The sequence below is a fragment of the Ctenocephalides felis genome, unplaced genomic scaffold, assembly GCF_003426905.1.
Source record: "Ctenocephalides felis isolate EL2017-DRISC unplaced genomic scaffold, ASM342690v1 CF-g0.4_SCAFFOLD_03573, whole genome shotgun sequence".
Classification (NCBI taxonomy): Eukaryota; Metazoa; Arthropoda; class Insecta; order Siphonaptera; family Pulicidae; genus Ctenocephalides; species Ctenocephalides felis.
The window spans coordinates 16,722,273-16,792,623 of record NW_020539727.1 but is presented as its reverse complement, the minus strand read 5'-3'; the positions used below and the strand labels follow the sequence as shown (position 1 = coordinate 16,792,623).

Here is a 70,351-nt window from a genome sequence, read left to right as displayed (position 1 = left end):
ATTTTTCTGAATGAATGTATATAATACATACATATATATATATATATATATATATATATACGTATGTATGTATATATTTAAAAGAATGCGAAAACCTCAACTTAAGGTTAATCAAAACATATTATTTACAACTTTCAAAAGTTTTAAGCAATCATTTTAGTTTGGGATATTTTTCTGTTCTTTCCCTTTTTTGAGTATATTGAGTTGTCATAAGGTATTATAAGGGTAGATGATATGAAAGATCATTTAATTTTGCACAAATTTTCCAAATTACCATTTATATCAAAATCAAATCAAAAGCTCAAAAGTTTCAATACTTTTGTGTATTATAAAATAAACTGATTTTCAGCTCTCACGTCATCATATTTATTACTATAATTTAATTCATTTAATAAATCATGTTTACTAATCCTTTAACATATGTTTTCCTATCATAATCCTAAAGTGTGTACTGATAACTCTGAAAAATTTCCTTATCAGAAACAAATGCTTTTAACTACTTTCCATTGATAAAAATAATATTTCGAGTGCTTTCCATTCAGTAGCATTTTGCAATTGACGTAATAAATAATTAATCAGAATAACAAAAAAAATAGGTGTAGGTGGTAGGAATTTTGCCTTAGGGCAAGTTTCATGCAAGTACTCACTTTAAACGTTCCGAGAGCCCATCTCATTATTATAATTGAACTATTTTTGTCTAGACAAAATTTTTAACTAAAATTATGAATTTTTACATATAATTTATTTTTCCACTCTAAACAAATCTTCTACAATTTTCTCCTCCATTTTTTTTTTTTTGAGAAAAACCAATTATCTATATTACTCCACCGCGTTCTTTTACTTTGATATTTATATTGAATTAACTTCTTTTAATGTATCCTTTCGACCCAAATTAGGGTCCATTAGGAACCCCTAATTGAATTTTCCTATCGAAAAATATTATTAGCACGGGAGAAAGATATTTAGAAAATTAAGGCAATAAGATGAAATTTTTGGGCTATAAAAATAGAAAGATAAAATGTCTGAAGAATGAAAATAAATATTTTTTTTATTAAATATCTTATTTATTTATGTATTCTTGACTTATTGAATGTGAGAAGTTTCATTTATTTTATTTTAAAGTTTCATACAAAGTTTTTCAATTTTATTTTGTTCTCAATAAAAGGGAATAAAATAGTGTATGTTGTATTAATAAATGAGCCAATGACAGTTTTTATTATAAAATAGTATTCATATGTATATATATATATATATATATATAGTTTAATGTTAATAACAATCATTTACTCATTAGGGTACTTTAAAAATAAAATAAACAAATTAATTTGCATTGACAAACAGTAAACCCCTCTGGAAGTGCTTTTAAATTTTAATTTAATTACAGTTTTTTTTCAATTTTGTATACATAGATATAAAATGGGTAAACATCCATTTTTCATAATTACAAGTAGAAAGTATAATGAATTCTCAAGGTTTTATGGCTTTTAATAAAATTGCATACAAACCTAAATGTTCACCTTCCTACCACAGATCTCTATTTTTCAACAGTAATTTTAATGACTTAATGATTTTTTAATTCTTTCAAAAACCAATATATTTATCGTTTTTGTAAAAATATTCAAGTACAAAAAAATCTAATAAATATTTCTTAATTTATAATAGCATCTTAGCCAAAATGTTGCAAAATTTCTGTGTTTCTCAACTGCAAAAGCAGAAAAACAGAGATTTGTTCTCTCTTTATTATTGCATATCAAAAACGTTTATAAGATTGTATGAAAATGAAATGAAAACACAATTTATAATATGCAATCTTGAAACAAATTATATATGTATATATACATATATATATATATATATATATTAGTTTTTACTAATGTAAACAAATTATAATGATGGAATAAAAATTAAAAGTTGTTTGAAGAAATGTAAAAAAAATGTACCAAATTCATATGTAGCAAATTATCAAATTACTGAAGTCTGCATTTCAACTACGAATTATTCAAAATTTCAATATCCAAGTGTATAAAACGGTTTTACTTGCTTTTAGTAAATTTTATCTAATTTTTACTAAAGTAAATAAATCATTATGTTCCGGAAAAGAATTAAAAGTAATTTGAAGAAAAGTAAAGTAAAGTACCAAATTATCAAAATACAGAAGTCTGCCTGTCAACAACGAATAATTAAAAAAATAATAATAATAAATTTTTTTTAAAAAGAATATGAAATCAGAAAAAAGCTATTTACTCTATATTTTCCAGTAGTAGTATTAATTATATAGCTTTTTAGGCAAATTTTTACAAAATTTGTAAGTTTCTTAAGCATTTTCTTCTGTCTTATATTATTGCATGTGAAAAACGTTTACAAGATCGTATGAAAATGAAATGAAAACATTTTCTCATATGCAATCATAACACAAATTATATATGTATATATATAATAAATATATATATATATATATAAATATATATATATATATATATATATATATATATATATATATACATATAAATTTATTTCGTCTTCAGAAATATCGTATGCACGTTCACAAGCACGTGCTCATATTATTATTACTGGAGAAATCCTAAAATAATATCAGAAATCTAATTAATTCTTACATTTGATCTCGAATATGTGCAATTTGCAAACAAAACATTAATAATTATTATTCTCTACAAGATTTAACTTTAATAAAATAAAATAAACGTGGGAGTTAAATATGAATTACGTAATTTCTTTACATAAATCTACAACGTCTTATATTTTGTATAAGAGAATTTTACTTGCAATATACGAGAATTCTTTTTATATTTAAAAAAATAGTAGAGGCTGTTATCGTGCCTTAATTGCTGGAACTTCCCGTACCGAAATTCAAACAAAATGTTTTCAAATGGGTCATTAAAAATACTGTAACTTTCTTTATTTTTAGTATTTTGTGTGGATCGAATGTTTTTTGAATCATTCAAATCGGTTGAACGGTGTTCCCGAAATCGTCGCTAAAAATTGTATCCGCACACACATACATACATTTTTTCTAAGGTATACTAAAATGTTCAGAAACCTTTGAACGTGGATACATAAAAAAATTGCGATTACCCTGAGGAAAGTCAATCAAGAATATTATTTATTATAAAAATAACGCAAAACTGACTTTATAGAATTTTTTAAACTATATCATATTAGTTTTTTTTACTTATGAATTAAATAAAAAAAAAACAAACAAAAACTTCAGTTCTTTTTAAACATTTCCTACTTTCATATAATTTTATGAATTTTTTTTTTTCGAATTAATAATATGAAAATAATAAAGATCTCTTGTTTGTGCATTTCATATGTACATGTGCATTTCATATATATTTTTAGAAACTTATTAGTTTTTTTTTAATAAAATGCAGAAATTTATTTCATGGTCATATATGCAATTTTAAACAAACGTCGGAGAAATTTTAATTTAAAAAACAGAATGCGTTTGGCCTTAATTTAAAAAATATTTTACTTATATATATATATATATATATATATATATATATATATATATATAAAATCATTTAATCCTAGAATTAACTTAATTAGTGCTCAAAATATGATAAAATCCTTCAATTACAAGTCAAAGATAACATTTACGTTTTTACTGGTACCAATTTATTATTTTTGATAGATTTATTAGAGGCTGTAAATATTCAGAAAGTTTGATAAAATAATTAGTGACGTCAAATTCGATTAATAATAAAAATTTCGTTAACAAATTTAATCGATTTTAAGCCCTAGAGACGATGGAAAATTATTTGGCAATTATAGCAAGATATAAGACATAGTGCTTATAAAAATATTTTTTAATTAAATTTTTATATTGTAGAGTAGCTTTTAATTATGAGTTAAATTAACACAATTATGCAATTTATTTTAAAATATCTAGATTATCTAAGTATTAAAATTTCACGAAGAAAACAACGAATTCTTCCACAATTTTCCTACAATTTTCACCATTATTTTTTCTCCTAAATGAATTGGCAATTATCCAGTATAACTACAGACCCAATATCGTTATTGTAATCGTTTTTATAAACGATTTGATTAGATTTAGTCTTTAGTACTGAAACTAAAACGTCTTAAACGATGACATCGTCTTAAAATAGACAACAGGTGTTTTTTGTCGAAGAAAATGCGTCAATTTGCTGAGTGCTTTTTCCTACGACAACAAAAACAAATTGAAATGAATTTTATTGCAATTTTTAACACTGAAATCAAATAATTATATGAGGAATAAGTTAAATAAAAATAATTATCAAAAAATTAAAATGTAAAAGAAAATTTTTAAGAGTTGTCATATTGTACTTGATATTTTTGTTTTTCCTAATTCTCCTATCTAAAAATATATTTTTATGGTGAGAAAAAATAAATTCAAATTGTCCAATATTTATATCAAAATCTAGATTTATTTCTGTAAAGATGAATATGATATTTAATAAAACATACATATTCTTGCATTCAAAACTAAAATCGAATTAAATTTAATCTCCCAACGCTCTATTTCTATTTTCCTAAAAAAATACACGATTTATCGTCACTAAAGCTCCTTTTAATACTATTATTGTATGTTTTTACACAATAAATAATAAATAATAAAAACATACAATAATCAGAAATATTTGCTGCGGTTTTATCGATTTTATCGAATTAAATGGAATTAAATCATTGGTGCGAAAATTTTATTTAAAAGATATTTATTCGAGGAAAAACTTGTTAAATGTGAATTATTCTAGAATAGAATTTATTAGAGATTGCAATAAGCTTGTTATAAGATTAAATACTTTGCAACCGGATTTATATGAATATAAAAATTTAAAAAATGCAACTAAGACTATGCAATCGACATTTTTTGTTCTAAATAAAAAGAATATGCCAAATGAATTTTTGAGGAACCAAACTATTTTAAAAGCTTAAAAGCTCATTATTCTGTTGGTTCACATCAAGTCTGAATAAACAATATATTTCATTTTTGAAAAAATATATCTTTATATTTTGTCTTTAGAACCAACTTGTATTCAAATCTGCAATCTTATAACTAGGAAAACTAAAATAATCAATTTTGGGTCATATGGACATTTTAAAAATTTCTTCGGAATTTTATTTATAGCCATTATTTTTACATATCAATTTAAATTTTTTTGAATAATTCATACTGTATTAAATTTTGAATTAGCGGATTAATCAGGATAACATACAATTTTCATTGAAATTTGCAACTTTAACATAATAAATTTTACTTACTTACTGTCTTATCTAATTTAATAATTCCCTTCTAGTTCTCCAAATCAATTTGCAAATGAGAATTGTTAATTCAAGTGTATATATATATATATATGGAATTCTGTTATTATTAAATTTGCGGTGAGACAGTCTGGATCTGCAAAACAGATTTAATCGAATCAAAATTGCATTGATTTATTTCTTAGTCTGATGCACCGACCTTTAGAAATTGCAATTAGAACAATTACTTAGAAACACATGTAAATTAATTAATTCGATCGCTAAATAAATGTACATAATATACAAAAATCAAATTATAATTTGCCACATATGAATTTGGTAAAAGCTAGATAAAATTTACTAAAAACTACTGAAATCCGTTTTATACACTTGGATATTGAAATTTTGAATAATTTGTAGTTGAAGTACAGACTTCAGTATTTTTATAATTTGCTACATATGAATTTGGTACATTTTTTTTACATTTCTTCAAATAACTTTTATTTTTTTTCCGGAACATAATGATTTATTTTGCTTTAGTAAAAACTAGATAAAATTTACTAAAATCTACTAAAAACCGGTTTATATAATAGGTTGTCAAATATCTCCCTACCGCTTTTTTGCTCTTGGTTTATAATATAAAAAGGCGGAAGGGAGATATTTGACAACCTAATACTTGGATATTGAAATTTTGAATAATTCGTAGTTGAAATGCAGACTTCAGTATTTTTATAATTTGCCACATATGAATTTGGTACATATTTTTACATTTCTTCAAATAACTTTTAATTTTCTTTCGGATTAAATTTACTAACATCTGGTATAAACTATTTATTGCACCTAGATATCGAAATTTAAAACAAAATCAAATCTTGAATAAATACAAAAAACTGACTTATAAATAGACAAGTTAGTATATATCCATCATCAATATTTCTTACTTTTTTCAAGTTGATCCCGTCACGTAGCAATTTATAAGCAAAACCAACATTAATTCCGGCAAATGGAAAAATAATGCAGAAAATAATTGAAAAAATAAATAAATACATCTTTTCGTTCCATATGTATTTAATTTTGTGAAACGTTATTATTTATTCTTGAATAAATTTTATTTGACTCTTATATTTTGTTTGGAGGCGTCTTCATTGTTTGTTGCAATTATTTTGTATGTAAACACAATGGAAAAATGAATTATAAAATTGAGAAAAAATGCTGCAAAATTAATAATACATCTGTAATATATCTTTGAAAAATTTAAATATTGTTTCTCAGATATTTCATTCATGTGTAATTATTTTGTGCCTGCTGAGTGATGACACGCATAATGGTCTCGAAACGTACATACAAAATATGTTTTATCATTTAGTGTATTTTATTTTTCAAGAATAATGTATACAATGCTTTTTCTTTTTATTTCTCTATATTATTCCGAAGGGTTATTAATAGTAATAGTTGTGTATCGAATAGAGAGTTGTGGATAATGGAATAGGTTGACCGTGGGTAATTGATTAACCATGTTTTCTGTTCAAGATGTCATTACTAAGATCGCTGACCTATTCTTAAGGGAGGACGTTTGAACAAAATCCGATTCCTTGGGAAAACGATAATAATATTTATAAACCCACATAAAAAGACATACATACATACATACTTACATTAGGGTGGTCCTTAATATGGTCATTTTCGAATTTCTTTACTCCCAAGGGCTGAATTGGTTCCAAATTGATGAAAAACAATTCTCTGAAAGTTTTAACTCTCAATCTTGTCTTTTAGATAGAATGCAATAAAATATTTCCAAAAATTTTGCAGAGCGTCAAATTTTCAATAAAAAATGACATGAATTTTCACTTTTAATTCATTTGTCGCTAAGTTATACCTAAAAAATTTTTTTTTATTTTTCAAATTTTTTTCTATGCTATTTCCATACGAAGTTTGATTGAATTGCGCACTATCTAAAAGTTAATATTAAGAGCTAAAACTTTCAGAGAATTCATCAATTTGGAACCATTTGAGACCTTGGGAGCAAGGAAATTCGAAAATGTCCATATTAAGGACCACCCTAATATATATATATATATATATATATATATGTGTGTGTGTGTGTGTGTGTGTGTGTGTCTTAATCGTCTCGCAACATCGAAAATTTCCACTAGTGGGGAGAATAAATTATGGAAATATATTGTTAAGTAAATATAAATAAAACAACGAAATTCTTTGAAGTTTTCTTAAAACGCTTCAATGTCATTTGTTGAACCATGAAAAGTTAGTCGATTTTGAAAAATTATAAAAGTAGCTTTGATGTTTGTTCTATATAATTATAAATTTTATATGAAGAAATAAAGTAGTTGCTATTACATATGAAAATAACATTTGAGTTTAGATTAAAATAATTATCTTTCTCAATGTTTTCACAAAAATGTACTTCAGAAATAATAATTCAATAATAACAATTCAGAAATTTATGATAATAAAAAAAATCAATACAAATAAGAGAGAAATATTAAAATCACAGCATTATTGCATATCTTTTGGTAATATAAACACAAATTAACACAACCACTGCAGTTTTGTATGATTTTTCTATTTGATTTGACTAATATTATGATATTCAGATATACGAACAATCAGTCACTAATAAGATTATTAACCACTAACTCTTAAGAATCTAGTTTACAAAATTAATTGCTCAGATTGTGATTTAGTTTATATTGGAAAAGTAACCATAATTTTGGTAAAACACTTTCTAAATCCGAAATAATTTGAAAACTAAGCATTCTGAACACATTCAAATACAATACACATTTTTTAATTTGCTTATTGAAAAACAGTTATTCAAAAGACGTTTCGCCGAAGGTTGTTTTATTCAACTATCTACGCAACAGAAATACAAAACCCCCAAATTTTTTTTTTAAATACTTCGATTTTTATTAACTTTTAATAATTATAATTATAACTTGAAAAATACTATTGTCTAACATTTTGTTAAAAATTTTGCATTATTTTAATTATAATGCGAATATTTTATACCGAGAAAGTTGCACTTTTAGGAGAACTTTCACTGAGAGATGTCTTATTTTTATAATTTTTTTCATAATGATTAGTTTACATTTTTCTACATTAATCATTTTTAAATTCTCAATAATTTAACATTTGCCAAATACATAAAAACTTTTTTTTTGTTAGTTTCTTCTGTATTTTTTACACTATTTGATTTAAATTACTTCTAAATTAAATTTATGAGCTTTCTATAATTAAAATACTGAAGCCTGACTAGATCTTGAGATGATATTAACCATTATTTAAATATTAAAATAAAATAAAACTCCGTAAAATTAAGAGACTTTTGCAGAAAGCTTCCTAATTTTCATGAACTTTAAGAGGTAATATAAGATTATATCCATCCTAATCTTTCATAGGATTTATATTTGATATTTTAGCAATCACAAACATTTTTACACATCATCAAAGATTGATAAATTTAAAACAAACCAAGATATAAAATTTAAAGCTAGTCGATAATAATAACGTAAACTGAAATTTTATGATTATAATTTTATGATAGTGCAATTTTACATTGCCTGACCAAAATGACGCAACTGCACACTTTTGTTTACTGCGTCAGCCTGCGAGACAGCGACTATGGCAATATTATAGGTAGGGTCAAAAAAATATTTTCACTTTTAATTTATTTATCGCTAAGTTATACCTAATTTTTTTTTAATTTTCAAAATTTTTTTCATGCTATTTCCATACAAACAAAACAAATATAGTTTACCAAATGAATTGCTCTGATTGTAATTTAGTTTATATGGGTAAAGTAACGAAAGTTTTGATAAAATGCCTCCAGCAACAAAAAACAATTCCAAAATTACGATACAATTTGAAACTAAATTTTCTGAACACTTTAACACATATAAATTCAATATACATTTTTTAATTAGACTATTCTACGTTTTAAAAAGCAGTTATTTAAAAGACGACAATAAATAATTACAATGACATCTCATAATCTTGTTTAAAAATTTGTATTGTATTAAACATTTATAAATCCAAAATGGTTAAACAAACTCCAAAAAAAATTTTTTAATTCAGTATATTAACTTTTTTATTAAAAATTCCCATTAATTTAGTCATAATATATTATTTATCACACAAAGAAGACTTTTTGCTGAAAGTTGTCTCATTTCTATTAAATCATCTGAAGGCGTTAAAAATTCGCCGAATGGTAACTGTTAACATCATTTATTTTTTAAGTAATACTCATCAGAAATGCAACGGAAATGCGTTACGACACAAATACTGATTCGTCATTGGCTATCGATGTGGTCATTTGAAACGAGTTGATTTGATTGGTCCAGCAATTCCTTAAAAGAATAAGTTATTGGTACAGAAGGGTTATTATAACAACTAATGTTGACGTAAATGATGATTTAGTTTATAGAAATAATAGTGAATAGCATCAAAAATATATTTAAGAGAAAATGCAGATACTAAAATTCCAAAACATTCCTTTTTCGGAATTAAAATATATACATACAACCCTAATGTTTTCTGCTTGATGACATGATCAATTGCTGTCTTGTTTGCAAATGTTTCTTGATTTATTCATATTATTTTTCACGACAAAAAGCATATTCCTTTAACACATTAATCGCCACGATAATATAAGAAAAAATTCACACGAGACATAATTGCATTATTAGAAAATAAAATTAAACAAATATAAATGCTTTTTCAAAATTACTTCTTTATTATACAAAGTTCAGAATAATTACAAAAAAACAAATCTGTTCAAAAAATAGGAATAGGCAAAAAATTGTATAAGACGTTGTTTTTTTTTTCATTTTTATATTTTCTAAAAGATCTTCTATTCAGTGTCGACTCTTATTACTCTAATCCTGTTATTATTGACAAAAAGACAAGCTGCCTCATTGTCGCCTCCACAATAATGGGATGATGTAAAAACTGTTATCAGGTGACCAGAATATTGTATCTGGAATAGAAAATAAATATAAATAAATAAATAGATATATTACCATAACTATTACTACTACTACTAAATAAAAACAATGGATAAACTAAACGGAAAGTGATGACAATGCCATATCCTCAAAAAAACTTTGTTAAGGGGGTTGTTCGGTTTTTATTTTATTGTTTTCGATTTAGAGATTTTATGATATATATTGATATTATGAAAGCTAAAAACCTTAGAATTATTTAAAAAAAAATCATCTCAATATCTATTTTTTTGACGAAGTTATAGATATATATATCTCTATATGTATGATCCTCTGAAAGCGTTTTTTCATCACTCCGGAGCTATTGTACGCCAGCTGCTCTCTTTTTCATTATAATACCTCATGCACATGACCTTTTTAATGTGTCAGCATCTTTGAACACCATGGTTTATTTCGGATCGACTTGCATTTTTTTTTAATTTGTTCACCACTGCAACACCTAGTCCCCCTACCTCAAACAACTTGATAACATTACGCAAAAAAAATTTGCGATGCTTCTCGCCCCCAAAAAAGGCCTTTTGCAACGCTTTTTTTTTAAATAGCTGCCATTTTTTTCCTTCTTGCTTTTTTCCTTTCATTTTGGTAGGGGGACTGGATTCAAACTTCTTCTTCAACGTAATTTCTTTTTTTTTTGTTTCGGGCGATGCGCAACGGATTTATCTGTGGCACCGCAAAAGAGATCGATTTTGCAAGGCCGACTTTGGCGCCCCCTGGTTAAAAAATGACAGCGAAAAAAAAGAAAAAGAAAATTTTGTAATATTCTATGATTTTGTAATTTTTGTTTAAAAAAAACCGCATGTCTCTATGATAAATACATTTTGGGGAAAACAAAAGCTTATACCTTGCATTTTTTGTAAAAAAAAACAACCCCCTTAAACATTTCGGTGACTCTAAATTAACTTCCGAACTGTAGTTTCTTCGACAAAGTTTCGGTGAATATCAAATGATACATAGACATCAAAAGCCAGGAAAATAGATACCTAAATATTATTTTTAATATTTTCATTGATATAAGTAATTAAACTGGTCGTAAACGGCTGATCGAATTTCTATGAAACTTTTTGTATATATATATATATATATACATATATATATATATATATATATATATATATACATATATATATATACTAGAAAACCCGACGAACTCCGTTTCGCCACCAGATGGTTCCGTGAGAAAGATGAAGAAATTTTTTGTTTGTTTTATATTTAAAAAGGAAAAATCTGATTTTATTATACAACAGTAATGAATTTATTTCGATTACAAAAATGAAGTGTTTTTTAGTTGAACTTCTCTAAGTAAATGAAAGTGAATCCGCAAATTATCCGTTTTATTGAAGTGCTCTTTGGTAAACCATATTTTTTGTTTTTTGGTATGACGTTAACACAAACAAAGCGGATGGTTTTCCAACTCGTGAAAAGGCAACGTATAACTGCCCATGTGAAAAACAATGATTTTTTAAATAATCTATTTGAAATTTATCCCGCAAACACTAAGCGATTGGCCTTGAGACTTGTTATTGCGAACGCAAGGCGAACTGGAAATTGCAATCGTTTGAAGTCAAACGGAAGACCAGTCGGAATCATTGGTATGTCACCAAATCGCCAGCAATTTTTGATTGAATGGTGAAATTCAGGGCGTGTACATCATTATTCTTTGCGGCAAGAATTGCTCGTTGACTTAACCAAGCATAATTCTGATAATTCTCACTAATGTCATTACTCGAATTTTTAATTACGGTGCGTGAAGTTCCAGCAACTCGCATTAAGGCACGATGCCATGCACAACTAATTTTCTTAGCTATAAACCTTGCGGAGCCCGAGACCTTTCCAACGAATGCAAAATTTGTCGAAATCGGTTTGGGCGTTCTGGAGTTATATCGTCAGGAAGGAAAACCCGATTTTTATATATATATATAGAAGAAAGATATATATATATATATATATATATATATGTATATATATATATATTATATATTATATATATTACTATTTTTCCTTACATAAAATCCTGTCTTTTGCATCTCGTGGGCTCGGACGACATGAGACAAACTGTTGACAGATAAAAATCTGTCCAGAGCTGCCTGGTTAAAGACATGGGCGGTGCCTCTTCTGGTGTTATTGGCAAAGCCATCACTGTTAGTCGTATCGGCAAAAGCGTCTGCTCCTCTGGTCCTGAAAAAATATTATAAACGACAAATTGTAATCATAAATTTAGAAAAAAATAAATAAAATGTGAAAAATCGAATATTTTTGTCAAGTTAGAAAGGTAATGGTAATGGTGATGTGTCTGTTGTTTAAAAAATGTGTATCCTTTATCATCCTTACTTGATAGGGTCGTTCCACATAAGTTCCCAGGCCAATTGACTTTGTTCATCAGGGTTGGTCAAGGGGATTGGTATATCATTGATGGTCGCAATTACAGGGCACAACCAAGGGGGCGGAATTCCTCCGTGGACACAGAAAATCTAATAAAAAAATAGTAATAAAATTTAGAAAATTCAATGAGAGATTGGATAAAATTTAACAGATAAATCTATATTCGAATTTATTAAAAATTGAGAATTTTTAAACGTAAACGTAAACGACTCGAGAAACTAATAACAAATAGTATATTGTTTTTTCATCAAGCTAATTTTATTTAGGTTTGAGAAAGTATTTTTATTTATTGATCTTTTAATTTTTATTCATAATATTTAGTTAATAAATCGTCTTAATAATCTAAATTTTTATCTTTACCTTACTGTCTATAACAGCTGCTATAGGCATTGCATCAAAAACGTTATTTATAGCATTCCATAAATCTTTTCCCAATGTGTCGCCAAACTTTTGTACACATTCTCTGAAAAAAATATAAATATTTCAATAATTCCAGTATAAAAATTATAAATTTTTTGAATCCCTAGTTTATTGATATTTTTAGTAAGTGATTTAAGAGCAAAAAATCACTATTTGTGATTTAAAGAGGTTTAGTATAGATTTTTTTACATCAAAACGAAAACTACAAAAATGTAATTGTTATCTGTGCCAACTCATGTATAAAATTCTTGAAATTTAAAAATGCAATATTTTGAGAACCGTTTGAGATATTTTAGTAATTCAAAAAGTCGTTCATATAACATTTTTTATTTGCCGTCGATCTATTATATTCTCGATTTGCGGTTTTAACTCGTTCACTAAGAATGTAATTGATTCACAAGTATCTTGTTTTCGTTACGCGCAGAACCTTAAAAATCTATAAAATTCGAGAAAATGAAAAATGCAATATGTTGAGAACCGTTTGAGATATTTTAGTAATTCAAAAAGTAGTTTATATAACATTTTTCATTTGCCATCGAGCTATTATATTCTCGATTTGCGGTTTTAACTCGTTCACTAAGAATGTAACTGAATTACAAGTATGTTTTTTTCGTCATGCGCAGAACTTTAAAAATCTATAAAATTCGAGAAAATGAAAAATGCGATATTTTGAGAACCATTTGAGATATTTCAGTAAATCAAAAAGTCGGTCTTATAACATTTTTTATTTGTCGTCGATCTATTATACTCTAGATTTGCGGTTTTAACTCGTTCACTAAGAATGTAACCAATTCACAAAAAAGTTTTATTTTAGACGCACTTTGTAAAATCTATTAAATTCTAAAAAGCTTTTGAAGAAATATTTGGAGGATACTAACATGAAAATACATAATTCAAGGAGTTATTCTAATAAAAAAATAATTTTAAGTTGACTATAATTGACTAAAAAAAGTTATATTGTAAATAGAATCTAACCAGAATAAAAAAGTCAAAAGTAATAACTTCAGTTTTTTCTTAAAAATTTGTTTTATGAATAATAAATTTAGATTTGTTAAATTTTTTCCATATTACATTTAAAATTAGATTAATAAAATAACGTACTTAAGTTGGTGGTAAGAATATGTAGTTAAAATAAGGCTTCATATGGTCTTGTTTAATTGTGAATCAATTTTAAAAATCTTATGTAGTCTGATGCCAAATTAATATTTTTAGAATTATTGTAAAATCTCAAAACATTGCATTTTAGAAAATCGCAAAATTATAATAAATTTTATTCATTGAAAATTAAGTATATTATTTATTACTTATAACTTTATGTTAACTTACGTATAAAATGTGAACATTTTCTGTACATCTCTTACTTCGTGGTTTCCTCTCAATAATTTGATTTTTGCCGGATTTTGCAATTTATATGCAAACAGATAAGCAACCACCTTGAAATAAAAAAAACATACATTTTTAATTTATTTACTTTAAAAAAAGTTAAATTTTATTCACTAACAGTTACAATAAATAATAATATAAATAAATTATAATTGTATAAGTAGCTCAACAAATTTTGATTAAAATAATTTGATATGAAAAGAGATCTGTTAGGCAAATTACGCGAGTAAAAATGATTCTGTTGCTCTAATTTAAATTTTTAAATATTAAATATTAAATAAGATTTTCAAAAAATTCATGAATTTTTTTTATTAATTTATTATCTATATTTCTAATAATTACCTCAACCCCATGAGGGCCTCTATCAACATAGTCTCCTAAAAACAGGAGCGTACTCGGACTTAATGCAGGCCCTAAATTCCACAAAACACGTTCGAAGCCTAAAAGATCCGGTAAATTTCCATGCAAATCACCTGAAATAATAAAAAAATATAAAAGTTAATTCAACCATGGCGGGCTCAGTAATGTAATATGAAATTTAACTAGTGGTGTATGGCATCGTGCTTTAAGGCAAATTGCACGAACTTCCCGTACCGTAATGAAATATTCGAGAAATTTTAAACGTTTTCAAATATATTTATTACAAATACTGTAACTTTCATTATTTTTGCTATCTTGTTATATCTGAGTAAATCAAATGTAAATCATAAATCAATTTATCACCAGAACATTAACAATCGTCATTTCATTTCGAATTCAATTTAAAAAAAAATAGTTGCCTAATTCACACAAAATTAAAAAAGTGCTCCCGTATAGTCACAGTCTAAACGCATTTGCAAATAATTCTGTGCGACATGTTCACTTATACTGTGCTTAGCTTGGCGGCATTTTCACATTTTTCAATAGTTTTCACAAAATTGGAAAAGTGCTCCAGTTTATTTATAAACAGTCTAAACGCACTCGGGTAAACATTTGTACCAGAGTGGCGCTTAGACTGTGCTTAGTCTGGGTAATTTTTTGAATTTTCAATCCAAAATTACAAAATTATTTTATGGATAATGAAAAAAAGATGTAATAATTTTTTATCCTCAAAAGCAATTGTTTTGTCAATACAAGCAGAAAGTTTTTTAGATCATTCAAATCGGACGCTTAGTTCACTCAAAAACTGCCATTTTTGCACATTTAGCTCTGCATCTTCGAAATGGCGGGACCTGTCTTCGCCAAAAACTAATCACCTCTTCTCCCAATCATTACAAATTGGATGTTTTTTAGATCATTCAAATCGAATACTCCGTTTTCTCAAAAACTCGATTTGTATTTTCTGCACTCTTTGCTCCGTATCTCCGTAACTGCTGGACCTGCTTTTACCAAAAATTAATCAGCACATCTCCCTATCAATAGGAATCGAAAGTTTTTTAAACCATTCAAATCGGTTGATCCGTGCGCCCGAAAACGTGTACGAAAAATGCGGACATACAAAACACACACACATCCATTTTTTCTGAGGTATGCCAAAATGTTCAGAAACTTTCAAAACGTCGAGAAATGCAAAAATTTTCATTTTTGATTTTCGGCCTATTACTATAACTACCCTACGGGAATTTGAGAAATAAATATCAAAAATAATAAACTAATATTGCTACTAATAATAATGATAGAAAATACTAAATAATAAATATATATAATAAATCACGAAAATAGTAAATATATTTAAATATTGATGTTTAGTGAAGTATTATTTTTTTGGAAATCCAAGACTGTTTGGCCGTATCTTTAAAAAAAATCTTTGGATTTCGATGACCATCAATTCTGATTTCTCCAATTTTAAATTTATTATTTTATTTATTTCAAACTTCAGATAACTCAACCTGTTATCTAGGTAAATTATCTGATTAATAACATTTTTTCACTGTCTCTTAACAGAATACAAATTTTATTATAATATTATAATGAAAATTATCTTGAGGCACATCTCCATAAAACTTTTGCCAAAAATCGTCGCTTGCTTATTAATACTTTCAATTATATCCAATTTATATTTAATTATTTACATACAAGTATCATTCATATTATTTCAATAGTTATTCATATTATTTATAATAAATTTACTATAAATTGTAATTTTTACCCATAATATGACAAGGTGATGCCAAGGCTAACATTCGTGGTTCCTCCATAAAACAATCTTTGACCAATTCGCAGACTTTCATCAGACAATTTGCGAAACCCATTGAATCCACCTTAAAATAAAAATTAATTAATAAATAAAATAAATAAAACCTATTTTAATATCTAGCTAAATATGAATTTATCCATATTTTTATCCATAATTGTCTTGTTAAGTATTAAAATAAAATTAGTACACGGTTTCTCTTTATTATCAGAGCGTCGATGCACAGATAAATAATAAAAAAATGACAAAAAAATATATTAATTAAATATAAAAAATGCTCTCCGAAAAATACATGTTATGAATATACACACATCAATTTTTTCAAAATAATCTATATTTTAAATAAATCGAAATATGTACTATGTAGACTTGATATGTGTATGGTTTAACATTTATTGAAAGCTTTTAACAGTGGGATAAATAATTTGTATATAACCTTTTTTTAAAAAATTTATATGAATTCTAAATTAATATTAAAAGTGTTATTAAATATAACAATATATTTAATTGTGATCTATTTATATTACGAGGACATTCAACATTTTTTGTCGGCATGCAAAAAGTATAATATTAAATATTTTAAATTGCAAAATATATAAAAACAGGCGTAAATTTTTATTTGTGAATGTGATAGAAGTAAAGTGAATAATGTTAAATTTTTATCACAGTATATATAACTGATATATCAGTTAAAATATTTTTCAAAATTTGATGAAATTAAACCAAAAATTAAATTACTTGTCCCCAACTGTATGCAGACTTGGCAGATCCTTTCGATCCAATCACTGTGTCTGTCTTAAAATGGGTAATAAAGTATCTGAAATATAAAATAATTATATATAAAATATATATATATATATATATATATATATATATATATATATATCGATAAAAGAACTAATTATAAGGAAAAATGTTTAATAATGTTTTTCAAAAAAGAAGCTACTTTCAAGTTACTGGCTTCTGAAAATTTGTTTCTTTTTTGCGTTTTTCATCGTTTTTGCTAATATCTTCAAAAATATACATTTTAACGAAAATCATATAATAATCAATATTATATCAATCAAAATCTCAATAAATCAGTATCTTATAAAGTGTTCTAGGAACAATATTAGGCTAGATATGAAAATGGGGTTTTATAGTAATCAAAATAAGCTTTAAAATGAGTATTTCTGTGTGTAAAATGAGTGAACTATCTTGCAAATAAAAACGGCATGCAATGTTTTTTTCATTTAAATCAAATAGTTTATGAGTGCCATTTCCACCAAAATTAAAAATAATAGTATTCCATCTAGAATTAACTTGGTTCAAGAGATCTTGATGAATTCTAGAAAATACCACAACTTTAGTACAAAGATTTTCAAAAACCTCATGATTTCACGAAAAAAAATACTGTTTAAAAAAAAACAGCCAATAACTCATTATTATATCTCTGACAGAATAAAAGATAGGTATGAAGGTATATAGATGACAATTCAAGCTTATTTTCTGACTAATTATTGCTTTTTATTATTATTCTGTTACACAAATATTGATAATGTTATGATTGTTTAAAAAGTGCGCGGCCATCCAACCAGAGTGTCTTTCGAGCCCTTTAACCCTTCGCCGTTTCAAAATAAGAGAAGTTACGGTAAAATTTGTAATAGAGAAAGTTGTAGCTCATTTAATTACCTTTCAAATAGTATAATACAAGTTCTGATAAAATCAGAATTAAAGGAATTATAATTCAATTAATGCGGTGGGTAGTGACGGAGTGCAAATTGTTTTCACTTCTGAACTTAAGATTAAGATTAGCATATTTCCAAAATATCATAAAAATTAGAGCACAGTAAAAAAAAATCACAGGGCACATGCTTTTTTTCTCTCTTTTTACTGCAATAATTTTGTTGATCGTAGGTTGAATAGAGCACATGTGCACAGGATTTGTAAAATGTATACTGAATTATTAGTGAGAAAAATGTAATTTAGATATTAAAACTACTAAAACCCGGGTTAAAATATGGTACGAAATTATAAAAATTATAGGCAACATTATTGAAGCAATTATTTTGGGTAGGAAAATCCAAGATGATATTGTACCTTTACCGCGAATGCTATATATTAATTCTTTTTGAATTTGTTATACCTTTTAAAAGACTTCAATTTCCAATACGTATATATTATGCTGTAAATCACAAAGGCAAGCGATGATTTTTTGTGTGATAAATTTGGAAAATCAATGTTTTAGTCGTGAATAAACAAAAAATCATTCATTTATACATCCACATCTACAGGCGTGACTAAAATATTGTATAACCCTTGGCATTAAAATAAATTGAGCTATTGGAAATAAATTTGTTCTTTAAATTGCAATGTATAATTTTTAATATACAATTTTATTGGACATATTTTAATATTTGTTAAATGGATAATTAAAGTGTTAACTGTCGGAATTGAGAATCATCATTTTATTTGATGCAGTTCCTACATTTAACATCACTCATATATTGGTGTAAATAGTAATTCGAAAAACAATAATTATTATTTTCAACTGTACGTTAAATATTAGTATAGAATATTTAAAAAACTTAGATGTGGGTACAGGACATCATCTATCGGGTCATCTAGTATATATATATATATATATATATATATATATATATATTTAAATTATTGTTTATATTTTATTTTCTATTTTTACCTTAAACCTGCAATAAGTTCGTTCGCAGGCGATTTCTGATTAAAAGCTTCTGTAGAAAGTGATGGTTTTGCATTTTGCAAAGGTATTATTGATGATGGTGTCACACAAACTGCAAATAATAATAAATATTAAAAAAAAATTATTTAAAAATTTATTTATAAATCATCTACCTGTTAGATCCATTAGTTTTTCGGATTCTACCAAAGTGCCTCCTTTTTTCAATTTCATACAATGTCCTGCTATTTCGAAAGTTGTCCCACCAAAGGGATATGGGATTATCGATGATAAACGTCGAAATAAGGATGAAGGCTCGGCTAAAAAATAATTTAATATATGATATATATATATATATATATATATATATATATATATACTAGCAAAACCGACGAACTCCCTTTCGCCACCAGACGGTTTCGTGAGAAAGATGAAGAAAATTCTTGTATGTTTTATATTTGAAAAGGAAAAATTTGATTTTATTACACAACAGTAATGAATTTATTTCGATTACAAAAATGAAGTGTTTTTTAGTTGAACTTCTCAAAGTAAAATAAAAGTGAATCCGCAAATTATCCGTTTCATTGAAGTGCTCTTTGGTAAACCACATTTTTTGTTTTTTGGTCTGACGTTAACACAAACAAAGCGGATGGTTTTCCAACTCGTGAACAGACAACGCATAACTACCCATGTGAAAAACAATGATTTCTAAATAATCTAATTTGAAATTTATCCCGCAAACACTAAGCGATTGGCCATGAGACTTGTTATTGCGAACGCAATGCGAACTGGAATTGCATCGTTTGAAGTCAAACGGAAGAACCAGTCGGAATCATTGGTATGTCACCAAATCGCCAGCAATTTTTGATTGAATGGTGAAATTCAGTGCGTGTACATACTATCTTTGCGGCAAGAATTGGCTCGTTGACTTAACCAAGCATAATTCTGATAATTCTCACTAATGTCATTACTCGAATTTTTAATTACGGTGCGTGAAGTTCCAGCATTTGCATTAGGGGCACGACGCCATGCACAACTAATTTTCTTAGCTATAAACCTTGCGGGCCCGAGACCTTTCCAACGAATGCAAAATTGTCGAAATCGGTTCATGCGTTCTGGAGTTATTTCGTCATATATATATATATATATATAATAATAATATTATTTACTTCTTGGCGACATAATTGGCTTTATCATTTTCGAAGGCGCAGACATCAATTGAGAAAGAGTACCAGCAGCTGCATTTTCACGTTCCCTAAAGAAACAATTATAATATTTATTATATATATATATATATATATATAATTTATATTATTACTTGTTTATTTCCTTCAAAGCAGCGATGTAGCCCTTAGGACATCGTAGAAGCACAGAAGTCCCTCTAAATTTGAGTTCGCCAACGGCTTGTAAAAATTGCGGTAAATTTAGGGAAACGTCTTTAGTTACTCCCATATTCCTGAAATAAAAAATGAGGTAAATATATATATACATTAGGGTAGTCCATAATATAGGCATTTTCGAATTTCCTTGCTCCCAAGCGTTTAAATGGTTCCAAATTGATAAAAAACAAATCTGAAAGTTTTAGCTCTTAACATTAACTTTTAGATAGTGCGCAGTTCAATCAAACTTCGTATGGAAATAGCATGAGAAAATCATCAAACATTTTGCAGAGCGTCGAATTTTCAATAAAAAATGACACGAATTTTCACTTTGAATTCATTTGTCGGTAAGATATACCTAAAAAAATTTTTTTTAATTTTCAAAATTTTTTCCATGCTATTTCCATGCGAAGTTTGATTGATTTGCGCACTATCTAAAAGTTAATGTTAAGAGCCAAAACTTTCAGAGAATTGTTCTTTATCAATTTAGAACCATTTGAGCATTCGGGAGCAAGGAAATTCGAAAATGTCCATATTAAGGACCACCTTAATATATATTATTATTACTTGGCGTGCCATTCCCATTCCCTGTTAACACTTATAGTATCCACGGGAAATTTTTTAATTTTTCTCATATGTTCCACCATTTCTCGCAAATCTGCAGCTTCCAATGTTTGGGAACCTTTCTTGTCGAAAAATCTAAAAAAGAAAATAGAAAACGACAAATTTTCACACTATTTCAAAAACCTATTAATAGACGTATTACTACGCTCTTAACTTGAGAGAAAATTGTAACAGGAAAAAAGTAATTGAATGCATAATTTTGCATACATTTTATAATCATTTAATAATACAGGTACATAGTTATTTTCTATATCATCAAGTTAAGATTTTTTTTTAATTTAGAGGAAGATTATTTATATTATATATGTGTTCTATAAGCTAATTTGTTGGCAACCCAGCGGTCAATCCCCTTTTCATGTGCATAATTTTGTATTCCATATGTGTAAATAATAGTATATGCTCCCTAAAAGCGATTTTAACTTTAGATTGTATTTGAGATCTATAACCTTAAGTGAAAATTTGATATCATACTGTTTGTTATCGAGCTGGCAGAGGTTGGAATCAATTCCGGCACTAGTTTATCCTATTCAAAATCTCGTTCAAAAATGGAATTAATTTTTGCATTTATTTATTGCAACTTTTGTAACTTTTAAACCAATCGATTAATATGAATGATGTTTTAGACAAGTTTGTAAAAAAATAAGTAATCTACAATATTGTCTTATATTAAAACTCTATAACAACTCGGTATACTTCAAAATCTCTTTCAAGAAAGGAATATACATTTATAAACGCTCATACAGAAATGATGCACTTATAGTCTTGCAAATTATTCATGCATTTTTTTATTAAAACTTTTGTAACTTTTGAACTATTCGATTAATCTGAATGAAATATTTGGCAATTTTTTTGAAAATTAAATAATCTACAATATTGTCTAATACCCTAACACCCTACTGCAACTCTGTGTACTTTAAAATTGCAATCCAAAATATAATTCTACTTTAACGATGAGCTTATTTATAGCAGATTCGTGCATTAATTTAGTAAATTTCTTGTAACTTCTGAACTATTCGATTAATATGAATGAAATATTTGGCAAACTTGTTTAAAATTAAATAATCTACAACATTGTCTAATTCCCTAACACCTTACAGCAACTCTGTGTACTTTAAAATTGCAATTCAAAGTATAATTCTACTAGCATGACGAAGCGACTTTAACAATAAACTTATTTATAGCAAATTCGTGCATTCATTTAGTAAATTTTTTGTAACTTCTGAATTATTCGGTTAATCTGAATGAAATATTTGGCAAACTTTTTTAAAATTAAATAATCTACAACATTGTCTAGTATCATAAAACCTTACAGCAACTCTGTGTACTTTAAAATTGCAATCCAAAACTTAATGATGTATTTTAAAAATTTTACAGAGTATGTTATTATTATCATCCCGCCTTCTTAATTTAGTTCGCTTTCGATTTATATTTACTAGATTTTCTTTGTCATTAAATGAATTATTAATTTTATAATAAGATAAGAGTTTTTCTTTTATTTATAATACCTAAATATATATCGACATCTCAATTCGGCAGGAGCTCCACCGTGTTGAGTTCCGGGATCGGTGGCGGCCAAGGCGAACAAAAAGTCCTTGTAGGAAAGGGTCCCTCTCATAAATACATCTGCAGATCTAATAATATAAAAAAACATTACTAAATAATATTTTTTATTATATATTTTAGTGAAAAAATATTTTACTCTTTATTCCAATTTATCGGCTTTATCTTTTCTACTTTATATATTTATATAAATATTATCGGAGAATTAAACCTAGGGGTAAGTTTACGTGCTACAGTTGGTGGCGCCTCTGTGGAGAGGGGAAATAATTAAAATTGAAGTAATGAGGTAAAGGTATATTTATGTTTTTTTATCTGTGGCTTAAAATGAGCTTTTTTTAAATAATAATTTTAACCTGAACATCCTCATGGCCATAGTTCGGTCCCATCCGCAAGCCGTAAGAAATCTTGTAAACGTCGCCTGGTTCATGTACAAACAGGGAAAACACTGGCATATGAATTCTGTATAGATCATTTGCTGATCTAGAATAATAAAATAATAGTTTATTTTAGGAACTAATTTTCTCTATTTCAATAGAGGCCTTAAATTTGTATGTGGCATGCGTTGCAGTTATATATTATTACTTATAAGTATTATTCCCTGGGATGATCATTTGGTAACAAACTGATTATTGAACGGATGAATTTTTAAGAAGAAAACACTCGACTTAAAATCTCTGTAAGTGTGTGCGTGTTGTTTTTATATATCAAGATATAAATATTTAAATTATTGATTTTAAATGGATGTCGAAATTAATTGTTTGTCAAAAACTGTAAAAAATTTAAATAACAATCATGTAACAGGTTGTGATCTGATCTAATGATAATACTATTAGAAGCGTTCATAAGTATAAGACAAAGTTTTGCAAATAACCTCTTAAAGATGCAATTTTCATGGTAAAAAATTGGTAAGTGGGCATTTTCGACATAGTGCTGAACCAGGGTACATTTGATTTTTTTTTTGTTTCTGGTGACCCACACTTAATTCGGGTTGCCTCATTCTTTTGGGTACATATTGTGAGGTTTGTCTAATGTATTCGAAATAACAGTCGTTGCAAAAGACAGAATATACTACGTTAGTATTGAAATTGGATGGAAATATATTTAAATATTTATTTTTGAATAGTCTTGAATTTGATGTTGATATAATATATTTAATTTGAGTTAAAAAGTCGATATAATATATTTAATTTGAGTTAAGAAGTCGGGCGTTACATCAATAAAACTAAAAATCCCAAACAATTTAAGACGATGTTGACCGATCATATTAATAATTTATATCATAACATAGATTATTTCAACCCTAAAATTTAACATTTTGAAGAGAACGTAATTAAAAGAAGATTCACTGAGGGGTTGTTTTTGCAATTAACGACGGGGTAATAAACAAACGATTCGACAATACGGCTCTGAACGAAACAAACACGTGGTTCCTTAATAGCGTGTCAAAGTTTCTTAAAAAATGACAAGATCTCATCGCTTTTTGAATTTCCCGTGAAATTTGAGCACATGCTAAAACCTGCTTCAAGAAAAAATGTGACATTTCTATCTTAAATTCCGAACAGTAAATACATAGTTTCGACAACTTGTTAAGTTATCATGTTTATTTGTGTGTTTTACCATCTGTGATGTTAAAAATATATATTTTATCAATGTGCACATACTCATACCATGGATTAATAATGGTTTCATATGTTATATAAGGATACAAAATTGTAAGTGTTTATTATTATTATTATTTTCTTTAGTTTTAATTTTTATAGTTAAATTGATTGCCACTGAATGAAGGCTAAGATGCGAGCCGAAACGTATGGATTTTAAATAAATTTCTAAAAACTGTCACACTATTTTTATTGAAGACTTTTTAACTCATATTAAATTATATTAATTAAATATAAATATAAATATTTCCTAACCTGCAGGTGTATAGCCAGCCGACTTTATCAGCTCCAAATGTGGACCACTGTTCACATACAAATGATGTTCTCCTAATTCCAACAAAATATTTGTTTCATTGATCAAATCCTAAAATTATAAAAAAACAATGTATTCATATATATATGGTGAAATAATATGATAAAATTGTTCTTGGGCATCCACCTAGTAATTAAAAACAGTTTTATTGAAAGAAAATGTTTTTATTCAGAAAACATACGTTTCAGTTCTTGATTTGATCCATCTTCAGTGCATACAAATAAATCTGAAAAAAAAAACACAAAAACACACGAAATTGCACGAAAAAAATATGAAACAACAATTGATAAAACGTCGAGTTATGATAAATTTTAAATAATTGTAAAATTAAAATAAATAATATTTTATTATAAAAAAGCTTATTCCAAACGAACATGTTGTCAGCTTGGAGTATGTGTTACATGTCAATATATATATATATATATATATATATATATATATATATATATCCATTTTTTCTAAATTTTTATTACCGTATTTAGTAACATTTCTGAACCATCAGGATGCGGCCTCAATCTGGCCCTCGTCTGTTGATCCTTTGCCATAGCTATCAGGCGTAAAATTTCAGGGGAACGCAACACTTCTTGCACCATAAAACGTTCCAATTCGTTGTAAGGGCTGAACCGAAGCTTACCCTTAAACTAAATAATAAAATAATTATAATTTTTGAAGTGAAACTTTTTTAGACGCGACTAGGGTGTAAATCCGTACAAATGCAACGAAAGTAAGTTACGCCCGAACTGTTCGTCATACGCTCTCGATGATATCACTTCTATACGGGTCGATTGTGATTAGTTGTCGTATATGTAAATAGAGATCTGCCGTTGTATGCTTAACGGCATCAACGTTGTATGCGTACCGATATCAACAAGGAAATCGGCATAGATAAATAAACATTTTAAAGTTACATCGTATTACAAATCTTGATTTAATGAAAAATGCCTGAATAAAAAGAATGTTTTACCCTGTTCCTTGAAAATAATAAAACAAATTAAACATTTATGCCCTGTACTAAACGTAAGTTTATTGATTAGAAATTATTTCTATCTTAAAGTAGATAATGTTTTTATAGACAAGACAGATTCTAAAGCTGTTCAAAGAATTATCAAACGGCAGAAAAAATAAAAGGACTCTACTGACGAACAAACATAATTTTAATCCAGAACATAAAAATGGACTCTACTGACAAGCAAACTTTAATTACAACCTAGTTGATAAAAAAGGACTACTGATGACTGAATTTAAAATTAGTAAATATAAAAACTGAAAAAGATCTTCACTAACTAGTATAGATATAAAAATATAGAAAGAAAACATATAAAAAAGGACTCTACTGACGAGGAAACTTTAGTTTTTGATCTAAAAGATTAAAAAGGACTTTACTGACGAGCAAATAAAAAATCGAATAGTTAAAATATAATAGTTTAAATATATAAATTTTATCTTAAAGTTAGAAAGGGATTCTACTGACAAGCCAACAAAATTTTAATCGATAAGAAAATACAAAAAGGACTCTACTGACAGGCAAACTAAAAAAGCAAAGTTTAAGTTCAACTTAGAAAAAGAAAAAGGACTCTACTGGTAAGCAAATTCAATTTAGATACTGAAAGGGACTGTACTGATAAGCAAAAATATTAATGAAAAATGCTTTGTGAAAGGGACTCTACTGACGAGCAAAATATGAATAAAAAATGTCTCTAAAAAGAATTTCACTGACGAGCAAACTCAATTTTAATTTAAAATATTTGAAATTGGACTTTACTGGCGACCAAATTTGAAATTCGTAAATATAAAAAAAGACTCTACCGTCGAGCAAACTAAAAATTGACAAAAAAGCAAAATGGGGCTCTACTGACAAATGAATAATAAATAAACAATATAATAGAAAAGGGTCTCTACTGACAAGTGATCAAATAACTTGATAGAAATGTACAAAAATGATCTAAAAGATAAAAAGGGACTCTACTAACGAGCAAAATTATTAATTAGAGAAAGGGGCTATACTGTCCAGCAAGATTATTAATATTTAATTACTTGAAATGCGGATACTTCTGACGAGCAAGGTTATAAAAAAAGGACTCTACTGACGCGTGAATTGAATATCGTCTGGAAAAAAGTAAAAAAATACAATCAGTCAATGAATGTATGTTAATTTTAATTACATGAAGTTCTTCAAACACAATTATTACATGATGAGTGAAGTTGCAAAAACGTGATATTGTGAACGAATATTATAGAATTTGTTTATCAGCAACTCCTTCATTTCGGTGTAACCATATTACTGATGAACATTATTCAAAATTGTTATATGATGTATTTATTTTTACTTAAATGACATCTTGTACAAAAGCAAATAAGTTTTACTTCAATCGCGTGAGAACTTTACACGCACTCTTTTTTTCACAATTGACTTCTTCATTCTTATTTTTCTCCTAAATGAGAATTCTACGTCAGTGCCAGGACTCGAACCGAGAATCCCTGAGTCGGGCAAGCTACTGACTGAGCTATTCCCGGTTATTATTATTTACACTCGTACACTAAGGGTTTAAGATTATCATAAATCTAATAAGATAATTTTTCTCACCTTACCGGTTCCAAATCTGTATTTTCGTTTCTGGTCACTCGACAGGGTGATATCGAAAACCGAATGGAAAATGTGTCCTTTCGTTTTATCCGGCAGCCAGATTTTGTAAAAACGTATCGGATTTAGGCTTAGATTTTCGGAGTTGTCTCCTGCTACCTGGAAATTGATTTGTACAACGGAAATGCGTTACGCCACAAATACTGATTCGTCATTGGCTATCGATGTGATCATTCGAAACGAGTTGTTCTGCTTGGTCGAATTTGTCTAGTCATGTGATATCAATAAACGATATTTCAAATTCTTATATGATGAATTTAAAATAATTTTTTTTAATGAAAATCAAAACCATACTACATCGTGACTCGTAAATAATTATAATAAAAAACAAATTAAACATGTAAAATTCATAATCTCTCATACCAGGCACTTCTGTCTGTCTGAGATATGGTAATAATGTATATATATATATATATATATATATATATATATATATAAACTAGCTGCAAGTGGAATTCTGTCTTGAGGCAATTATGTCATCGTGCCTTAAGGCAAATTGCTGGAACTTCCCGTACCGTAACAAAATGTTCGAGGAATACTGAATGTTTTCAAATTATTATAAATATTGTAACATTGTCTAATATTTATAAGAATTATATAAACTGAATTGCAAAGTTGAAATTATTTGTTTAAAGTATATTAGAACTATAGTCAGAATTAAAAATAAAATCTGAATTATTTTCGATATATAAAAAATTAAAAAAAAAACAGTTAAAACAAATTTTTTTTTCCAAAATCAATTATTTTGTTAAGACAAGCAGAAAGTTCTTTGAATCATTTAAATCGGACGCTTAGTTCTCTCAAAAACTGCCACTTTTTACATATTTAGCTCCTTATCTTCGAAATGGCTGGGCCTGCCTTTGCCAAAAACTAATAACCACTTCACCCAATCATTACAAATAGAATGTTTTTTAGATCATTCAAATCGGATACTCCGTCCTCTCAAAAAGTCGATTTCTATTTTCTGCACTCTTTGCTCCGTATCTCCGAAACGGCTGGACCTGCCTTTGCCAAAAACTAATCAGCTCTTTTCCCTATCAATAGGAATCGAATGTTTTTTGAACCATTCAAATCGGTTGATCCGTGCGCCCGAAAACGTGACTGGAAATTTGTATCCATACATACATACACACACACACACATCCATTTTTTCTGAGGTATGCCAAAACGTTCAGAAACCTTTAAAACGTCGAGAAATGTAAAAATTTTCAATTCCGATTTTCGGCCCATTACAATAATTTACCCCACGGGAAGTTAATAAAAAAAAAAAAAATAATTGTGCTGTAGTCTAAGTTCCTATATATATTTAACATAGTTAAAGTCGAAAATATTTTTATAGGAAAGATAGATCATTCAGTAGTACTTATTGCTACAAATATGTATATATTTAGGTTGTCATTAGGTTGCCATATATTTAGGTTGCATTAGGTTGTTATATTTCTACTACTTCAGCAATTTCATATAAAATAAGTTACTGATACAGGAGGGTTATTATCAAATCTAATATTGGCGTAAGTGAGGATTTAATTTACGCTTGTGTTGGAAATTTAGTATATGTGAAATGTCATGAATAGAAATAAAACCATATTTATTATAAAAAAACTGTAAGGGATGGTTTTGTTCTTTAGTATCTCTAAGTTAATATCTTTGACGAGATAGTATATGAATAAGTAAGTTTTGATGATATTTCCCTAATGTAGTTCAAGTATAAAAGCTCATTTCTTTATTTCGATTAGAACTTCAATTATTATTTCACCTCTTACATTTTTCAACAATTTATAAACCGCGTTTTTCCAAGTCCCTTCGGTAATGATGAATAGAAATAAAACCATATTTATATTTAAAAAAACTGAAAGGAACGGTTTTGTTCTTTAGCATCTCTAAGTTAATATCTTTGACGAGATAATATATGAACAAGTAAGTTTTGATGATATTTCCCTAATGTAGTTCAAGTATACAAGCTCATTTCTTTATTTCGATTAGAACTTCAATTATTATTTAATCTCTTACATTTTTCAATAATTTATAAACCGCATTTTTCCAAGTCCCTTCAGTGACTTTGGCCGAAGGGAACCAAAGTTCATTCGCCAATTCAGAAGACAACAAAACTGTCGAATCCTCCGGACAATGTACCAAAACTGATATGACATCACATAAATCGGCAGGAGATTGAAATGATACATTACTTGCTTCAGACCACATTTTTATAAAAATACGTTTTAATTTCACTGGGAATAATTTTGAATCATTTTTGACTGTTTTTGAATTTTTGCCTTGACAGTTTAAACCAAAATTTCCTATAACTAGACATGGTTTCGATTCAAACAATATTCAAAATTAGTAATTCAAAATTAGGAATTGTATGAGGTGTAGAAAAATAAAAACAAATTATTTAAATCTGTGACATATGTATATGTCATACATAAAAATATTTCTAGAATTCTTTTAGAATAAAAAATAACTTACAGATTGTGGATGTAAAAGTATGTTGTGTATGAGTGAAAGAGGCAGCTAACACAAGTTATATTGATGGTTTACCCACTACAAAGCATGCCACATATAAATGTTCCTGGGTCATATTAGAAGTCTTTGCAAGGGCCAAATTAATCTGAAACTAATTTTATTTAAATTGAATTGGCATTTGGATATTCAAGGTTTTTATTAATATTAATATTAATTAATTAATTTTTAACTCCCAAACCAAAATTCGAATTTTTATATTTTTCAATAATGCTGTGAAATTTTAAAAAAATTTTGGAATTATTTAAATAAATAAACAATATTTACTCCAAATAAAAGACCAATATGAGCTCAATATAAATAAACAATATTTACCCCAAATTTAAAATATTTAATTTATATACTAAAACAGCATTTAACACTGTGATAAACATATATTCTTATATATAAAAGCACTTTTATAAATAAAAATAAAGTAAGACACACTTAATAATATATAAAATAAGAAACATTAAATAAACAAAAGCACATTTCTACAATCATGAAGTAGCTGGCAGTTTTACTGAATGTAGTCAGATAATTGTTTGTTTGAAAAATGTTATTTGTTGTGATATAATTGGTTTGGTTTTCACAATATAGTTTATATTTGCTCAAAGTCAAAATGGTCCTTTGTGTCTCACCCTGCTATACATATATACTTTTTATTAAATTTACTTTAATTCATCAAATGTTACTTGAAACTTTTCAAAAAGCAAGTCAAAGAAGAAATACTTAATTCATTTTTTATCTCTCCTCGCAAAAATTTGAAAATTTTGTATAAGCTCAGTAGTATTATTTACAATTATACACAAAATCCAGAATTCAAAAAGAATCTGAAAAACTTGAAACGTAATCAATAAGTCAAAAGACCAAAAAAGACTTAGATTGGATTATACCATGTTTTCTATAGAAAGTGTATAAAACTTGCAGTTTGATTGTATTGACAAAATATAGACAAACTAATGGGGTTTATTGTTTTTATAATACCTCACTGTACACAGCATTGAAACAACACATTCTTATACACTTAAAGTATTAATATTTTTGATTCTCTAGAAATTGTTTAGAATATACCTTACTTAGCAAAACAACGTTTGCCGGGTCAGCTAGTATATATATTTAAAGATATAGATAGATTAATTTTTCATATTACAATTTATTAAAATTATGTACAATTCTTTTATTACAATTCACATCAAATCAACTAAATTATAAAAATGTCATTTACTTCTCATTACATATCCATAGTCTCTTGAGCCCTGCAACAAAAAAAAATATAATAAACAATTATAAATATATATATATATATATATATATATATATATATATATCATATTATATTAAATTTCAACCAAGAAGGGAATATTTTGGCATTTAAAAATTTAGTGCATATTGGATATTCAATTCAAGAAATTGACATTCAATATTTTTAAATTAAATGCAAAAGTAAAAAATCTGATATTTATATAAAAAATTATATGTTTAGATAATGGTACTGCGTTGATTCAGACTAAAATCTAATTTATACATACAGTGATTAAAAAAAGTATTTTACTATTTGACATAAATAAAACTAAAATAAACAAAACACTGTGATGCGTTGGAATTAATTATCAAAATATAAAGAAATTTGTGTTATGAGATATAACATTATTATTAATATATCATGTATATTATAAGAACTTCTGGAAAAGCGGCAAAATATTTTTGATGGCAAAACGTTTGCCGGGTCAGCTAGTATATATATATATATATATATATATATATATATAATTGTAATTATTTTAATCCAATTTACTTGTTGTAAATGGTGTTTAGTATATGGGCACTGTATTTATATCGTTTTTCATACTCCGCTGCATGTTCTTGCCAATGATTTCTAACTTTCAGCCAACGTTTGAGATGATTTTTTAATAACTCTTCTTTCGGTGGGGCTTCATCTGAGTCCTGGGAAAAAATTAATAATGTAGATATAAACAAAAATAGAAATTTTATATAGATTGAAGTAATAATAAAATTCATGTTGAAGACATGTAAATGTAATTATTATTTGCAAAAATTCTAAAAATTATTGAAATTTGATCAGTTTTTTTTTGTAACTGAGCATATGAAAAAAAATTTTTGAAGCTCATATATAATAATTTTTTGCTTATCGAAAATAATTCAGATTTTATTTTTAATTCTGACTAAAGTTCTAATATACTTCAAACAAATAATTTCAACTTTGCAATTCAGTTTATATAATTGTTATAAATATTAGACGATGTTACAATATTTATAATAATCTATTTGAAAACATTTAATATTCCTCGATCATTTCGTTACAGTATGGGAAGTTCCAGCAATTTGCCTTAAGGCACGATGCTGTAGACCCCACTAATTATACATTATATTTATTTGCAATTATTACAACCTACTCTACAAAAAATAATAATTTATTATTCTTACATAATCAAGATTAATTTCTTCAATATTCTCCTTTGCATAAATCTCCATTTTGGGCGGAATCCTATTAATGAGAGCCCCTTCAGGTGCCGGCAATGCTAAAACATCTTTAATTTCACCTTCGGCCGACATATCCAATGATGTGAACTTTTCACGCTTTATTATTTTTGGTTCAACAGGCTTGGGCTTTTCCACTTGCGATATTCTCCTGGTAAAGGACACAAAATGTAATAAATATATAGATATATACATATATATATATATATATATATATATATATATATATTAATTTCGAAATATGAACAAACAACACTCTTTTTTGCACTATTTTATTAAATTTAATAAAATAGTGCAAAAAAGAGTGTTGTTTGTTCTTATTTCCAAATTAATATTTATATCCACTCAGAATACATTTGTTATATATATGTATATATATATATATATATATATATATATATATATATAAAGAGAATCTTATTCTTATTACGTCTTTGCTTTCAATTTTGGTTGGTTAGTCATCCAGGCTCTGCATATTGGGTACAAAGGAGTCTCTTCAGTGTACATTGTAAGATCAACACTCCTATCGTACAATTTCATGATATAAGTATGTGTGCAATCTGTAGCACCTTCCCGCTTCTTCCGTTGTTGTGCATAATTTACATAACTGCAGAAAAAAATATATTACAAAAGGCAATACTAAATTTGTTGTACTTTTTTCATAGTACTTACTTATCCTCATTATCATAAGCTTCATCGTATTCTGATTCCTCGCTCTCTTCATCACTACCTTTAGCAATTCCTTGCAGAGCACCCATTAATCTACCACGGGCTGCTGATACATCAGTATCATCTAGATAATAGATAGATGAAATATATAATAAATGATAAATAGATGAAATAAACAATAGATGATATAAACTATTAATAGATGAAATACAATAAATATATAAATATCTACTATATTATAACCATCTACTTACTGTCATCTCCAGATTTGTTGGAACGTTTTCTTGGCATTTTTTTAACCCCCGTGCAAAAACTTTTATAAAACTAGTTTTTATTGTGTTAAATATTTATCAGAATCCACTTTTTATTAGTTTATTAATATTTGTTATTTTTAAATAAGCTTAGTTGTTTTAATTTCAAATGATGCTGTTACTATTGACATTTTATTTTGACTTGACAGTTCGTCAATGACACCTGAAGTTGCAGCGCTTGTTGGTAGATGGACATGTTGTTTGGTTTGAAAAATAATAAAATTAAATATAAAATTATTATTAAATACTCTTTATTTAATTGTTTTTTTGATAAAATCATATTGTTTATTGTAAAAGTAAACGAAATTTTTATATTAACATATCTTTCTCTGCACTATTTTTATTTTTTTATGAACTAGTACATTTCGGCGCGAATTTCAAATTTGAATTTGTTTGATATGAATGAAAATGTTAAAATAAACTCAAAAATGATATGTTTATAGACAGGTTATTATTATTAAATACTAATTATTTAATTGTTTTTTGATAAAATATTATTGTTTATTGTAAGAGTAAACATAACTTTCACATTAACATAAGTTTTCCTACGTTATTTTTATTTTTTATGAACAAGTACATGTCGGCGCGAATTTCAAATTTGATTTTGTTTGATACAAATGAAAATGTTAAAATAAACTCAAAAATGATATGTTTATAGATTTATTGTAAAAGTAAACATAACTTTCATATTAACATATCTTTTCCTACGTTATTTTTATTTTTAATTATGGGTATATGAACTAGTACATTTCGGCGCGAATTTCAAATTTGATTTTGTATAATAGAAATGAAAAGGTTGAAATAAACTCAAAAATGATATGTTTGATGATATAAAATGATATTATTTGTAGTTTGATTATATAACAAACTACATAATAAGATATAGTGTTTATAATATTATTTATCATTTCAGATGTTATTTATACACTTAATTATGAGTATAAAAATTTAAATGTGTACAAGTATATTGACGCAAAGTACATTTGAATATGTACAAGTACGCAAAATGAACAAAACTTTCATATTAATATATCTTTTCCTACGTTATTTTTATTTTTAATTATGGGTATATGAAGTAGTACATTTCGGCGCAAATTTCAAATTTGAATTTGTTCGATATGAATGAAAATGTTAGAATAATCTTATGAATAATATGTTTATACACCAGGTTATTACTTAAATATTGATTACTTAACAAAATACGGAATAAGATATTTAATTAACCCAAACATAATATAAATAGGTATTTTAACCCTTTCCACTCGCAAATTCCGGTATTTATATGTATTTTTCACCGGAGCTGCGTCATCCGAGTTGAAAGGGTTAATTTTATAGCATAACAGTTTGTAAATCAATAAATTTAATCTTTATTATAAATATTATTAATATAGACGTTTATAATATTATTTGTTCACTCAGTTGCAATTTTTATACTTATTTACGACCAATGAAATTTGAATGTGTACAAGCACATTTTGGCGGAAATTTAAAATTTGACTTTAAATCTTTTTTCAAATTTAAAATTCTTATGTAATTCTTACATAAAATTGATTGCGTAACAAGATATAAAATAAGTTATTAAATTATCATTATAAATATCATCAAAGTTAACTGGTTTTTAATATTTTTTATCCTGTCATTTGTTTTTCGTAATAATAATCCTTTCCATTCGCTAATTCCGAGATATATATGAATTTTGCCGCCGCAGTGGCTGCATCCGAGTGGAAAGGGTCAATTGATATAAATTAGAGTTCGAAATGAAAGAGTTTATTTAGGCTTCAAATTCAAATTTGATTTTCTAATAAATTCTAAGGTGCTTTCATATAAAATTTGTGAGTTATTTGACAAAAACCAAAAAAATGACCCGAATTTTCTATTTATTGCTAAAGAATGAAAAATCGAATTCAAAGTCGTTTTATTCAAAACTTTTATATTGGACTGTATATAGCTCTTTTCATGGATTTGTAGTAAATTTTATCTAGTTTCTCCTAAGCTAATTGAAAAAGAGTGCCCTCATATAAGGTTTGTCAGTTATTTGAGAAAAACTAAAAAAATATTTCAAGAAATTTCAAGAATTTATTTAGGCTTCACATTCAAATTTGCCTTTGCACTGCACTTAAAAGTTCATAATTTCCAAACAACGTGAAATATTTTTATCCTCTAATTTTTTTGACGTCGAGTTCTGGGATACCCTGTATATATACATAATACCTATATTATCGATGTGGTGTTCCATTATCCATAGTTTTGGAAAATTATTACGTCATCCCGAGTTATTAAATTTAATGTTCCCAATTATCCGTCCTCAAAAGCATTACCATTACTCCACCTATTGTTGCTCTTATCGCCATTAAATAACGTTTCGATCTAAATTGAGCTTTCGATGATGATGATGATGATGATAGTGCTAAAATAGCTTATAGTAAAGCTATATTGCTATATTAAGATATTCTGCGAATTTGATTTATGCCATAGTAACAGAAATAATAAATAATTGTATGTTTTGTCGACTGGTGAAGAGTCAAATTTAGAATTGAAACGCGATAAATAAATGTTAGGGATGGACAACATTTGTTAAAAATGAATTGCATTTTAAAGCAAGATTTAAGATTTTTCTTCAAGCTTAAAAATCTGAGCTAAAATTTGACTAAAATAACTCTTCTATCTGAATTGAGCTTTCGATGATCATGATGATGGTGCTAAAATAGCTTATAGTAAAGTTATATTGCTATATTAAGATATGGGGCGAGTTTGATTTATACCATAGAAGAAGTAATAAATTATTGTATGTTTTGTCTACTGGTAAAGAGTCAAATTTGGAATCGAAACGTGATAAAAAAACGACGTTAGGGATGGACAACCCTTGCTAAAAATAAATTGTATTTTAAAGCGAGATTTAAGCTTTTTCTTCAAGCTTAAAAATCTGTACAAAAATTAGACTAAAATAACGCTTCTATCTGAATTAAGCTTTCGATGATCATGATGATGGTGCTAAAATAGCTTATAGTAAAGTTATATTGCTATATTAAGATATGGGGCGAGTTTGATTTATACCATAGAAGAAGTAATAAATTATTGTATATTTTGTCTACTAATGAAGACTCAGATTGAGACCCGAAACGTTTGTATTTTCATATAAAATTTCCAAAGGTATTCTTTAGCAATAAATAGAAAATTTGGGACATTTGTCAAATAACTCAGAAATTTTGTATGAAAGCACCCTTTTTCAGATAGATAGGGTGAAACTAGATAAAATTTACTACAAATCCTTATAAACTTATATACAGTCCGATATGAAAATTTAAACGACTTTGAAATTGATATTTCATTTTTAGCAATATAAATATAAAATTTGGGACATTTTTTTGGTTTTTGTCAAATAACTGACAAACTCTATATGGGGCACTTTCAATTAGCTTAGGAGAAACTAGATAAAATGTACAACAATTCCATGCCAACAGTTATATACACTCCGATATAAGAGTTTTAAATAAAACGACTTTAAATTTGATATTTCATTATTTAGCAATAAATAATCTATATTCTATATTAAGATACGGGGCGAATTTGATTTGTAACATAGAAGAAAAAGTAATTTATTATTGTATGTTTTGTCTACTAATGAAGACTCAGATTGAGACTCGAAACGTTCTTATTTTCATATAAAATATCCAAAGGCATTTATCGACGGATTTTTTCACAAAGTTTTGTCATTTTTATTTTCATATAAAATATCCAAAGGTATTATTTAGTAATCAATAGAAAATTTAGAACATTCTTTTAGTTTTTGTCAAATAACTGACAAATCTTGTATGAAAGTAGCCTTTTTAAGTTAGATAGGGTGAAACTAGATAAAATTTACAATATTTCCTATGAAACACTTTTATACACTCGGATATAAATGTTTTGAATAAAACGACTTTGAATTCGATATTTCATTATTTAGCAATAAATAGAAAATTCGGGACATTTTTTTGGTTTTTGTCAAATAACTCACAAATTTTATATGAGAGCACCCCTTTTCAATTAGACAGGGTGAAACTAGATAAAATTTACAATATTTGCTTGGAAACACTTTTATCCGATATAAAAGTTTTGAATAAAACGACTTTAAATGTGATATTTTGTTAACTTGTTTTTTTCTCTTTATTTATTGGATGGATGTCAATGAAGAAAACATCAGCGTTTTTGCTCATATTTATAAGGTAGGTTCCTTATAACCTTAAAAATATTTGAATTCGAAATGCGCTCTGGACAACCTGATATCGAGCAGTATTGTCCATTTTTACTTGAAAATATAGATAAAAAATATGTTAACTCAACTGATGAAGTACTACCCATTATTATTATTACTTACATATTTTTTACCAGGCATACTTACATGGGTTTGTGCTTTTTTGGGTTTGTGTGTATGTTTATGTGTATGTATGTCATGTGTGTATGTCTTACCTTTTAGGGTATGGAAGTTGAGAAGATGATAAATAATTTAAATAAGACAAATATTGAGAATCGTTGTAGAGGGAAAAGAGCTTTTCCTATACAAGTGTTGGTAGAAACGATATCGATTAGAAGGCGCACCTTATGTTTTTGCCAGTAGAGGGGTGTATCAGTATATATATATATATATATATATATATATATATATAAACACCTATATATTTATACATGTATATACAAATACTATTACATACACATTATACTGAAGATGTGGATACAAAGTCCAAAGTCTTGATAAAAAAAATGTAACAACTTATCCTTTCTGTAGCTGACATGATGATCATTGTTTTTTTTTTAATTATAATTAAATAATTAATTTAAATAATTGAAATTATTAATTTTATTAACTAAATGTGAGCATTTTGTAAGAAAAATCTAATGACTTACAATTATTCTATTAACATTCCGAAGAAGCTTTTGTTTTCGCCAAAAAACCCGATATACTAATTTTATTTTGTGTCAAAGTTTTTTGTCAAATCGTTTGGTTAAAATTGGAAAAAGTATGTTTTTTTCTGTATAGCAAAGAAAATGCATTTATGTATTCCAAACTAGGTTTCTTGTCTGGGTAAGTCGGACTCAATACCGCTTAAAACCGACTAAAACTTTCGCTTTGTCCTTGCCTCTGGTTCCTACGAAAACGGAAAATTTTGTGGGGGGAGGATCTAGAATGTTATAATTCTCGTACTGAAATTATATTCATCTCTTAAATGATATATATTATTATGATATTATACCAAAAGTATGTGTGTGTGTGTGTGAACAGATATTTGACCTTTTGTCGATATTTTTTTCAAAAACGGTAGAGTCAATTTTAAAAATTTAAAAACCATTCGATCAAATCAAATACTATCGGCTTAGTCGTTTTTTGTAATTAGCAAAAAAGTGAAAAATATTGCTGCAAAAATTCCGAATCTATTTTAAAAATTCAAAAACTATTATAAGAAAATGCATTTATGCGTCCCAGACTAGGTTTTTTGTCTGGGTATGTCGAACTCAATACCGCTTAAAACCGACTAAAACTTACGCTTTGTCCTTGCCTCTGTTTTTACGGAAACGGAAAACTTTGTGGGAGGAGTATCTAGAATGTTATAAATCTCGTACTGAAATTATTCTTATCTCTTAAATGATATATTTTATTATGATATTATACCAAAAGTATGTGTGTGTATGTGAACAGATATTTGATCTTTCGTTGACTTCTTTCAAAAACGGTTGAGTCGATTTCAAAAATGTAAAAACTATTCTTGTAAGTAAGGTAAGATTCTTTGTAATTAGCAGAAGAGTGAAAATATTTCCGCAAAAAATCTGAATCGATTTTAAAAATTCAAATACAATTAGAAAGATATTATTTGGGAATCGTGATGATTAATTTTGGACAAAGATCGGCCGAGCCGTTTCTCTCGTGAATAACGGTTGAAACGTTGCGTTTATCTCCGGTTATGTACATATGAAAATTCATCAAAGATTAGAAAAAAAATCAGCAATTCTTTTTAATTTATTTTATATTTATTTTTAGTTATCAGAGATCATCTTCAGGTTTAGATAAAACTTAGGACATTTTTCCGGGCACATTTGCACCAGGTCTCCCGTACATTCTTACATACATATAAATATATATAGGCATACTATATATATATATATATATATATATATAATATATATATATATATACAGTGATATATGTATATTTAATGATGAATCGGTAATGCCCCCGAACAAAACAACTCAATTTGAGATATTTTGATCACAACTAATTATGTTTACTTAACGTTCTGCAGTCGAATGGAAAACATAGCAATAATTATTATTAATAATTAATTAATATTGTTTAAACATTCTAAACTCTAGATACGAACATGCACTTTGAATTAATTTTAAAAAAACTAGAAAAATCTATAGACATAATAGTATAAAATTTATGATAAAGTGTAGTACTGTCTTAGGGCAAGTTGAGTTAAACTCTAACTCGATTCAGGTAAGAATAGTTTGAGAGATTTCTGATTGCCATTGCCATTTTATCGAAATTTGCATTTTTTTTTTATAAAAACGTCTGCCAAAAATCCCATTTTCATTTTTTTCCTTTTTCTTCTAATACCTAGTTTATTGTCTTTACTAAAAGACGTATTTTTTATTTTTATTTCGGATGATACTGAAAGAAGTTCTACTGAAAACGCGAAAGCACCTTTTTTTGAGGGACTGCCGAAAATGGCGTCGTAATGGCCGCCATTTTAATTTTTTTTTTTGAAAATTTTACAAAATGTTTAATAAATATGTATCTTTTAAATAAAAAAAATTAATTAAAATATTTCATTATTTATATGTGAAAAAAATTATTGAAAAAAGGAGGTTTTTTGCCCGAGGAAACCCATGTAACCCCTTAACACCGCAGTGTCCCAAATGGGGTAATTTTCCATTGAAAACATATTTTTGAAATTTAGTGAAAATAGACATAGCTGCTACTCGATGTCAGGTTGTCCACCCCATATATATACATATGCATATACATACATACATTTCCATGTATCTATGTACTATTATTCGTAATCCCATCGCCCATGGTGTCCCATATAAACGTATAAGCTTATATAAACTTATATAAGCATAATTAATACTGTCAGATCCTATCTCGGAGCCCCCAAAATGATAAATGAGGCGAAATAACCACCAGCTCCACCATACACCATCATATCACCCTCCAAAGAAGACTTAATACCAAGTGCAATTAAACTTCGACATCGAAACTTTGACACTCTTTGAGATGATATCGATAGTAATAGACAAGGGGGTGTTCAATAAGAAATTTTTGGATTTTTTCTTCCTTTTGGTGATACGTGGTGATATTTAAGATTAACCTTAAAATCTAATAACATTCCGACCAATAAGGCTTCAATCTTTCAATCAAAGAACCCTCGCACATGATACGACGACCAATCACAATCGACCCGTACAGAAATGATCTCATTTCTTGCATTTTCACAAATTTACTCTAAACTTTTACTTCAATAATTTCCCTTGTTATACGTTTCGACACTTGATGAGTATCATCATTCAGTAATCACCAGGATAATAGCACGAAACTTATACATCTTAATAATTTTTTTTTTGACGGAAATTAATACAAAATTATAATTATTAGAATAAAAGGAGTATTATGCTATTTAAACTCTTAATGGAGCAAAAAATCTGATATCAGAACCGAGTCGTATAACAAACAAAAATGTTATATAATATTAATTATTTAATAAAAATTAAATGTCGAATTATTTACGAAAATAAGGTCATGTCCCATTTAATATTTTTCTCTCATTTAACAGTTTTTGAATTTACATTGAAATCGGTTCAGGATTTTTGGCGAAAACGTGCATATTTATTTTAAAATTTTAAAAACGACTAGACCGATTATAAAAAGCTTATAATAATTTAGGATATTCGATTTTGATGATGATAAGGTTCATGGTCTTAAATAACTGGGAAAAATATTATAGGCCTATGACAAGTGGATTAATTATACAAAAAATAACAAAGTTAGGAACACAGAACGAAGTAAAAACTTTCAAAAAATACATACATTTTATTTTTTATTGATTGAGTGGATCATTTCCTCATTATTAATTATAAAAAATGCCAAAGTTAGGAACAGGGAACGATGTCAATTTTAATTTAAAAAATTCTCAAAAAATAGAAAATCTCACTTTTTATTGATTAAGCGGATTATTTCCTCATTATTAATTATAAAAAATGCCAAAGTTAGGAACAGGGAGCGATGTCAATTTTAATTTAAAAAATTCTGAAAAAAAAAACAGAAAAATCTCACTTTTTATTGATTAAGTGGATTTTTTCCTCGTTATTAATTATAAAAAAATTGTCAAAGTTAGAAACAGGGAGCGATGTCAATATTACAAAAAAATCACAAAAAATAGCTAAGTCTTATTTTTCATTAATTGAATTACCTACTTGCTCATTCTCAACTTGCCTTAATGCATATTGCTAATTACACCTAATAATTTTAATATTTTGACCAAATTTTGAAATAGAAATAAAACTCTGGCTTTGAAAAAAAGATTTTGGTGACTACAAATATCTATTGTAGGAGTAAATTTTATTGTAAATAATAGAAAAATGTATTTTTTCATAAACAAATGTCTCATATGCTTTTTACCTAATTTATCTAATTTTTTCGAAAAAATGTCCTGACAAAAAACTCTAAAGTATCCTTAAGTGTTCAAAAAATTTTTCTAGTATTTTCATCACCTGTAAATAAAATTTATTATTATAAATATTATTTTATTAATAATAATAAAATGAAAACAAACATTTTTAATATATATTCGTTTATTATTCATATAATAATAATATTTAACCTATCCACGTCATCAACTAGTTAAATATTACGTGTATTTTGTCAAATTTAGTTTATTACATATACGCGCTTTGCTTAAATATTTTTTATATATATTAATTCATCATTTTAATAATAATATTAATTATTATTCTTTATAATAATTATATTTTAATATTCTAATACTTAATAACTAAGTTCTCATATATATGTACATGATATTATCAACTAGGGTCAGGCTGAAGCAGATTTATAATAGAATTATAAATAAACTTAATTATAATAGAATTAATATATAATTTTAAGTCATAATTTAATATCAATTAATAGAAAATTTTGGATTAAATTGAATCATTTCTCTATTTAAATTAAGTCAAAAATGTTATTACTTAGGAACTAAAAATATAAATGCAAATAATTTTTTATAAGTAAAATTATGTATGAAATACAATCAGTTTTTTTCTGGTCTTTCAAATAATATTTAATATGATAAAATAAAAATAAAATTGAATTATATAAAAATTGTATTTGGTATAATATTTTTGTCAAAACTAGTTATTGTTTGGTTCTTTTAAAATTCATATTAAACCCTAAAAAATAACGAATTTTGACCAAAAAAAAATTATAAAAATTCTCCAAGTAAATTATCTATTTTAAATTAAATTATAGTTTTAGTTCTCTTTTTTTTCAAATATATTTGCAAAATTAAGAACAAAATAAAAATATTATTTTGGGATAATATTTTTGTCAAAAATAGTTGTTGTTTGGTTATTTTAAAATTCATAATAAACCCTAAAAAATAACCAATTTTGACCAAAAAAATTATAAGATTTTTGCAAGTAAAATGATCTATTTTATATGAAATAAGTTTTAGTTCTCGTTTTTTCAAATTAATTTGCAAAAATTAAAAACAAACTGAAAATATTATTTTGGGATAATATTTTTGTCAAAAATAAATATTTTTTGGTTATTTTAAAATTCATAATAAACCCTAAAAAATAACCAATTTTGACCAAAAAAAATATAAAATTTCTCCAAGTAAAATTATCTATTTTATATGAAATAAGGTTTAGTTCTCGTTTTTCAAATAAATTTGCAAAAATTAAAAACAAAATAAATACATTATTTTAGGATAATATTTTTGTCAAAAATAAATATTTTTTGGTTATTTTAAAATTCAAAATAAACTCTAAACAATAACGAATTTTGACCAAAAAAAATTATAAAATTTATCCAAGTAAAATTATCCACTTCATATGAAATAAGTTTTAGTTCTCGTTTTTACAAATATATTTGCAAAAATTAAAAACAAAATAAAAATATTATTTTGGGATAATATTTTTGTCAAAAACAATTATTGTTCGGTTATTTTAAAATTCATAATAAACCCTAAAAAATAACGAATTTTGATAAAAAAAAATCATAAAAATTCTCCAAGTAAAATGATCTTATGAAATAAATTTTAGTTCTCGTTTTTTTTCAAATATATTTGAAATAATAATAACAAAATAGAATTACTATTTGGGATAATATTTTTGTCAAAATTAATTATTGGGGTTATTTTAAAATTCAAAATAAACCCTAAAAAATAACGGATTTGACCAAAAAATTATATAAAATTTCTCCAAGTAAAATTATCTATTTTATATGAAATGAGGTTTAGTTCTCGTTTTTCAAATAAATTTGCAAAAAATAAAAACAAAATAAAAATATTATTTTGGTATAATATTTTTGTCAAAAATAATTATTTTTCGGTTATTTTAAAATTCTTGATAAATCCTAAAAAATAACGAATTTTGACCAAAAAAAAAATTATAAAGTTTCTCAAAGTAAAATTATCTATTTTATATGAAATAAGTTTTAGTCCTCGTTTTTTTTCAAATATATTTAGCAAAAATTAAAAACAAATTAAAAATATTATTTTAGGATAATATTTTTGCCAAAACTAGTTATTGTTCGGTTTTTTCATAATAAAATAAGAAATTATTTATTTTATAATAAATCAGAAATTCATAATAAACTCCGAAAAATATAAAAATTTTGACCAAGAAATTATTTAACTAATTTTGACCAATAAATTTTAAACACTTTGTATATATATATATATATATATATATAAGTGATTTATCTAAATAATTCTTCTGAATAATATTTAGAAATTTCTAAACTTAATATTTTTTAAATTCTAAATAATTTTTATAAAATACATAATATATATAACAAGTTTTCTCTTTCTAAAACTTAAACTGAAACCTCTACAACTTATTTTTCATATAAATTATAGCAAAGCATTTTACGTACGATCCAGCATACGTTAATAATTTATTTATTTATATATATATATAATTATTACATATAACTTATATTAAATTTTATTTATATATATCTACTAATAATAACAATATTGTATAAACAATTTTGATTTAGACCAGCTAAATCGTGGTAATAATAAATTAAAAATATATTTTAGAGTCGTTTTTTATATGGATTTTTTTGAATTTCTTTGCTCCCAGGAGCTAAAATAATTCCAAATTGATTAAAAAAAATTCTCTGAAAATTTTAGCTCTTAATATTAACTTTTAGATAGTCCGCAATTGAATCAAAGTCTTGTTTTATCAAATTTTTGTTGCGGACTATCTTAAGGTTAATTTTTGGGGCTAAAACTTTCATGAAATTTTTTTTCAGCATTTTGGAAACATTTGAGCCCTTGGGAGTAAAGAAATTCTAAAAAATCCATATGAAGGACCACCTTTATATATATAAATTAAATATATTTTCTGGAAATCATTTATATCTGGTTGATATAAATAAATTTACTTCTATTACAATATTTATTCAATGAATAAAAAATAATAACAAATTTACTTCTATAACAATAATATATATAATTCAACAAATGTGCCTGTTCACTTTTATATTTATTATATTTCATTTATATAATTATTGGCGTATATTTTATAATATATTTTATATAATATATTATTTTTTTTAGCATTCACATATACATTTCCTATGGATCTTTTTCTAAATATAAATATTCAATATTTTGCTCCCTTCAACACAAGCTCTAATAATCTTCAATCCTATTTTATAAATAAATAAATTTATATATATATATATATATATATAAATTTATTTATTAATATATTTTTATATTACTGGACATTTATCCCTACAATCTTATTTTATTTAATTTTATTGTATAAATTGGACATTTACTTTTCTACTTCAGCGTTATGGCGTTTTTTTTCATTTTGTATTCTGTATTAAAAACTCAAATTAATTTATTTTAAAAAATTAATTTAATTTTTTTTAATATATAAATGCAATCAAATATCATTCATAAAAATAACACACTGTTTTGTTTAAAAAAAAGTGTATAAATAAATATTTTTTTAAAGTATAAATAAACAATATGTTAATAATTTTGAAAGAACAGTCACACATTTATTTAAAAAAAATAAATTTAAATTTTTGAATATATATAAATACAATCAAAAGAAGACTCAATGTTTTGTTTAAAAAAATATTTAGTGTATGAATAAATAACTTTTTAAAAAATTAATAATTTTGGGAGAGAAGTCACACACTTCAAATTTATTTAAAAAAATATATTAATAAATAAATAAAATTTTTCAATAAAACAAATTTCTAAACACTGTTTTATTTAAAAAAAAATATGCATAGATAATATTTTTTAAATTTATAAAAAATGAGCTTTAATTTTAGAAGAAAGACACACTAATTTATTTAAAATAATTAATTTAATGGATGAAAAATATTTTTTTATTATATAAATACAATCAAAAACAGTTCTAAAAATAAGGTTTTAATTATTTATTTATTTTGTTACAAATTTAAAAAAAAATTATAAAATTGAATTAAAAAATGTCTTTTAAAATGTTAAATACCATTTTAAATTGCAAATTTATTGTAAAAACACAAAAAAAATATAATTTTATAATTCTTCAAATTTTTAAAACAAATTTTAGGTTTTTTTTAAAACAAATTTTAGGTTTTTTTCTTCTAAGAACTTTTGCTTTTTAAAAAATCATAGAAAGATACAATTTGTTGTGTGACTTTTTATAAAAATAATACACTAATATTCATTTTTTATTACACAATTTGATTTTATATAATTAAAATGGATATAGTTGTTTTTCAAAATAGAATAACAAAAAATTCGAAAATGTAAGAAATGTTTTTTGAAACATTAAATATTTAAAATGAATTAATTTTGTTTTGGCAATATGTTACAAAAATAAAAATACCTAAAAACTTCAGTAAATATTTAAAATAATTAAATAAATTATGTTTGTATATGTCAATAGTAAATAAATAATTTTTAAAGAATAAATTATAATCAATAATTTATTTAATAATATACAATAATTAAAAAATCGAAAATTTACTGAAAATTCGATGAAAAAATTACGAATAATAAAGGTAATAAAAAAATTCATTTTTATATAATTATATAACAAATTTATAAATTTTTGAATAAAAATCAAAAGTATTTTCCAAAATATATAAAATAAATTGTTTAAAATCCATCATAGTCAACATATTTCAATTTCATCCCTTAAACTTAAACAATTTATAAAATCATAATTGTTTGAAGTAAAACTTCTTTATCTCTAATAATATAAATTATAATAATTCTTCAATAAATAAAAAGTAATATCGATAAATTATTTATTCTTCATAAATAATATTTAAAATATAATTTAGAAAATTATAAATACTATCAATATTGAATTTATATTTGAAAAATATTAAATTAAAAGGAGTTATTTTTCGTCTCATTACATTTTGCTTAACGCATGCAACGGCACGCGTAAAGAAGTTTTACTTTAACAAAAAAAACTATAATATTTTATATAATAAACATATGAATTAACAATATTTTGTCGGTATATTTATAATATATAAGCCATTCACATTAGGCACTCTAAGTCACTACTTTATTTATATATATAATATATATTTATATCGATATTTCGTCGATATCGATACAAGAGCTACATTTACATCGATTATCTACATACACTGTGTTTAATATATCGATTTTTATATTTATATATTTATATTTAAGTATATATTTAAAGTTTTTTGTTTTTTCTATAAAATATAAGCTCGGGGTGTTTTATAGATAGGATATAGTAATTTTATATTTATAATTAATTTATAAATATTTTATTTTACTTATTTCATAAGGATATTGGATGCGTGATTTTGTAAAACTATTTTGGAAATTAAAAAACAATTTTTTATGATGTTTACAAATTAATTGTCCAAAAATTTTTAAATTTTGTTTGTCATGGTATAAAAACATTTTTGGTAGATGTTTTCTTCTACGATTTATTTTGTAAATGAGTAAATTTTGCACCAAGACAAATTTTTGACAATCTGATTTTAATTAGTTGACTAAAAGTTTTTTATAAAAATTTAACAAAAAAAAAAATAATTTATGGAATTATTTCCAGTCTCATGGTTTTCTATTATTTCTGTTTTTTCTGTCTTTTCTCTATGGACAGGTATAAGCAGATTGAATAATCAATACTAATGTTATGAAAACACTCTTAAAGCACCCCCAGAACCCTCAAACCAACTTTTTTCTAAACCCACCCCCGTAAAAAATTGAGTAAATTGATACGCCGCTCTTTGCGAGATGCAAAACAACTTCTATGTTACATAAGAGGGATGAAATGAAATGTTTGTTTGATGAATAAATAAAAGATAGATGTTTATGTATGGAAATAATACATAATAAGAATATTAAATTTTTTTGGAAAATTTTGAGTAAATTTAGAACTTGAAATAATAAACATTTAGTTTAGAAAAATGCATCTTTTTTTGTAAATATTTCTAATATTTTTATTTTTCTTGATTTAGTAAGGATGTATTTGTTATAAAAAAAATTGACGTGTTTGTGAATTTTCAATTTTTTGATAAATTTTAATTAATTTAGTTAATGGCAAGTATGAGACAAGCTTCACTGTAGTAAAAAAATGTCATTTTTAGAAAAAATCAAATGGAATTTTTGAATTCTGTTAAGTTATTTTAGAACAAAATGTATGAATACAAAATATACAAAAAATTAAAAATCTTTTTCCAAAAGCAATCGTTTCGTCAACACAAGCATGAATCATTCAAATCGGATGCTCCGTCTCTCGAAAACTCGATTTCTATTTTGTGCACTATTTGCTCCGTATCTACGAAACCGCCAGACCTGCCTTTGCCAAAAACTAATCAGCATGTCTGTTTATTAATGTATGTATAAAGCATATTCTTGGAAATTTGAAATCAAGTGTATTATTATTCGATGGCAAATTAAAAATGTTCTTAGAACAACTTTTTGAATCACCAAAATATCTGCAATAGTTTTTATAAAATTGCATTTTTACACTTTGCAAATTTTATAAGTTTTAAAAAATCTATATGGATCCTGCGAAATAGAAATGTTTAAAAATACAATATCTTGAGAACGTTTTGAGATATTTTAGAAATTCGAAAAGTTGCTTATATAACATTTTTAATTTGCCATTGAACTGTGTTAATCACGATTTGTTGTTTTAACTCTTTCACTAAAATGCATTGTTAACTATTTCTTCAAACCCTGAAGATTTATTTATGTATAATGTATATACTTCATGAACTAGTAAACATTGTAGATCAAGAATATTACTATTCGATGGCAAATTAAAAATGTTCTTAGAACCACTTTTTGAATCACCAAAATATTTGCAATAGTTTTTATAAAATTGCATTTTTACACTTTGCGAATTTTATAAGTTGTAAAAAATCAATATGGATCTTGCGAAATGGTAATGTTTAAAAATGCAATATCTCGAGAACGCTTTGAAATAATTTAGAAATTCAAAAAGTCCGTTATATAACACTTTTAATTTGCTATCGAACTGTGTTAATCACGATTTGCTGTTTTAACTCTTTCACTAAAGGTGCAACATTCATTTGCATATTCATATATAAAGAATGAAGAACTCATATAGAAATAGAAAAGAATGTTGCATTTTCAGTGAAAGAGTCAAAACAACAAATGATTAACACAGTTCGATGGCAAATTGAAAGTATTATATAAAGGACTTTTTGAATTTCTATAATATCTCAAAGCGTTCTCGAGATATCGCATTTTTAAACATTTCGATTTCGCAGGATCCATATTGATTTGTTAGATCCATATAGAACTTATAAAATTCGCAAAGTGTAAAAGTGCAATTTTATAAAACCTATTGCAGACATTTTGGTAATTCAAAAAGTTTTTCTAATAACATTTTTAATTTGCCATCGAACTGTGTTAATCACGATTTGTTGTTTTAACTCTTTCACTGAAAATACAACATCAATATGCACACTCATATGAAAAAACACGTTTCAGACCCAAACAAATCCCATCACAAATTATTTTAACCAACATAAAATATTTTATTTTTACTATCATCTATCAATTTTCTAATAGCGTTGACAATGACACCTATCATGACCGACTATTTCGTGACTTTCGTGACGGCTTTTGCTAAAGTGACGGCGTCACGCCACAGTCGGCCGTGACATCGTTATTTTACAGGCTTTTCGAGAGAGAAAAAATGAAAAAAAAATTGAAACGACTGCGAATTAAATATAAAACGATATCATGCAATATTAAGTGCAGTCGAAAGTGGTCGATGGAGAGCTGGTGGTAACTGAGTAAGTTGAAAATAATTTGTGCTTGTGGGGGATTGTTTGAGGTTAAGGGTATACTGAGTTGTTGAATGGCATTATGATGTTAGGCAATTTTGTTTATTATTGAATTTTAAACAAATTTCTCAAATACATCATTTATATCAATCGAATGGTTTAAAAGTTACAGAAGAAATATTTAACTCTAATGAGCTAATTTCTTAACACCGAACAGTGTTAAGAAATTAGCTCAGTACTACTTTTTCGACTTGCTCAGAATATTTTTTGCTTTATATTTAATTTTTTGAGTAGACTGAGCTGTTGTAGAGCATTATGATGTTAGACAATATAATTTATTAATTAATTTTAAACAAATTTCCCAAATACATCTTTAATATCAATCGAATGGTTTAAAAGTTACAGAAGAAATATAAAAAAAAAACACTGAAAAGTGTTAAGAAATTAGCTCAGTACTACTTTTTCGACTTGCTCAGAATATATTCCGCTTTATATTTAATTTTTTGAGTATACTAAGTTGTTGTAGACATTTATGATGTTAGACAATATTATTTATTATTTAATTTCAAACAAATTTCCCAAATACATCATTACTATCAATCGAATGGTTTAAAAGTCACAAAAGAAGTATACAAAAATTAACAGAATTACTTTTTAAACTTGCTGAAAATATTTTGCGCTTTTTATTGCATTTTTAAAGTATATTGAGTTGTTGTAGAGCATTATGATATTAGACAATTTTGTTTATTATTCAATTTTAAACAAATTTCCTAAATACATCATTAATATAAACCGCATGGTTTGCAAATTACTTAAGGATTTGTAATAGAAAACAGGATCGTGAATATTTTACATGCCCTTGTTAATTCAGATCCAATTACACAAATAATTATATATATATATATATATATATAAACATATATATAATTTTGTTTTGCGTGCAAAAGTTACTCATTTTTTCACAGATTTGTTCATCGCAACATTTTTACGTCTACATATATTTTTATTTTACATAAATATTTTATTATTCCCCATTTATTAAATTCTAACAGTTATAACATATCATATTTTGCAATATCGACATTTATCTAAATTTCTAAGGTTTTTTTATTAAAAATTACTTCAATTCCATTTTAATTGTTTTATAACATTTTTTGAATTTTGCAAATTTTTGCATTTTGGCAGTTTAATGGTTTTATTTTGCCCTTTATCGGCCTGATTGTAGTAGAAATATTAATAAAATATAATAATTTAAAAAAACCATGTGTGTTTTTTAAATAAATTATTAGTTTGATTAAATAAATACTCAAAAAAATTTCAAAAAAGTCTTAGAATAAATTTAGATTTTAATTATTGAAACCTAACATGTTTTTGTCATATAATATATAGACAAAAAGATATTTTGTTTATGAATAAACAATGAAATAATTGTTCTATTCAAATCTGCTCTTTATGGGTAAAAGTATTTTATTTTATATTAAAATGTTTTAAGTGTTAAGGCAAGGTTTTATTCATGATTTTATTAAAAAAAACATAAATAAATAAGTATATATTGAAATTCTGCAAAAAATTAGTTTGATATTTATAAATTTGTATTACAATCAGGCCATTATTTAAAATATATATTCTAAAAGCATTTTAAACGACAATATTCATATTACTAATTTTTTTATATTTTATTATTATATCTATTGTATGTATGTTTGTGCAGGTTTCTGATTTAAGCTTTTTCTATATAATACTATTCTTAAATTTCAAACAAAATAATATAAACATTTTTGCAAATTTTAACAAATAATATATTAATTCCACCGCTTAGTACTGCCACAGTACTTCCCTTACAGTGACCTCGACAATGACCTTGACATATTTATTTAATTTAAATGTGTGTAAATATATAAACTAATATTTAGTAAATTTTTATCCTGTTTCAACAAAAATTATACAAAATTTTCATATTTTGTTACTAATAAAATGATTTGTTTGCTGAAGGACGTAAAGCTGTATGAATTATTCTAATATACATATATTTTTCGATTATCTATAATATATATATATATATATATATATATATTTTGTCTAATATATATTTTTTATTTTATAAATATATTCGTCGTTTTTTTGGTTTATATATTGTCACGTGCACATATACTACATTTTTCTAAGCCGAAAAAAAATTGAGATAAGAAAGAAATAACATTTAAAATATAACAAAATTTTAATAAATAAATAAATTTCTTTTTTATCTCATCTTTAGTTAATTATTTTTTTAATAAATAATTTATGATGCAATAAATAACAGAAGATACCTCGTTTTTTTCACAAGTGAGTGAAAAACGCCCAAAAAATGAGATGAGAAAGAAATAACATTTAAAATGTAACAAAATTTGGTTTGAAAATCTGAATAAATAAGAAAATTTCTTTTTTATCTCATTTTTAATATAAATAATTCATGATGCAATAAATAACAGAAGATACTTTGTTTTTTTCAAAATTGAGTGAAAAACCATGGACTATAGTCTATGACTTTTTGACAAGTGTATAAAATTAAATAAAAATACTAAATATAACTACAATAGTTAATTTTTTCGTATATATTCACTATATTTTTATCCATAACACTTCATATATAATTTTTATATTTACTTAATTAATTTTTTTCCAAGTTTTTTATTCACGATTTTACCACAGTTGACTTTGTTGTCCCCAAAATATATTTTATATATTTTTTTTAAATTTTTCAAACAAAACTAATATTAAATTAGATTTATTAAATTTATCACAAATTTAGTGCCGCCGATTTTATAATAATAATTTCATAACTTCGATTTAGTTACACACACAATATTATTATTAACTTTGTTTATTTATTGTAATTTTTTTTTATAACTTACACTAATTTTTTTAAGCGTTTATGCAACTTTAGATGCATATTATTATTTTGCAAATGTTTTTGTTAACTATTTTATTTAAATAATGTTTGTGCACTGGTCTTAGGTCACCTGAAAAAATAAAAATATCAATTAGAATATAAATTATAATAAATATGAAATATATACATTGATTTATATTTTTCTTTCAAACAAAGTAACGAATATTTCTAGGAATTTTATGAGTATTAAAAATCCGAAGCTAAATTTGTTTATTTATAATTTATAGATCAAAATTGCATATAAATATTTTTTTCTTCTTAAAATTTTTACATTAAAAAAAGTCATATTTACCAAATTACAAATTATTTTTTTGATAGAAAACATCAAATCATCTTCAATTTATTTTTGAAACGTCGTAAGCAAGCAAAAGTCTGAAAACTTTAAAATAACTTTTAGTTAAGATTAAATATTTTGAAAAGAAACATGAACAATTTTGTTTTAAACCAGATTAGTTTCTTTTTTATTTATTTTTATAAAAATAATTTAAAAAAAATCAATATAGTCACAAAAAATTGTCAAAAGGCATAAAGTATTCAAAATTTACAATTGTACTTATTCTTAAATATTTATAATATATTTTTAAAAAATTTTAAAACACACCTAAAAGTAGAGTTCCTCCTTCTAAATTAAAATCAATTTGTTGTAAAAAACTTACTATCATAAGTCGAAATAATTTAAAAAAAATTATAAATGCAGCTACTGACTTACGTGAATTGAATAATTACCTAATTAACTTTTTAGTAAATACTAAAACAATTAGTAAGACAATTTTATTTTTGAGCATTATATATTTTTAATAAAAACTGTAATTTTGTATATAGCCTATAACCTTAGTTGGATACAAATGGATACGGTGAAAAAATCAAATTTAAAATCGGTTCAGTAGTTTAGGAGTTTATTGGGGTCATACATCGTGACTCGAACTTTATATATGTATATATATATATATATTACAAATGTATTCTGAGTGGATAATAGATATTAATTTGGAAATATGAACAAACAACACTCTTTTTGCACTAATTTATTAAATAATAATTTTCACAAACGTTTCGAGACTAGGTTTGTCTCATCATCAGTGTGTTATAATTAAAAAAAATTTTAAAATATGGAAATCTAAATTAGCATGTTGTGTTTTTCATTACAAGTCGTTCACTCAGTGAACTCGGAGTGAACGACTTGTAATGAAAAACACAACATGCTAATTTAGATTTCCATATTTTAAAAATTTTTTTAATTATAACACACTGATGATGAGACAAACCTAGTCTCGAAACGTTTGTGAAAATTATTATTTAATAAATTAGTGCAAAAAGAGTGTTGTTTGTTCATATTTCCAAATTAATATATATATATATATATATATATATATATATAACAAAAAAGCAAATAAAATCATACAGTACATCTGCTGCAGATTTTGTTTTTATATAAATCCTATATATATTTTCGAATTGAAGAAAGAAAAGCCATCAAAAAATTGATTCGATTCCATTGGTGCCATATGTCGATTTAATAAAACTCCTTCCGAACAATAACGGATTTAATAACATATTGTTTTGTGGAATATATCTATTTATTTTTATTATTCTACTGGATATATATATATATATATATATATATATATATATATAAATATTTGAAATATTTTTGCACCCCAATAATCGAATTAAAAAAAAGATTAAATAGAAAAACTATTTATATCATTAAACGTTTTGACACTTTGTGTGTCATCATTTAGTAATCTAAAAATCATATTACATAAATAAAAAAGTTGATGATAAATATAAATATATAAAAAGGAGAAAATTATACACAGCAAACCATGAAAAACAACTGAAAAAAATATTTATGTAAAATTTATTGAACACTAAATTTGTGTAAAAGAATAATATACTAATATATTAATAAACGAGGAATTAAAGGAGCGCATATATTGTATGTATTTAATAGCGGTGCATTATGAACACTGATCAACGTTAAGCAGCAAGTGTGGTGAGTGAGTGGGAGCGGGGTGTGAGAAACAAAAGAGGAATGAGAAACAGAGAAGGGATATAACGAAAGATCCTAAAACGTAAAGAAATATAGTTATATATATATATATATATATATATATATTATGATTTTTACCTGATTTTAATAATATCGGTTTAAAATCAATAATTCGATCATAGACCACTGGACTGATGATGTTCGCAAGGTCACAGAGGTCGATTCGTTGCACTTTCTTCACCAGGACTCAGCATGTCTACTCTGCTTGATATCGAGTATTCACTAAAAAAATTAAGAAAAAAAATGTTATAAAATCGTAAAATATAATGTACTAGCTGTACCAAATCAATCATTATATATCTTGTGCATATTTCAATTAAAAACCATATCAGATGTACATTCGTATTGGAAGCATCTTTGAGAAAAACATCCCCTTCAGCATCCATTAGTAAGAGACTCATGCTGTATTTCCTTGTTTATGGTGCGGAATTTTTATTTTGATATTTTACACGTAAAATAAGTTTTATGTATCATTTCTACATGAAATTTTTATAATATAATTATAAAATCGAGAAAAATAATATACTAGCTGTACGCAAATCATTATATGTATTACGCATATAATTTAAAATATGAACGAAAAACATTATCATTGTAGTGGAAGCATCATGGAGAAAACATCCCCTTCAGCATCGATTTGTAAGAGATTTATGATGTATTTTGTTGTTTACGGTGCGCAATTTTTTTCTTTGTTGTTTTATACGTTTTATATCAAAATTGAAAAGGCTTACTACTGGGTAACCTTTCAGATCTAATGTTTAACATTTTATATATCATAAAAATTACTGAATGTCTTCCTTTTTGTAAAGACAGATTGTAATTCTATAAAGAGAATAAAAAAAAATTATATGTTTTATGTATCATTTCTACGTATTATAAAAAATTTGGTAATATAATTATAAAATATTGTTTAATAGAATCAGAAAAATATGGTTGCAAAGTTTCGATTATGAATTGAACACAGTTGGGTTTTTGATTAAATTTCGAAATTATATTTAACAATTAAATAAAAATAAAATAGTAAACTAACTACTTAATTGATTTGGATTTCTAAAAATTCATACCAACGTTATTCAGTTTGTCTTAGGTTTTAGTATTTAAACAAATTACTTGACCGATTTTTGAAACTAATAAATTTTATCAAAAATCCTGACCGTCATTATGTGAAAGATTTTCATAAACTTCATACTAAAATTATATATACATTTTTTAGATTATCTCAATAAATTTCAACAATTATGAACTAAAAAAACAAACAAAACACTGTTAGTTAATTTTTTTTAATTACTATATTTGTTACAACTGCTAAATAATTAACATTTAGTAACAGTAATAAATTTAATAAAAAGAGCACAAAATAAAGATATCCGTAGAATGTTAATTTAATATAAAATAAAAGCAAATAATAATAATAAAAAAAATAATAAGTATAATAAATAAAATTTCTGAATAACTTATAGTTAATTGAGTGGATTTTATTAAAAGCCACAGCAACGCGTGGCCGGGTATGCTAGTATATATATATATATATATATATACATATATATATATATATATATATATACAGGTCATAAATGTGATAATGGAAAAGAAATTGAAGTTGAGAAGAGTTTATGTTGAAATTAATTTCGTATAACTTGAAGAATGAAGTTATTTGTTCGCTTACGATGAAATGAATAAAGTTTTTGAATAACATTATACATTACAAAATAAGACGAAATTTTTTTCTGGTGCTAAAAACTTATTTTACATATGAGCAAATCTAAGAAGTATGTTATCTCAACTGCGTTTTTGTGATGCGCATTAATAACATATGGTTTCATGTATAAAACGCCTGATCACATGGCAAATAGACATTTTCACATTTTTACTTTTTTAGTACAAAGAAAGAAGGATAAGATAACGTTGTCAACGGTATGTTATCATATATTATTAACCCCTTAAATCACTCAGTGTAATTTAAGTTAGTTATAAACACTCGTTTATTGTCTCTAATGACACTCTCTACAATATTCATTTCTATATGACACTATTTGTCTCACAATATATTATATAATCAACTCACACACACATTATTTTTTTGTTATTTTATCCATATCCTAATCAAATTAAATACTTTTTCCAATTTTGTTATCAAACGATTCAGAATGTCTTGAAGCGTCGATAAAACACAAAATCGGATTCTCTGACATAAACTTCTCCTTCGGGAAATTGAAAATCACTCGTTTATTGTCTCTAATGACACTCTCTACAATATTCATTTCTATATGACACTATTTGTCTCTCACAATATATAAATAATCTACTCACACACATACATTATTTTTTTGTTAATTTATCCATATCCTAATCAAATTAAATACTTTTTCCAATTTTGTTATCAAACGATTCAGAATGTCTTGAAGCGTCGATTAAACACAAAATCGGATTCTCTGACATAAACTTCTCCTTCGGGAAATTAAAAATCACTCGTTTATTTTCTCTAATGACACTCAATACAATATTCATCTTTATATGCCCCTTTACATACATACATTATTCTGTTCAAACGATTCATAATGTCTTGAAGCGTCGATGAAACACAAGATCGTTTTTTCCGACATAAACTTATCCTTCGGGAAATTAAAAATAAACAAATTTTATAAGTTATAGTAATCGCAAAAAAATCGAAAATGAAAGTTTTTGCATTTCTCGACGTTTTAAAGGTTTCTGAATATTTTGGCATACCTTAGAAAAAATGGACGTATGTATGTGTGTGTGTGTGTGTGTGTGTGTATGTATGTGCGGATACAAATTTTCGTCGACGATTTCGGGAACACCGATCAACCGATTTGAATAATTCAAAGAACATTCGGTTCGTATTGATAAGGAGACGTGCTGATTAGTTTTTGGCGAAGGCAGGTCTAGCCGTTCCGAAGATACGGGGCAAAAAGTGCCAAAAGCGGTAACTCAGTTTTTAAGAGAACGGAGCGTCCGATTTTAATAATTCAAAAAACATTTTACTTGTATTGACAAAATGAAGAATTGATCAAATTTTCATGAGGGCAGGTCTACCGGTTTCGGAGATCTAATGAAAAAAGTAAAAAAAAAATGCCATTTGGCGGTCAAAAATGATTATTAGACATATGCACATCAAATTATCAGATATTTTATAGAGATTTTAACAATAAGTATAAATTTTGTTTACATTCTTATGGGTTCCGTACCAATGTTCATCCGTTAGACAGCGACGCGGCGCTTATGCGCTTTATATTTTGTCTCTATGCTGTTAAAGCAGTGCGATTGCTTTGAAAAAAAAAGTTCAGATCTTCCAAAATATGTCAAAATAAAGAAAACATTTTTTTTCAAAAAAAATTTTTTTTTTAATTTTTGTAATTTTTTTTTTTTTAATTTTTGTAAAAAAAGTTTCTTCAAAAAAAAGTAATTTTTTGTCCAATTTATAGTTTCTCAAAAATCTTATTTTTTCGAAGTAAAAATTTTTCAAAAATGTTAATCGTTTTTAAAAATAATAATAATTTTTGGTACGGGAAGTTCCAGCAATTTGCCTTAAGGCACGATGCCTTAATTGCCTTAAGACAGAATTCCATTTACAGTTAGTTTCCTTAAAATTCAAATATTTCTCGCCCAGTGTCGTCGTCCGATAACCCTTAGCCGAGAGGGTATTGCCCGATGATGTCGGCTCCCAAAAAAAGAACCAAACCGAAGAGAGAGGGTTGCCGCATGCGATCGACTAATCTATCTCTAATTATCATTCTTCACGCAGCCGAAATGAACCACGCAACCCCGACACGAGGGAAAGTAGAAAGAAAATGGAAAGATATTTATATTTAGGGGAAAACGGGGTAGTAAGGTACACTTGTGACATCGTTATTAAAATACATTAGTAATAATTACCTTATAGTCCACCATTATTATCTCGAAACAAAGTGAAGAGCGGTGGTCTTTAACAATGCTGTTTTAACCTTTTCCACTCGCGAAATGCGAGATTTACAAGTATTTTGCTCGGAGCGGCGGCATCCGAATGGAAAGGGTTAAAGTAGAGGGCAAAAGATGTGTAAAGTAGGGAGCAAAATATGTCGCTATCACGAGATAAACGACCACAGTAATGTTAATTTTTTAACGTAAGCATTTTGTTTCGTTGCTAGCTTTTATAGTTTTGAGCACTGTTGTTTAGTTTGCGATATCTGTATATAATTTTCAAGTATACATTATTTAATTGTTTTGTAAGGTTTAATGTTATTATTTTCCCCTAGGGTAAGTTAAAGTAACCACAAACAAACCGAAAATATTTTTTTTGCGTTTCAATGGTGTGGAAAAATGATTAGTATTGGGAAAAGGCAGGTCTAACTGTTTCAAAACTTTGAAAAAATTTCATAATTACCAAATGAATATCAGTTTAAAAAAATCTAAATAAGATGTTCTTTTTTCAATTTTAATAAACCAATAATTTGAAATTTTACAAAAATCCAAACACAAATTCCAAAATTTTCAAAAATAAGATCATTTCTCAATATTTCAAAAAAATTAGAATTTTGTTAAAAACGAAATTTTCAAAATATTTCAAAACAAGGATGATGATGGGAGGAGGGCTCTAGAAAACTTTTATGTGTATTTTTATCTGAGTTTTTAAAAAAATCAAAAGTTTTCCAAAAATTTTACGATTTTTTCTAGGTACTAAAAATGCGCGTAATGGAGGGGTCTACAATTTCCTAGAAATTGATCACGTGATTAAATGACCCCATATATAATTTAAAAAATAATTCTAAGTTTACCTAAGTTTAGTTTTAAAATCTATCCACTTCTAGGCGTTATTCTTAGAAATATGAGATAAGACTCTCGGATGGATTCATTCAAACTAGGCTTGATTAGGTTTTGTTTATATTAGTTGACATCTCTTGTAAACATACTTTAGTTTTTCATGTAAATTAAAATATTTATAATAATTGTTATTGCTGATGAATATTCATTGTTTATTGATTATTTTTATACTTCGAATATTCAATTACGGTAGGAGAAGTTCCAGAAATTAATAAATTTAATCATGTATATTTTGATTAAAATTTTATTGTTCAATCTGAGAATAAATATAAACAAAAATATTTCAAAATATATTATATATAAATAATATATAAACAAAACCTGATTGAACCCAGTTTGTTTGAAGCTAGCCATCCTAGGACTTTATCTCATATTTTTAAAAATTACTTAAAATAACGCTTATAAAAATATTTATATTTTAAAATTGCCGAAATCTAAAATCGTATAACAATTATAAACATATATAAACAAAACCTGATCGAGACGATATTGAATGAAGGCATCCTAGGACCTTATCTCAAATCGAAACATTACGTGGAATAATGCATATACATTTTGGAGATGTCAAAATCTAAAATTCTATAACAAATGTAAACATTTATTAACAAAACCTGATCGAACCGAGATTGAAGAAGTCATCTTAAGACCTTATCTCATATTTTGAAAAATTGCGTTAATATACATAAATTGCGTTATATATACATACACACACACACACACATATATATATATATATATATATATATATATATATATCATAATTTTAGAGATTCAAAATAGTATAAAAAATGTTACCATATATTCGAGGCACTCGAGGCATTCGAGGACCTTATCTCATAACGCTACAATTTTATGTAACAGATATATTATCAGATACCCCAGAAACTTTTGGTAAATTATCCTTCTGCTCCTTTTTATCCTGGTTTACACTACGAATATAATTTCTCAAAGATCTTATCTTATTTCAACAGAAAAAAACCAACAATGACAGCCCTATTATACTATTAATGAATTATATAACGAAACTGTGCATGTCAGAACTGAAACACAAATAATATGTATAACTAACTATTCTGAATTCGGAGTTTTGGAGTTTTTGGAGTTTATTTTGATAATTATTTGAGTAACCTGGTTGGACTGGATCAGATTAGATGGCAAATTGCACGCACCATTAGGGTAAATGATATGGGAGATGAAAGAATATGATTGTTAGAAATTAAAAGGGTTTATAATTTATAAACTTTTATAATATAACTAGCTGACCTGGCAAACATTGTTTTGCTAAGTAAGGTATATTCAAAACAATTTCTAGAGAATCAAAAATATTAATACTTAGGCAAACAGGTTTAATGTCTTATTTTAATTTTAAAGGTATTTTACAAAATAATTACATTTTTAACTAATGCTAAAAAACTACCAAAGGAAGAAAACATTTCTCTAAAGATCTCGTATTCAAATTATTGTTCCACTTGAGTGCTCCCAATATTTAGTATAATTGTATGACAAGCTTGGACTGTTTCCACAATATACATTTAAATTTTTAAGCGTAATTTATATTTGTTACAATTTTTGCTTTTTTTAATGTAAAATATATGAAGAATTACCAGAACTATAAAAAATAAATGCAAGATTTTAGCATCGCTTCTCAAACTACAATTAGTAATTATGAATGGATAGTGTTATACTTTCACGTGGTTTACTGCATAGTAATTTATTTATTTCAATCCATAAACTATAAATTATATAAAATAAAAGTTAATTTATTTTTACACATTCGCCAAATTATACCTAATTTACATAATTTGCAAATAATTAAGATGGATCGTTATTTATAATAAATAATCCAAAACGATCTTGATGCTCTGGTTATTTTTTTAATAGAATATTAACAGTTCATATTATTAACTGTTTTTCATATGGATTTTCAAAGATTACCGTTTATCTCCCGGAATCAAAGACATAAAAATTAAGGTCATAGCTGGTTACATATCTTTTTCCCGCTACTTTCAAATATTGTTGTTAAACAATGCTTAGCTTTACTGGTTTTTTGACTGACCTTTTTAACCCCGGATCTCCATATATTACTATCTATTCTTCGATAAATTCTGGGAAATTATAACTGGGAAAATGTTATTCGACAAAATGTCCATTTGATCGATACCAAATTTAGGTTAAAAATTATATGACCTAAAATATGTTTCATGAATACTAATGAGTATATAATTATACAAATGAGATCTTTTAGAGCACCGTGTTTAAGAAAAATATGTCAAAAAGTGCATTTTCACATTAACATTTCAAAAAAGTTGATATTTTGAGTTTCTAGTAACACTTGCGATCCGTTTAATAACGTTTTTGTTATAAATATAACTACGAACAAAATTACTTACTACAATTTAATCAGAATTAAATAATATTTACGTAAACATCCTATTAAACGTAATTGAACATCATCCGTCAGAAACGTTTGGCATTTGACGTATTAGCCACCGTCCAATGTTTCATTCAAATTACGCTTCTACAAAAATTTTCGAATTAAAAATGTAACATTACTACGCGATTTTGAAATAATATTTCACCTTTCCGACAACCTACTGATTAGCACTAAAGAATTTTTCAAGACTAAGACTGGCCAAATCGGTTTAGCCGTTTTCGAGTTTTAGCGGATCATTTTATCGAGAGCTCCATTTCTATATATAAGATTATACTTATGCTTAGTGATAAATATACTAGTCTGCCCGGCCACGCTTTGCTGTGGCTAGATTCGTACTCTATGAAACTGGTACAAGAATTCTCTGAATTAATTAAAATTTTCATACACTTCCTGAAAATAAAAATTAAATGCATAGCAAAATTGTGCATTGCCAGTACATTATTATTACAACTATGAATTGAATTATTACCATGTTGTGTTAAATTAGCTGTTAATCCAAATAAATCGCAGCATCTCTGAATAAATACATTTATCGCCATCATCATTTTCATTCTGTATTTACATAAAATTATCAAAATCGTCGAAACACGTCCATTAATTGTGTTGTTTAATTTGTTTCATGCAAATAAGGGGGTTCAGGTGGGTACAGTATGCTCCGCCGGCATAATCCCTTCGGTAATTGAGTCGGGGGATTATTTAGAGAGGAAAAATAATATTTCGACATCGAAAAAGTAAACGATTATTTTCCTATTTGTGCGTTACAAAAAAGTCCTGACCGGTAAATGTAAAAATAAGATTTCATTTATATTTTTAATATAAATCAATAAAGAAAGAAAGAATAAAAGTACCTTTCTATAAATGATTTAATGGCAATTGCACTTGTATGAATTCCTCGCCTTTTCCATTATTTACACATCAAACAATTTTAATATCTCCTTTTATCGTTTCTGTCGTGCAATTTCATTTTATTATGTAAGAACTTAAAAAGACAAAAAGGGAAATTACAACGGACGAGTCACGCAATTCGAAGACAATGTCTTTAAAGACACAAAGGTATATATATATATATATATATATATATATATATATATATTCAATTTGAGGTAAAAAGTCGGGCGTTACATCAATAAAACTAAAAATTCCAAACAATTTAAGATGATGTTAATAGAGCATATTAAAAATTTAAACCACCATACAGATTTTTTCAACCCGAAAATTTTACACTTTGAAGAGAATATAATTAAAAGAAGATTCGCTGAGGGGTTGTTTTTGCAATTGCATAACGACAGGGTCATAAACAAACGATTCGACAATACGACCTGAACGAAACAAACACGTGGTTCCTAAATAGCGTGTCAAAATTTTTTAAAAAATGACAAGATCCCATTGCTTTTTAAATTTCCCGTGAAATTTGAACACTTGCTAAAAACTGCTACAAGAAAAGTGACATTTCTATCTTAAACTCCGAACAGTAAATATATAATTTCATACAAATACATTATTGCGTTTATTAATTGTTTTTTTATTCTATAGCTGGATTAAATATTTTTCAGCAAAACGCTTTTTGACTGCATTTTGAATTATTTAATTTTGTATGAATTTCGAAAATATTTTACTAAATTTTGATATAAATTTGATATAAATTTTAGACATTTTAGATTTTTTTACAAGAGATATAGTAAAAAAATGCACCCCCAAGTTACTAAGTCTATACAGCGTCTTCTAGCAAGATTTCAACGCCTTCTAGTTAATTGTATATTTTCAACTGCAATTTTAAAGTATACCGAGTTGAATTAGGGCATTATGGTGTTAGAAAATATTTTGCAATATTTTATTTTGTATAAATTTTTTAAATATTTCATTCATATAAGACAAACGGTTTACAAGTTACAAGCTATATAATAAATAAATGCACTAACGAGTTTTGTATAAATCTTCTGAAGTAACGAAGTAACGCTTTCAGATTAATTGCTATTTTAAGATTAATTATTATTTTAATTAAATATACCGAGTAAAGGTAGGGCATTATGATGTTAGAAAATACTGTACATTATTTAATTTTGTACAAATTTTCAGAATATTTCATTCATATTAAGTTAACGGTTTAAAAGTTACAAGAGATATAATAAATAAATGCACAAAACGAGTTATCTATAGCGCTTCCATATAAATTGTATATTTTCAATTGCAACTTTAAAGTCTCAGTCTTGTGCCAGACACCGTAGTGAGCACATCGTTTAATATTAATCCGAGTTATGCAATCGAGGGCCTACGGGCAGGCCTTAGGCCGACCGCCGGACCCTAGTACGAGTACCTGTTCAACCAGTGGACAGGTCAGAGTCCGACCGCCGGACGCTAATCCGAGTACCTGTACGACCCGAGGACAGGTCATAGATCAATCGATGAACAATAATCCGACTACCTGTGGTGTCATCGGTAATACAGTTGCTACCGCGATGAATATATTGTACGGTGATAGTGACAATACAAATGCAAGTGAAATGAATCATACAGTAATGGATAGTGAATGTTTGTCAGAAAAATCTTACGAATCAACAAGTACGCTGGAAAATTTAAACAACATATCAAGCGAGACTAATATGAGTATCAACGACAGTTTTGACAGTTCATACAATGACATTCCGGTCAATCCTAACAAGTGGCAAGTAGTAGTTTCACCATCAAACAATAAGAAGCGTAAAGTTAACGCCGATAATACTGGTTACACCGAGGTACAACTATCAAATAGATACAGTATATTATCAAATAATACTCCCGAAAGATCACGCAATACCACTAACGACAATACGGGTTTACCTGACAGCTCGGTTGCTAAAACTGTGAGGCCTCCACCAATCTACATTTATAACGTCGTCGACTATCCGGACATGATGAGATCACTCAGTGTTGTATTAAAATCAGACCAATATATTTCAAAAACCTTAGCCAACAATATGATCAAGATTAATGTGTTCAAACCGGATGTATATAAGGATGCAGTAAAGTTTATGCAGGAAAGTAAAGTCGTATTTCACACATACCAACTTAGTACTGAGAGGTCGTACCGAGTAGTGCTCAAATATATTCATTTTACGACAGATGTCAATGACATTAAAGTTGCTATCGAAAAATATGGACATAAAGTCAGAAGCATTAATAACCTGAAGCATCGTATAACAAAAAAACCCTTAAACATTTTCTTTGTTGATTTAGAACCTGCACCCAGCAACTCCACTATTTATAAGATCAACAAATTGATGAATCAGATAGTAAACTTCGAACCTCCAAGGAGATCAAGAGATATCATCCAGTGTCATAGATGTCAGCTCTATGGCCACTCAAGGACGTATTGCAATCGCCCTTACGCCTGCGTAAAATGTGGTGACCCTCATCCTACATCGAAGTGTAAAAAAACCAAGGACACCCCAGCGTGCTGCTTCTTGTGTGGCGGAGCACATCCTGCAAACTATAAAGATTGCGAATTTTTTCACAACCTTGACAAAAACAGAAGAAAATCCAACCATCAAACCATACAAAACCAGCCAACTACCGCCACTACGAGAATCCAATATCCAAAACACCATGAGAACATTAATTCGTTACTGTCATCTCCCAGGGTACGTACATCACCAACAACTTATAATCCACAGAACATGAGCTATTCCCAAGTATTAAAACTTCAAGTAAATAATAACCAGTCTCAAGAGCTTTCAGCACTAACTTCTATAATTAATGAATTCAAAGATGTAATGAAGCAAATGACCCAACAAAACATTATGATGATGAACATGCTTTCATTAATTGTAAATAAACTTAAATAATGGCCAACACACTCACAATAGCAATATGGAATGCTAATGGCATTCACCAACACAAGTATGAACTCACATATTTTCTGAAAGAGAGAAATATCGACATTTTACTAGTTAGCGAATCACATCTTCCGGATAACGCAAAATTTAAAATACTTAACTATACAACTTATCACACACCACACCCCGATGGTTCCTGCCACGCTGGAAGCGCAATTCTAATTAAGTCTAATATAAAACATTATGAATCGACTAAATTCAATACTGCTTACTTACAGGCTACCACAATTGTAGTAAGTGCATTACCATTTGATATTTGTATCTCCGCCACTTATTGTCCTCCAAGACACAACATAAAGTTTGAACATCTGCAAGAATTTTTCAAAACTCTTGGCCCCAGATTTCTCGTCGGTGGCGATTTCAATTGTAAAAATACGTTATGGGGTTCCAGAATCACAACAACGAAAGGTCGAGAGCTTGAAAAGGTAATAAAAGCTAACAAATATGCATTTATTTCACCATGGTCACCAACGTACTGGCCATCAGATCCAAATAAGCGTCCGGACTTGTTGGACTTTGCCATAATTAAAGGTATTAGCATTTCTAATATCTCAATAACAAACTGCCATGATCTATCCTCAGATCATTCTCCATTGTTATTAACTCTTGGATCTACTGCCATCAAATATTCTTCAACGACTCAATTACACAACAGTTATACAAACTGGGAACTGTATAGAGACTATTTATCACAAAAATCGACTTGGGTATAAGGCTGAAAACATCTACAGAAATAGAGAAAACTTTAGACAATTTGACAAACATTCTTAAAGATGCAGCTAGATTTTCAACTCCTATCATTGAGCGTAAAAATAATTTTTCCTACAGCTTTGAGATCAGAAATCTCATAGCTGAAAAAAGGAGAATTAGAAGGCTTTGGCAGAAATATCATGATCCTCATACTAAAACTTTATTAAATAATTTAAGTAACAAGCTCAAGTACAAGTTAAGAGAATTTAACCAAGAAAACTTCGACAGGTATGTTTCAAACTTAAACACTAGCGATAATTCTATCTGGCGCCCTATAAGGAGCAACAAAAGGAAGAATATAATAAACAACCCCATAAAAGTATCAACTTCAGACGGATTCACTTGGGCCAGAAGTAACAAGGAGAAAGCTGATTGCTTCGCGGACTACCTAGAAACAGTATTTAAACCAAACATTAACAGTTGCAATAGCCCTGACGTACTAAACCCTCAACCTTCATATTCGACAACTGAATCCCGTGTGCCTAGGTTTACACCGGGTCAACTACACTCTTGCTGTCAAACTTTGCGGAACAGAAAGGCTCCAGGCATAGATTTAGTTACAACAAAGATGCTGAAAGAACTACCAAAAAAGGGATACGTTCTTTTAACTTACATCATTAACGCTATTATTCGTCTGAACTATTGGCCAATGTCGCTCAAACAGTGTGAAATAATATTAATTCCTAAGCCAGAGAAAAATCCTGATTTAGTAGATTCTTACAGACCGATCTCGCTTCTGTCCAATATAGCCAAAGTTTTTGAAAAACTAATACTATCTGATATTTCTAACCGCTACAATCTATTTCCAGACCATCAGTATGGATTTAGGCCGATGCATTCAACAATACAGCAGTGTCATAGGTTAGTAAACAAAATCCACAAATCTTTCGAAGATGGAGAATACTGCACAGCAGCTTTTTTGGACGTGAAACAGGCCTTCGACAAGGTGTGGCATGAAGGATTGCTTATTAAAATCAAGAATATAGTTCCCGATTATCACAAATTCTTTCAATCCTACTTGGAGAAAAGACAGTTCAGAACCAAAGTTGGTACAGATTTATCCAGTTATCGATTCATAAAAGCCGGCGTCCCACAAGGTAGTTGCTTGGGTCCAATCCTTTATATTATTTTTACACATGATTTACCACAATCAGAAAATGCAATGTTAGGTACATTTGCTGATGACACAGTAATAGCAACATCCCATATTAATCCTGTTATAGCTAGCACAAAACTACAGCACCATTTAAACAAAATGGAAGCATGGGCCCAGAAGTGGAGAATTAAAATTAATGAATCAAAGTCTTGCCAAGTCACCTTCACCCTAAAGAGAGACAAGTGTCCGGCAGTTATTATCAATGATAAAACGATACCTCAATCAGATACTGTAAAGTATCTAGGCTTGCACCTAGACAAAAAATTGAATTGGATTCCACATATCAGCAACAAATGTAAACAATTAGAGAGAAAAGTAAAATCCCTATATTGGATGTTAGGCCCAAAATCTAAATTGTCCCTTGATAATAAGGTGCTAATATACAGAACGGTGATCAAACCCATATGGTGCTACGGGGTTGAACTCTGGGGATGCGCCAGCAAAACGCGTATATCTGCCATTCAAAGGAAACAGAGCAAAATTCTTAGACTAATCACCAATGCACCATGGTTCGTTTCTAACGAGATAATTCATAATGATTTAAATATAGAAAAGGTCCAAGAAGTTGTAAAAGCTAGAAGTACATCCCACTTTGCCAGACTTCACAAGCACAAGAACGCTACTATTTCTCCACTGCTCGTCACCGCGGATGTGAGAAGACTAAAGAAAAAGCAACCAGCTGACTTAATTTGAATGATCACTTTAGAAACTCCCACTGGGGAGTTTTCTAAATAACTTTATTTTTACATATCATTATTTATATTTTTGTTTTGAACTCAAATACTGTATTTGAGTTACATATATCCCAATAGCTTATAGAATTGTAACCCGTTCTGATTGCTATTTTTGAAAGTTAATAAAAAAAAAAAAAAAAAAAAAAAACTTTAAAGTATACCGAGTCGAGTTAAGGCATTATGATGTAAGAAAATACTATACATTATTTAATTTTGTACAAATTTGCCAAATATTTCATTCATATAAAACAAACGGTTTAAAAGTTACAACAAATAAATTGCCAAACAGAGTTTCCTGTTACTCTATTACATCCTCTGTAAATTTTATCCTAATTTTCGTCCTGCTCCAAATTTTATATTCCAGATCAAAAAGACGATAATGAAAGCAAGTTTAATTTGTTCTTGTGTAAATTAATACGAACTCTGGAGTATTTCTCAAGTTATAATTTCGAGGCGTCGAGTAGAGAGAATTGCAAACATTAATATTCATAGAACATTAACTCTCAGTCGTTGCTTGTTTGCAGAAAAGACATTAGTTATTTGTAAAACTAGGAAAATAGACATTGAACTATGTATGGTAAAATTTAGAACTTATTTGTAATAGAAATTTGTAATAAAAAACTCCTTAATGTGCCGCGGCAAAAAGTTAGATTCATGGTAAAAATAATATATAATACTCATAACTTACATTTTTATAAAGAAAATAGGTATATTATAGTTTCAAAATTATTTATACCGTTCTCTACTCATACGCGATTAGGAGTAACTCAGTGAAGATGCAACGAAAATGCGTTACGCTACAAATACTGATTCGTCATTGGCTATCGACGTGGTCATTCAAAATGAGTTGATGTGATTGGTTGAGATGTGAATTACGAAAAGTCAAATGTAACTAATATTTGTGGTTATGTCGTCGAAAGCTAGATATAATAAAAATCAAAAGCATAATATACAGTCACTCATAAATAATTATAATAAAAAATCAAATCAAAATCAAACATCTGAAGAGAAACGTGAGTTTAATATTGATATATATTTAATGTAGTTGCAATTAAAAATATTTCTATAGGCAAGACAAAAATTACAAAGTATTTGATGCTACATATGTGTATATTTTGTCATTCTCATAAAAAAAATTCACGCCAGAAATTCCATAAAAAATCAGTTATTGATACAGGAGGGTTGTTATAATTGTCTACTAGTTTCTAGAAAAATCAGCGACATAAATCTTTAGAATATTTAAAGAAATGTAATCAAAGTCTTGATAAAATATTTAAAACTACCATTAACCTGAAAAAAATTGAACTTTTATAGCTTTGATTAGCTAGAAAACACATTATGCCAGGATCGTTAATTTTATATAAGCCTTCGCGAAGAAAACTCTAAGCTGCAATTATAGACAACTCGAAAATGGATATTTAAAAATAGAATTTTGTAAGGAAAATTTAAGTGGTATTGACAACAAAAATTTGTAATAGAATCATTGAATTTATATTTTATTTGATATGCTCTAAAATACCCTATAGAGGTAAATATAATAAACTAAATAAATGATAATTATTTTTATAACACAGTTAATCATGGTAAATTTATACCTTGTTCAGTATGTATATAAATA

At 26.6% G+C, this 70,351-nt stretch overlaps 2 protein-coding genes across 2 annotated transcripts; both read right to left on the bottom strand.

Annotated features, from left to right (window-relative positions):
• Positions 1 to 10,114: 10,114 nt before the first annotated feature.
• LOC113389656 lies at positions 10,115 to 29,671 on the bottom strand. Its single transcript, XM_026626674.1, has 18 exons — positions 29,480 to 29,671; positions 25,302 to 25,469; positions 24,771 to 24,879; positions 23,211 to 23,337; positions 22,803 to 22,928; positions 21,241 to 21,372; positions 20,613 to 20,750; positions 20,464 to 20,549; positions 19,471 to 19,614; positions 19,301 to 19,409; positions 17,359 to 17,437; positions 16,576 to 16,687; positions 14,790 to 14,920; positions 14,391 to 14,497; positions 13,005 to 13,107; positions 12,594 to 12,733; positions 12,269 to 12,440; positions 10,115 to 10,240 (listed from the first exon to the last, which is right to left on the bottom strand). The coding sequence occupies exons 1-18, from the start codon at positions 29,669 to 29,671 to the stop codon at positions 10,115 to 10,117; spliced, it is 2,301 nt and encodes a 766-aa protein (XP_026482459.1).
• A 1,507-nt stretch (positions 29,672 to 31,178) lies between these two features.
• LOC113389091 (protein lin-37 homolog) lies at positions 31,179 to 33,533 on the bottom strand. The gene is made up of 6 exons (XM_026626150.1): positions 33,394 to 33,533; positions 33,143 to 33,263; positions 32,901 to 33,077; positions 32,417 to 32,621; positions 31,767 to 31,915; positions 31,179 to 31,227 (listed from the first exon to the last, which is right to left on the bottom strand). The coding sequence occupies exons 1-6, from the start codon at positions 33,428 to 33,430 to the stop codon at positions 31,203 to 31,205; spliced, it is 714 nt and encodes a 237-aa protein (XP_026481935.1). The 5' UTR covers positions 33,431 to 33,533; the 3' UTR covers positions 31,179 to 31,202.
• Between the last annotated feature and the right edge of the window lie 36,818 nt (positions 33,534 to 70,351).

Coding starts and splice junctions, on each gene's coding strand:
- LOC113389656 (XM_026626674.1), bottom strand. CDS start 29,671: ATGTGGTCTGAAGCAAGTAATGTATCATTTCAATCTCCTGCCGATTTA. Junction 21,373..22,802: donor AGATGTCGATATATATTTAG/GTATTATAAATA, acceptor TTTCTTTTTTAG/ATTTTTCGACAAGAAAGGTT. Junction 14,921..16,575: donor ATCACCTTGTCATATTATGG/GTAAAAATTACA, acceptor TTATTATTTCAG/GTGATTTGCATGGAAATTTA.
- LOC113389091 (XM_026626150.1), bottom strand. CDS start 33,430: ATGCCAAGAAAACGTTCCAACAAATCTGGAGATGACA. Junction 33,078..33,142: donor GCTTATGATAATGAGGATAA/GTAAGTACTATG, acceptor TTTTTTCTGCAG/TTATGTAAATTATGCACAAC. Junction 31,228..31,766: donor CTAAACACCATTTACAACAA/GTAAATTGGATT, acceptor TTTTTGTTGCAG/GGCTCAAGAGACTATGGATA.